This window comes from Hemicordylus capensis, chromosome 2 (genome assembly GCF_027244095.1).
Source record: "Hemicordylus capensis ecotype Gifberg chromosome 2, rHemCap1.1.pri, whole genome shotgun sequence".
Classification (NCBI taxonomy): domain Eukaryota; kingdom Metazoa; phylum Chordata; class Lepidosauria; order Squamata; family Cordylidae; genus Hemicordylus; species Hemicordylus capensis.
The window spans coordinates 221,464,579-221,528,257 of NC_069658.1; the positions used below are offsets into that span (position 1 = coordinate 221,464,579).

Below are 63,679 nucleotides of genomic sequence, written 5' to 3' on the forward strand. Positions count from 1 at the left end.
GCACGCATGCAGGCGGGCAGCGTCTCTCCGCCAAGGGAACCAGCCAGCCGGTCTGTCCTCAAGGGAGTTCAAGGAGAAGCCAGGGAAGGAGAGGGGGGAAAGCTGAAAGCTGGATTGTTTGGGTGTTGCTTGCCGCTGGGACCATTTTCTGAATTGTGCTGCTCGCCGAAGGTTGGTTTGGTCTCGTGAAGTCTGTTTATATATTTGCCTGTCACTTGCCCCCAAGTGTTCCTTTTTGTTTGGGCTGGCTTGGAGTTGGCGGGAAAGCTGTTGTGCGCACGTGGATTATTGTTTTGTTTTCATGAAGTCTGCAAAGTTTGGGGAGTGCGCTTCACGAGAGGTGGACGGGGAGATCGAGAACAGGAAGGAAAAAGAAGAGCCATTTTCCAGCCTCAGTCAGGTTGTGAGTTGCACGGAGTGGGGTGCAGCTCAGGAGTACTAAACAAACACCAGGAGAGTAGCAGCTTCAGAAGCATGATGGAGATGCTGGCGGTGCTTCCTTTTGGCAGCCCAGCCTTAGTTGTAGAAACCGGCCCTGCCTTGGAGGAAGGGAAAGCTTACAAGCAAAGTTTTGTGTGCATGAGTTTCCCCCTCTGTTGCTCATACCAACTTCAGCATGTTGTAGGGAAGGGATTTAAATGAGGTACTATACACACACTGCGGGGGGGGGGGGATTTTGTGGTTCATCCAACATCCTGTGAGGGATCCTATATACAATTTGCCCTACTCAATAAAAAGCCTGTTTCTTTTCAGACCACTCTGTTTCAGGAACAATGCTCCGAGAATTAGGAAACACTTAAAACCACATTAAACATTGTGGAAGAATTTAGGAGAAAATATTACAGAAGTTTGATAAAGCTGTAATGCACTGAATTAGAAATGTACAATAACAGTTTTTGGTTGTTGTTTTTTCAAAGAGCACTGAGGTTGTACAACAAATAAGAAACTGGCAATATTCCACCCCAAGTATGGACAGAAAATTGCATCTATTGACATATCTTGAAACTGGACCCCTGCTAACTGAACACTTGTCCTACACTTCCTACAAAAGCGTTTGAGGGTATTCCATTCCCCTACCCCACTTGCAACAATTGTGTACGTTAGAAAAAGCTGACAGTAAAACTTGTCCAGAGTCACTTGGGAGTTTCATGGCTCCCAAGGAGTTCAGTCCAGGCCTCCCCAGCCTCAAGTCAAGACATTTTAGCCACTTTGACATACTAGCAATATGTCATACTAGCAACTATGCTAGCTCTCTATTTGTTCTGTGGACATGTAACGTTTTTAATATATTGGTTCTGTGGTATTTTGAATCCCTTTCCCAACACAGATTTGTGTCCTTTTCACTGCTGCAGCACACTTAATGGGTGCCACAGTCCTTAACATTCGGTGCTCATGGCCGCCAATGCATTTCCCCCCCAATCTCTTTGGGTGATGCTGCTGAGCTGCACTGCACTACACAGTCACCCACTGCAGAGACAAACAGGATCGCTTTACGAATCTCATGTTGTGCCAGTACTGGGGGCTCTCCACATAACCATAAGCTGTCCTGCCCCTATATACCAGGGCACAGAATCAAGCGAGGCTGCCAGTGACATAGGTAAGAGCTTTTTTGGTGGTGGCACCCAGCACATGGAACTCCTGCCACAGGAGGTTTACTCGGCTTCTTCATTGGCAAAGTTTTGTTGCAAACAAAAGCCTTTTAAAATTTATTTTAAACAAGTTTTTAAAGATAGTTCAAAATGGTGTCTGTAGTGTTGATTTGCCTTCTGGTTGTCTGCTGCTGATCTTAGTTATTTTTTAAAAAAAATGGTTTTAATGGTTTTGTTTTAATTGTAAAACAATTGAGTCATTTTGGAAGGGCGGTATAAAGATTGAATGAATGAATGAATGAATAATCCTTCCCCCTGCTATATGTAACAAACACAATTATAGCATTACTAACATCGGGGGGACGGACAAAGACGTTTTAATATAGCGTAAGAGCAACAGATGCTTCAGTTTAGCACCATTTAATTCTTCTTCATGTTAAAATTCTTTCTGTAAGTTAAAAACTTACAAAATCTATTCAGTTAATATTTCCAAATATCCCAAACCATGTTCTTTCTGGAAGATCAGGGATATGTCATGGGTCCCCTCACCCCCAACCTTCCTCCTGATGTGTGGGTCCCCTCCTCTCTTTCTTGGTATACAGAATTATAGTTTACCCGATTCAGATGTCACACAAAAATGAGGAAGGAGGGGGAAAGCCCAATGAGTCTGTGGAACATTCCACATCTACCAAATCGCAGTTTACTTGAGCTTATTCGTTTGCTTAAGTTTTGTGGTTCCTATCATCTACTTCCAGTTCATTTTCCATTTCCTGTAATTCAAATTCCACTTCATTTTCTTGTGAGGACGCAGCTGTATTGTCCCAGTAATCTTCACTGTATTTGTCCATTAAGTATTTCTGAGGTGTGATGTCATCATCAGACGGTTTCTTTGTTTTCTGCCATCTCATTTTCTTGTGCTTTCGTATCTCAGCCAGCTGTTCCTGCTGCCGCTCTGACAACCCAACTCCTTCTATTTCCTTGTCCTTTTTCATTTTTTTGTATTCAATGATTTGCTTATTTAACGCTTCATGATCAATCCCAAACATATTAGAGTAGATGGAAGAATCCTTAGTATCCAAATGTGTGGTATCTGTAGTGGATCCTGGTTCACTGCAAGAAAGAGACAAAGAAAGTAAAGAACTGTGGCACCAACAACATATTGGAGGCCTGACAAACAATATGTTTGTCATATGTCTGTGGAGTAACAGCAAGAGAGAGGGCATGTCCTCAACTCCTGCCTGTAGGCTTCTAGCAGTGTCTGGTGGGCCATTGTGTGAAACAGGATGCTGGACTAGATGGGACTTAGGCCTGACCCAGCATGGCTGTTCTTATGTTCTTAAAAGCAACCAAAAAGCATACTGGAAAAGCTGAGACACACACTATTATCACCACCATTTTAAATTAGGCTTTTTAGTAACTCCATACAGCATACTAACAGAAGAAAAGCCTAGCACTGCCCTCACAGGCCTTCAGTTTCCATCACCTCTTGCAAAAAAATTTCCAAGCCTGTTGCATAGCTCCTTCCTATGGCTAAATAAATACTTTTAGAATCCAGTCCAACCCGTCTCAGTGGAACTTTAAACTGGCTTAGGATTGTGGCTATAATCATTCTGTCCCAGTTTATCATGCTTTACAGTACAATGCATAAACTCAGTGGAAGTTTCACTAAGGAGTTCAAAAGGCAGCAATCAAAGCATCAAATACTATGGAATAAATACTGTGCTCTTGGCTTTTTTCTTGATTATCCTGGCTGCTAATGGGCTAACTAATGTTACATGCAAATGAGTATCAGACACCAGAGTTGATACTTTCCCCCTTCTTTTATAAAAAAACACAACCCAGGTTTGACTTGTATAAGTTGGGTGTGGAGAAGTCTGTGTCAGGGTGTGGGGGTCAACTCCTCCCCCAATGAGCATTTCTCTGCTTCAAATTGCTCCTCCTAAGCTTCTTTCTCCCCCTCAATGTTCCAAATGTGTTGGGGCAAAAGCAGCTAGGGAGAGGGGAATTTGAAGTGGATGGGGGAGTTAAACCTCACCCCCAGCAGTGATTCTTTGTCTTTAAACAAAAATGGGCTGTGTTACACACATTTGTGTAGCAACATGTAGTAATTAGCCCACAATATTTCAACATCACATTTTCAAATCTTAAAGGGCACAATGCCAGCCAAAGTTAATCGCTCTTGAGCCTAATAGATGAATGGAGAATTAAGCACATGCTTACAATTTCTCCCACTAAAATTAACTGAACTTAAAATGTATGTAACTCCGTTTGGAACTCCCTAAAAGCTTCATGAGGCCAAAAACACTAAAGAGCAACACACACAACCAAAACACTGGGTTTTCACAGTACCAAATTGATCAATGGCCACATGTTGCCCAGAAAAATGATCTGCACCCCACTTAGTTCTGTATTGTAACCTCTAGCACTTACTCGAAATGATTTTGAACCAATTCATTTTCTTCATTTTGAGGCCCAAAATCAAGAGTTTCAAATAACGCCTCAATCTGCAGAAAGTAAATAAAAATTTAGATCTCCAGAAATAAGGCCATTTTGAACACATAAAAACAAAACAAATTATACTTCACAGCTGCTTTGTGTGTGTACTTCCTTCAAATGTGAAATATTTATCAAAGCACCAACTGTATAAATCAATGGGGTTGAAAATACGTTCTGTGGTAGCATATTATTTTGGGGGGTCCTCACAATACCACACTCTTGGATAGCAAGCATCCTTCCTTGCACTCTCCCACAAAGAGATGAAAGCAAGATTTAATTAACATTCTTTCTTTGGGACCTAGAACAGAGGAACAGTAATAGGGCACATCAAAGTGGCCTTGACTTTTCTACTTTTTTAAATCTACCAATTCCTTTACACCCTCCCTTTTTTTGGAGAAACCTATGCAATTCATCTATATTTTGCAGTGGGCAATGGTGATTTCTTCTTCTGCTTTGAGGGCCACCCACATGGTGACTTAGGAGTCAAATGTGGTTCAATCTTCATTCTAATAAGTATAAACTTATATTTTTGTTCTTTAAAAAGAGAAGATTTTGGCCAGAATCAACATTTCCATCCCACGTGAGAGCAGAAAAGTACTACTGTGAATATATGTGAGGAAAGGGCTGATATTTCTTCCTGGAAGCAACCCACCATGGGATACTACTCCCCAAGACCCCAGAGAGGAATTTCAGATTGTGTGGGGGGCTGCTGTTGGGAAGGGAAGGAGCCGAAACACCCCTGTATGTGAGCAGACCACCCCACGTGTCAGTGGATTCCACTCTGTATATTCCTCCCAAGTCCTACCTAACAGACTTCAGCAGTACTTTTCCCTTTAGCACACAGCAATGATTGCATCCCAATGTGGCTTTCCCTAGGGGGTTTTTTGCTTGCAGCAAGAACTGGCTGGTCTCCATAGTGCTCCATTACTCTTAGTAATGTTTTTGCTTAGTGAACCGTTTCCCAACATTTGCTCACCATTTTAACAGATAATATTTATATACTTTCCTCCTTACCTCTCTTAGAGCAGCATCTTCTTTGTCTCTAACAAACACTATTATAGGAATAGTTTTTAGGACCTGACTGGAAATCAGGATGTGTCTTCAAAAAGAAAAAGAAAAACAATCTAACATTTAAAATCAGCTGCAATATTTGATTAAAAACGAGGGGCAGAAAAAAGCTTCACTTTATAAAATGGAGTAAATCATTACTATAGGTCAGGGTTTCTTAACCTTGGGCCCCCAAATTTTGTTAGACTACAACTCCCAGAATCCCCAGCCACAAAGGCCATGTCTGGGGATTCTGGGAGTTGTAGTCCAAAAACATCTGGGGGCCCAAGGTTAAGAAACCCTGCTACAGGTCAGTTCTGATTATATATCTAACTGGCACCTACCATGCAACGAAGAGGGAGAGTAAGCAAATCCCACTGCCCGTAATCACATGCGGGTGGTGGTCAGCCATCTGAACCATGCCTCACACTATTTAAATAGTGCTTGAATGCAGTATTTAAATCAGGTGCATGGGGCAGTTCAGGTTGTCTCTCCTCCACACATTATGTGAACTGGAATGGTGTGCTGGGAAGAGGGTCATGTGCTCCTCACTGCATGATGAACATGGAAGTCCAAACATATTGTCTGAATGACCTATACCTAAGTTGTTTGTTGGACAATATCCATGATGCATAAAATATGAAGTAAAGAAAGCAGCACAGGAAACAGGGCACTCCTTTCTGTTTATTTGAGCTGGTCCTTGCAGGCCCCAGCTAAGTCGGTACCAATGGAGAAAAAAGGGAAATGAGCAGGTGGACATACATGAAAGACGATGTACATCTCTTTGTCAATACATGATGTATTTGCATGCACACCTATTTGTGACTGTTATACAAGAGTGTGAATGTGGGAAAGGAAGCACTGCTCTGCACTAGGACATTATAGCCGAAGGCAGATACAGTCTTAGCTACAACCCTTTTAAAGTCAAATCAAATCTTTATTGTTACGGTCATTCGACCAGCAAAACACAAAGTACAAAAGCTTTACCTAAAAGCGAGCTTTACATAAAAGCGAACTTGGTCAAATAAAATAATAAACAGTTAAAACATAAAACAGAACCATAACACCCGAGTTCATCCATTACATAAAACAGAGGGCTCCATGCATTATAATAATCTAAAATTTAATTCAATCCAACCCCATATCTCGCTTCTCAACATTTCTTATCCAACATTTCTTATCCTATCCCTTTTAAAGTGGACACTGTGACCCCTAGGCAATAAAGTTCAACGGGTTACAATATGGTAGTACCTTATACGTGGAGCTCTCTTCCGTAGAACGCTATCAATATAATAATCTTGTTCTTTATTAACAGTAGACTTCCAATATATTCGACACACTGAAAAATCCGAGGTGAGGGATGCCTAAGGAGTTCAAAATACCAGGTATAAGTGTACATGGTGATAAAATCAAAGTTTGGAAGTGGGAATAATTTCATTATAAACAGGGATAAGTGAAGAGTATCTCTATGATCTGAGCAAAGCGATTCTCCCTCAGACGAGGATTGTATCCGAGGAACATGGGTTGTCGCCACCTACTGCTCCGAGACAGGGCCAATCAGAAAAGATCTTGATAGCAGGAGGGAGGGACATCCCCCTCGCCTCTTCAGTCTTAGCCCTGTCTTGCTCCAAGCAGGTGCTCTCCTTTTGCTTCGCTCCAGTTTTCACCTCTTCGTATTTTCTACTGCCTTCTGTTAGCTAGCAGTTTGGGGCATAAAGAGGGAAAAGACCTGTCCTAGCGCTCCGCTCGCGATCTCTCCTGCATTCGCGGCGGTGAGTTTTTAACCATGGAGGTTTCTGGCTCGCGCTGTGAGAGGGAGGCCTCTCCCTCCCTCTCTGAGGACTCCATCGCCCCGGCGGTGTGCCATGCTGAGTGGGCTGCGGCTACCTCACCCGCGCCCGTGACTCAGCCCCCCCAGCCGAAGAAGCCCAAAAAGCTCTCTAAGGAGAAGAAGGCGGCAGCGCGCGCGGCCAAGCGCGTCGCACCTCAATCGCCTGCGGGTGTTGGTCGAGGGCATGGGGTGTCTGGCGGGGGGACCCAGTCCCTCCCGCCGCTATTGGAGAGCGGCTCGGGGACTCAGGCGGAGGATCAGCCGGAACAGCAAGGCTCCCAGGTAGGGACTTCACGCTCGGGAGAGCCTGCCGCCAAGCGCGCCTGTCCCTCTCCTCCCTCTCTAGAACGGAGGTCTCCTGGTGCGCCTGAGGAGGAGATTCCTCCAAGTTTCGCTGCCCTCCTCCGGCGGGTTGTCGCGGAGGAGTTTGGCAAACTTGTCCCTGATCTCGCCCGCCAAATTCCCATCTCCGCCACTCCGGCATCCATTTTGAATCCCCAGGCGGCGGGAACAGTCGATTCGGCTGCCATTTCGGGGGAACAGACGGGAAATTCTCTCATTTTGCCGCCTCAGCCGTGCGCTCCTGGGTCTTTGCGGGCACCTTTGGGACCGCCTACCCTGTCGCCCTGTGCTCCTTCTCGCCCTTCTGGGCAAGGGGCTACTTCAGCAGCACCCGTCTTATTTCCAGAGGAAGAAGGGGAACAGCCTTCTGAGGACTCTGATTCAGGCAAGGAGGAGGGGGAGCTGTCTGGAGATGAAGGAGAGTTTTTGCCGCCTTCCCAGGCCCCCTATCGTTTGTTTAGTCAAACTGATTTCCCAGTTCTCCTTCATAAGGCCCGGAAGTCCCTCCGCTTGGAGGGGTTTGTTTCTCCACCACAGGAGGTGCCAGAAGGGGATCCGGCTGTGTTACCTTCGCTGAAGGCCCCGGAAGTGGCTGTCCCTTGTCCCCAGATATTTCTAGACATCATTCGAAGTGAATGGGACCGGCCCTTAGAAAGCAAGGGTCCTCCACCCGGGGTTAGGCGACTTTACACTATTCCCAAACCAGTTATGGATATGTTACAGGTCCCTCCGGTGGACAAGGAGGTCGCTGCTCTTGTAACTGGGGCAGTCCTTCCAAAGGACGGGGATGAGGTTCTTCGTAATGTGGAGGACAAGAAGTGTGATGCTGCATTACGCAGATCACATGAAGCCTCAGCCCTCGCTGTCAGGGCTTCGGTGGCCAATTCCATTTTTGCTTGAGCGTCTGTTTTATGGGTTAGGGACCTTCTTCCCATGGTTCCGCCGGAGCTCGTGGCCCTTCGCCAGGGTCTCAATAAGTTAGGCAAGGCTTCTGCCTTTATGGCTGACAGCTCCCTGGATGCCGTCCAGCTGTCTGCCCGGGCTATGGCTTCTGACATCACAGTCAGGAGACACTTATGGCTCAAAAACTGGAAAGTTGATCAGAAGTCGAGGAGCAATTTGGCCAATTCTTCCGTTAAAGAGGGTAAGCTTTTGGGGGAAGTATTGGAGCCAGTGCTAGTTGAGACTAAAGACAAGAAAAAGGCTATGTCCTCCTCCGTTCAGCGGCAGGAGCGCAGATCCTTCTCTAATGCTTCTTCTTCCTTTTCCTCCCACTCCTCAAGCAGCTTTGGGCAGAAGGGGTACCGGTCTAATTTTCGTGCCCGACAGAACAAGCAGGACAAGCCTTCTTGGTCCAGACCCCAGGGCTTCTCCAGAGACCAGCCTCAAGGGAAGTTCCAGCATTCAGGCCAGTATGCGAAGTCTGGGTTCAAATGCCCCTCTCCACAATGACTCCGTGCTGGAGCAGCAGGTGGGCGGCCGGCTGGCATTCTTTGCCCACCAGTGGACCCGGACGTCCACAGATGCCTGGGTTCAGCGCATAGTTTCCCAGGGATACAGCCTGGAGTTCCTATCCCGGCCCCCGGACCGGTTCCTCTCCTCTCCGCTATCCCGCAACATACGCAAGCAGGCCCTGATGCTCAAGGCAATTCGCCACCTGCTCGACATCAGGGCAATCGAGCTGGTCCCCCCAGAGGAGGCGGGACATGGAGTTTATTCTATACTATTTTTGGTTCCAAAAAAGACCACAGAATGGAGGGCCATTTTGGACTTAAAGTTTGTCAATTGCTTCCTCAAGGGGAGGCATTTTCGGATGGAAACCCTGAGGTCCATCCTCATGGCCCTCCAGGAAGGGGACTACTTGGCCTCCATAGACCTCAAGGAGGCCTACCTCCATGTTCCCATTCACCCTCTGGACAGGAGGTTTCTGCGGTTTGCGTATGCAGGGGTCCATTACCAGTACCGGGCGCTCCCCTTCGGTCTCTCGACTGCGCCGCGAGTGTTCACCAAGATTATGGTGGCACTCGTGGCGCACTTGAGGACCAGGGGGATACATCTTTACCCTTTTCTGGACGATCTTTTAATAAGGTCGCCATCTTGGGACAAAGGGCTTCTGGACATCAGGGAGACCCTAGCGGTCTTAGCCAGTCATGGGTTTCTAGTGAACCGCAAAAAGAGTTCCCTGGTCCCCAGCAATGTGATTCAACATTTGGGGACGATAATAGACGTCTCGGGGGACGGTCCATCTCACCGACGAAAGGAGACAAAAGTTGCTTGCCACTTGCTGCAAGCTGCGGGGTCAAACTCAGGCACAAATTCTGTATCTCTCCCACTTACAGGGCCTGATGGCTTCCACGATCGGGATTGTGCCCTGGGCGCGTTTTTATTCTCGTCCTCTACAGTGGCTCCTCCTACCCCTTCAGGAACTCATCACGAGCAGGTCGAGACTCAAGGTGTCCCTGACTTCTCGCGTTCATCTGTCCCTCAGGTGGTGGATGTCCCGGGCTCTCCGCAGGGGGGTGAGTTTCCTGCCGGTCGACCGGGTCATGGTGACGACCGACGCAAGTCTCTCAGGATGGGGAGGTCACTGCGGCCCTCAGGTGGCTCAGGGTCCGTGGTCAGACGTAGAGCGTTGCCAATCCATCAATTGGTTGGAGCTCCGGGCGATTCGGCTAGTCCTGGCTCGATTCCTTCCCGAGATTCGGGGTCGGCACGTGCTCGTGCGCACCGACAATGCCACCGCCAAGGCACATCTCAATCGTCAGGGGGAAACAAGGTCTTGGCCCTTAATGTGCGAAGCCGAGACTCTGTTGCACTGGGCAGAAAAGAACCTGGCCTCATTGGAGGCCGATCATATCAGTGGGGTGGACAACTCGGTGGCAGACTGGCTAAGCCGGTCTCAGCTGGATCAGGGGGAATGGATCCTGGACGATCGAGTGTTCAGGGAGATTGTCCTCCGGTTCGGGGTTCCCCTAGTCGACCTCTTTGCACTTCCAGTCAACTCCAAGGTGCCCAGATTTTTCTCCAGGTTTCCATCTCCGGGGGCAGAGGCGGTGGATGCTCTGATGTCCCCCTGGCCGCAGGGTCTGCTCTATGCTTTCCCACCCTTTGCGGTGTTATCCCGGACGGTGCGGAGGATCAGATACCAGAAAGCAGAAGTCATCCTTGTGGCTCCGCATTGGCCACGGCGGCCGTGGTTTTCGGACCTGGTCGCCCTCTCGATAGAACCCCCTCTACCTCTGGGAACTCGAGCGCATCTTCTCCACCAGGGTTCTGTCCTTCATCCAAACCCAGCGTGGCTCAATCTTCACGCTTGGAGATTGAGCGGGACTCTCTAGCGCGTTGTGGATACCCCGTTGCGGTCCAGGATACTATCTTGGCCTCGAGGCGGCCGTCCACGGCTCGTATATACCAGTCCACCTGGCAAGCCTATACTCAGTGGTGTCTCGCCTCTGGGGGGGACCCTCTGGCGCCTTCGGCAACGCAGGTCTTAGGCTTCTTGCAGATGGGTCTAGATAAGGGCCTCCGTCCCAACACTCTGCGTCGCCAGGTGTTCGCTATTTCGTCTGTGCTAGGGGTTCCAGGAGTCCCTTCCGTGGCTGCACATCCCCATGTACAGCGTTTCCTGAAGGGAGCAGCTGCCTTAAAGCCCCCTCCCATCCATCGTTTTCCCACGTGGGATCTCAATTTAGTTCTCGGGCCCTCTCAAAGGCACCATTCGAACCTTTGCGCGCTGTTCCTCTACGGATTCTAACCTTGAAAGTTTTGTTCTTGATAGCCATCACGTCAGCCCGTCGGGTCTCCGATTTGGGTGCCTTGTCTGTCAGGAAGGAGCTGTGCCTGGTTTTTCCTGACTATGTGATTCTTCGCACTGACCCCACTTACCTTCCCAAGGTGAACTCCATCTTTCACAGGGCGCAGGAGCAGATGCTCCCCTCCTTTTGTCCTAATCCTTCCTCCCCAAAGGAGAGGGAATGGCACAAATTGGACGTCCGTCATGCGATCCGTATTTACTTGAGGCGGACTAAATCTTTCAGGGTCTCCGAATCCTTTTTTGTGTCCTTTCGTGCCAGTTTTATGGGTAGGAAGGTCTCTGTCTCCTCCCTGGCACGCTGGATCTGCCAAACTATCCAGCTGGCCTACGCCGCGGCAGGAGAGACTGTGCCTGAGGGTATTACCGCTCACTCCACCCGGAGCGCAGCAGCCTCTGCGGCCTTGTCTACCTTGGACCCCTTAGCTGATATTTGTAGAGCTGCCACTTGGGCGTCCCTTTCTACCTTCGTTAATCACTATAAGATACACGATTGGGCCTCTGCAGATGCATCCTTTGGCCGACGTGTATTGCAGAGGGTGGTCCCTACTTAGGATCAGACCTTCTGGTGTGTGCCCTCCCGATTTGGGTTATAGCTTGGGTATGTCCCATGTTCCTCAGATACAATCCTCGTCTGAGGGAGAATGAATCGTTGGCACTTACCTGAATGGTCATTCTCCTCAGACGTATGGATTGTATCCGACCCACCCAATTGTGTGTCTGATCCTGTTCCCCTCTGATTGTCCTTCTTCTACTGTACCCTATATTACTGTGGGGTGGTGTTTTCCTCCTCTGTTCTGCGGTTTAATTGAGGGGGTGTTTCAGTGTTAGGCTTGGGCCAGGCATCCTTGTCAGTTGCTTCTTTGGGCACCTTGCCTTACTTTAGTTTTCTACAGTGTTTATTCTAGTTTGCCTTTTTTGGAGCTTCGAAGCGCTTTGTTAATGACTGAAGAGGCGAGGGGGTTGTCCCTCCCTCCTGCTATCAAGATCTTTTCTGATTGGCCCTGTCTCGGAGCAGTAGGTGGTGACAACCCATGTTCCTCGGATACAATCCATACGTCTGAGGAGAATGACCATTCAGGTAAGTGCCAACGATTCATTTTACCACAGATTTCAAGTATTCAATGCAGAGATGGAAAGAGAAAAAGTGGCACACATTTAGGATATGATCTCAAGCACATCTGAGTAAGAGTGAGTCCCACTGTAATTCAAGGGAGCTCTCATACAATAGATGCAATTCAGGGAATTTTAAGCCTGCCTTGGTTCCACCAATACCAATGGAAACTAAACTCTTAGCTGTGCTTTTAAGTGCCTTTGATTTCAGTGCAAGCTAGGTAAACCAAATGTTTTGGCTAAGGGCATTAAGAAACAAGAAAGCAACTTTAAAAAAAATTAAATTGTGGAATAGTTACAAATATCTGATATTAAACACTATTTCCCTTCAATCCAAGAGCAACCAATCCAATGTTCCTAATTTTGAGATTTTAAACAGGGAAAAAATCAAACTATACTTAGAGCAAACCAAAACAAGATTAAAACCCTCTATAGACTAAAACCCTTCTCTGTAGCTGCTCCTGGCCTGTGGAATGCACTCCCGGAAGATATCTGTAGCTTGGGCTTGTTGTTGGCCTTCAAGAGAGCCCTAAAAAACTAACTTCTTTGGCTTGGCCTTCCAAGGTATTCTAAATTGCTCTTAAGTCTTTTAAACTACTTTTGAATGGCTTTGAGTTGTTTTACATTTGATGTGTTATTCTTTTGAGCAGTTTGTTTTAAGTTGTGGTGTTTTTGTTTTTTACTTCTTGTGCACCGCCCAGAGCATTTGGATGGGACTGTATAAAAATGAAATACATACATACATAAATAGCTACAAGCAGCAAGCATCAAATTAAGAACTGAACACAACACAATCAATTAAGAGGTTCACCCTACCACCAGCTCTGCCAGACAAGAGCAAATACATTCTGGTCAACTAGAAGCAAAATTTGTGGTCCAAAGGTAGGCATATCATTACTTTGAATGTCAGGATCTATACCTGAAAGCACAACTTATATAAACACAGATTCAGCAGCTCAGAGGGTGCAGAACTGAAGTCAAATGTTATAAGCAAAAATACTTTTAAGGCAAAATGGGATTTACTTCTAAGCAAGTAGAGATGAGAGCCAGCACAATATAGTGGTTAGAGTGTTGGACTAGGACCAGTGAGACCCAAGTTCAAATCCCCATTCATCCATGAAACTCACTGGGTGACTCTGGGTCAGTCACTTCTCTCTCAGCTAGCTTATCTCAGAGAGTTGTTGTGAGGATTAATATAAACCATGTACACCACTCTGGGCTCGTCAGAGGAAAAGCGGGATACAAGTGTAAAAATAAATGAATAAAGTACATAGGACTTGCGCTTCATGTTCCAAATTTCCACACACAAACTCAACTAGAAATAGATGGGCTTTCCCAAGGATAGATGCAAGGGAAATCAGGAGCCATTTGTAGAGATCCTTCTCCCACCCACAAAGAAGTTTCAAAAAGCAGGACTGTGCTTTTTGGTCAATGTGGCAGGACACACATACTATGCAGTCTCTGCTCTCTTGAGTTTCATATTAACTTGGCATAGATGTGTTCTATTAATGAACCTAAGGTTGGTATGGGCTCATGTGCTCCCCCTGCTCTCTCATGCATGAGAGGAGAGCAAAAGCATTCACTTCCATTTTAAAACAAATTGCAGTTCCATGTTTCATATGAACTGGAGGAGGAATTGTAACTTGTTAACTAAGTACAGATAATTAACCACGGTTTGATCCTGGTTTGGATATCCTAAACAACAGTTCCTCAGATTCATACTTAATACAGAATCAGAGTTTTGTTTTAAAAAGTCAAAACAAAATTGCTTGACTCTCCTCTCCGGTGCAAGGAGGAGAGTAAAACAGGGCATCATGGCTCCTTCAGGTTCATTCACACAGCATTAATCCATGGTTTAGTGTTACATCTGAACAAGGCCAATATACAACAGAAATACATGATCATGAATTTCTGGAACCATTTTAAACACATTTTCTCACTTGATTCCTTTTGCACTAAAGCACAAAAGACTAAGTACCGTAATTTGAAGTAGTAGTAATTTGAATTAGAAGCTTTCTTCAATGGAAAATAAGGTCCTTAACTTAGGACTATCTTTTGTTCTGTTGTCCTTTCATGATGAATTCAAATTAGAAGTGGACTTATTTAAACTTGAGAGACTTATCAAATTACGGATTATGTTTGGAGACACCCAGGAATCTGATCCAGATAGATTTAGACCTAAATCCCATTTTGTTCCTTATATTGAACATCCCGCTGTTACGGTTTTTATGAATGAAGTTAAAAAAGATCTACACAAATTGGAAAAGCAATATAAACAAAAAAAATTTAAACATGGCAATTTAACAAGGGAAGAATGGGAGGCCATCAAGGCCTTGTCTAATGATGATAATATAGTTATCAAACCTGCAGATAAAGGTGGGGCTTTGGTTATTCAGGATCGGGAAAAGTATGATCTAGAAATTAATACCCAATTAGCGGATCGGAATACATATGTCCCTATTGATTATGATCCTACTTTGAAAGTTCAAAAACTCATTAAAATTGTGGTCCAGGAAGCCCTTATGATGGGTGTGATTTCTGAAAAATTGGCTGACTTTTTGGTCAATAAATATCCTAGAGTTCCGATTTTTTACACCCTCCCCAAGATTCACAAGAACTTACTTCATCCACCTGGCTGACCTATAGTTTCTGGTTCTAACTCTGTTTTTGAACCTATATCGTCGTACATTGAATATTTTTTGAAACCTTCGGTTCTTCAAACACAAACATATATTAAAGACACTCGGGATTTCATTACTAAGGCAGAAGGTATGCTGGTTCCTAAGAATTCTATATTAGTCACCTTGGATGTGAATTCATTATATACCAATATACCTTTAGAGGAGGCACGTTTGGTCATTCAAGAAGTTTTGGACAATAGATTAGATCGGGATCCCCCTTCCTATTTTCTAATGGAATTTGTTGATATTATTTTTGAACATAGTTATTTTCATTTTAAATCCCAATTTTATTTACAAATAAAGGGTATAGCTATGGGAAACAAAATTGCCCCTAATTTAGCTAATTTGTTTATGTCAAATTTGGAGGATAACATCATATTAAATCCACTCTCCAATCCGTTTTTTGAAGAAATCTTTTTCTTTAAAAGATATATGGATGATATTTTCTTGATTTTTAGAAATGTGGATAAATTTCAGAGATTTGATGAATGGCTAAATACCATACACCCTACTATTAAATTCACTAGTCAAGTACATCATAGTACCATCCCTTTTCTTGACACTAGGGTGAATATTAGTGAGTCAAATAGAGTTTTCTTTACATTATACACTAAACCTACAGATAGAAATTTTTTTTACATTATTCTTCTTTTCATCCTTTTCAATGAAAAAATTCTTTACCATATAGCCAATTTTTGCGGCTCAAAAGAAATTCTTCACATTCCAGAGATTTTGAAGTAGCAGCTGAGAAACTGAGTTCTCAATTAAGGGAAAGGGGCTACCCCATTCATGTTATACATAAAGCCAGACGTAGGACACAGACCTACGATAGATCATCTTTATTGAGGGCAGTTTCACATAATGATAGGAAACAATCACGAATCACATGGTCGATGCAATATTCCTCTTTGAGCTATACAATTAAAAATATCATCAGGCGACATTGGAGATTGGTATCAGACTTACCAGGCTGTACTAACTTCCCACTAATAGCCTTTAGTAAAAGTTTCAGTTTTAAAGACTTTTTGGTTAGAGCAGATCATCCAACTCGGAAGGAAGAAGTGGAACCTAAAGGCTTTTTAAAATGTGGTCATTATGTAGCATGCCCTATGGCATTGCAAACTACTGAATATAAGGATGACCATGGTAAAAAATACAGATTGGACTTTTTTGCCAATTGTTCCACTAAGAACATTGTATATATAATACAATGTCCATGTTCCTTGAGATATGTAGGTATGTCAACTAGAACAGTTCGATCTCGGATTTTAGAACATCGCTCTCGCATCAGGAACCATAACTTGGAGTGCCCTATGGTGGATCACTTTATGCAGGCAGGACATTCATTTAATGATTTTCAATTTTTTGTTATTTATAAATATAAACCAAAAGAATTTTCCTATGTCAATATTAAAACTGTCGTCCTACAGAAGGAGGCATTTTTTGTACATCAGCTTTGGACCTTAGAACCTCTGGGCCTTAATCATATGAATGATTTTTCCAGTTATTTATAGTTATAAAGATACCATCTTATTTTGGGCCCCCTCCTTTTGGAGATTTATATGTGGATTGCTAACTATTGGGGTTTGATTTAACTATATACTTCATTGGTGGTGTTCTCCTTTAAATAACAAGAAATTTAGGTCTCTCTTTGTTAACAGAATGTATTTTACCACATTGATATAGCTTTGTTATACTTTTAATTGAATTATACTTTGGTTCCACATTATAAATTGTTTAATAGAGTACCTAAATGGGATCTAATGTTTCGTAGCTTTCTTTGAGAAGCTAATATACTCATTACCTTTTACACACGCATCAAAAATAATTGGTGGTTAGACAAAATTAGATAATGAAGCACAATCCCCGTTTTGATTAAAGGGGAGTAAAAACACCTGGCAGACGCTGTAAGATATATAAAGGTATTGTCAGCACCATAAATCTAGTACTAATTGGTATCCAGTAGGACTTCTGAATTCAGAAACCACTGGGTAGTGCAGTGTCACTATTGGAAGAAAATAAATGTGAGTAAGTACTATATGATTTGTTCTACCCCTTAAGTTAATATAACTTGTTAAAAGTACTTTGTATTGATGTATGTGTTGTTATACATTCAGCTTTCTCCTAATGAAGTCCTGCCTTAGCAGGAGGAAACAGGGCTACATTACCTAGGATACCTGTTGGGCTACCACCCTTTGGACAAGATATATCCAGGGTATATATTTTCCAGACAAGACAAATTCATCTAAGGAGTATATCTATACAAGGAGCTGGTCAGGATCCAAGTTTTGGAAGAAGTATGAGCTACATTTGGAGCCACAGCTTGAATATTTAACCAGCATATCCTTTTGGAAGTACCTTTTACCTTTCATTATCAGGACAGTGGACAGATTCACTTTCCATTCTTCTTTTCTGGATTTTTTTTGTTTATTTCTTCCATTGTTGCTTCATTGTATGTATGTACATTATTCTCTTTTCATGTATACTATGTGTGTAAATAGATTCATACACGGTTACTTTACTATTCAGTACTTGTTTTTGGTTCTTTGATCCGTGTATCCTCATCTTTTGCATTGCAGTACAGAAATGTACCAAATAAATACATAAATAATAAATATTGCGGTTCTCACAGGCAAACAGAGCTTTAGAAAATCTGTGAGATTTGCTTGCAAAATTGGGATGTGAGAGTTTTAATAATTTTCTGTCTCATAGTTTATCTAAGATGTCCTTGCTGGATGGATACCGGTTGTACTTGCCTTAGAGAGTTCCACATTGAGGTCATAAACTTCCTGGCCAGCTTCACAAGTACTTAGCACATCTCTCACAGCTTTAAAGAACAGGCTATTTAGAGTCCTTTTACGGATGCTGTCTTCTTTGTTCACCTTTGGTGGAGCAAGATTTAATGCACTGCCCAAGTTTGATGGCTTGCACACCTTTAAAAACAAACAGATTGCTTAGGAACCCATGTTTTACAGCAGGCATGGCCATATAATTCAGTACCCAGTCCGGTTCTCAACAGCACCACCCCACACACACACTGGCCCTACTCCTTTAACAACCTGACACATAATAATTAAGCAGATGAAGCACAGATATAAGTGGCGAGAATAACTTTAAGGACAGATTCTACAAATCTTGTTACTAGCTTCCGAGTTTTCCATGAACTGCAGAGGTTATGAGAGAAGAAATACACTGCTTCTGCATTCTGCAAAAAGCCTGCTAAAAATGACACAATCTTTTCCACCTCAGTCCTCCGGCATAGTGTTCCTAGCTTTTAAGTAGCAAATGCTCCCTCCCTAAACTTCTGAAAAAATTAAGAAATACCTCAATTTCCCAGTGAATTTTATATTTAGAGTAATGTGTGCCAAACACTTTTATTTGTTCAGACTTTTACCCCTTAGGGGATGCTTCTCTCCTTCCGACTGCTCTGTTTTGTTTATCACTTTTTTAGTGTTTTAATGGTTTTAATTTATTTTAATATTTTCATGTGACTTTATGGAATTATATTAATTTTTGTAAACCGCCTTGGGATTAGTTTTATGAAAGGTAGTATATAAATCAAACAATACATAAATAAAATATGTTGGAAGAAGTGCTGATTATATAGGGCTATGATAACACAGATGTCCAATCAAGCTGGGAAAATGTGTGGCGTCCCATGGGGAAAGCACAGGGAAGAACTACCTTTCCCAGGTGTCCCCACACACCTTCCTTGCCTTCCATTAGGAGCCTCCTGGTGGCCCTATGTGCCTTCCCAGAGTCCTATCTGGAGCCTCTGATTCTAGTGAAAAGCACCCCCTGCACCTCCAGTGCCAGAAATAGCAAGTACTTCATGGAACTAGGCAGAGCACTGGGGTGGTGCATTTCTGTCGGAGTCAGAGATTCTGACACACAACACAGGCCTAGTAAGAATGTTAGCTTCCCACCTCAAAGTTAAGCCATATGTAAAGGCCTTCATGGATTCCCTCAACACAGCAGGAGATTATAGGACGGGTTTAGGAGGCAAGGCTGCTAGGCAGAGTATAAATGTATTAAATTAAATTAAATTAGCTGATCTGGTGCAGAACATCTGCACCCCTAGGTTGCCGCCGCCGCTTTCTCCCCCACCCCACTCGCCCCTGCTTTTTTGCCTGCCTGCCACCACCATCTTCGCCCCCTGCCCTTCCGTCCGCAGCCGCCTTCTTCTTACCCACCCACCACCCCCATCTTCTTCTTTTGTGCCACCCTGCCTGCCTCCACCACCATTTTCTGGCTGCCCACTGGCCAGCCAGCTACCGGTCACAGCCGCTTGGCCACCCGCCTGCTGCAGCCACTCGGCTGCTCGCCTGCCACCCGGTCGCAGCTGCCCAACCGTCACCACTGTAGCTGCTAGTTTCTTCCCTCTAACCCGTCCCGTGGCTATCTGGCAGCTCTCCGAACTCTCGCGAGAGCTGCCACACATGGGATTAACCACAGGTATATCTTGGAGAATTAAATATATAGATAGATTATAAGATTTGAATATGAACATACACATGTGCAAAAAGGTTTATTTGAAAATGTGTCTGTTGCTCTTTTGTAATAATTTTAATAAGCATTCCATACCTCCCCCTCACCTCCGAAAAAGGGCTTTACAGCTGGAAACACATTGGCATGTCAAATATTCATTTGAGTCAATCAATCTTCTATGTAACTTCTGGAATCTTCTGTCTAACAGTGCTTAGCATTTGCTCCCCCCGCCCCCCCATGTCAATTGCGAAGGAAAATGTAAAGAACAAAAAGTAAAAGGTATCTGGTGTGAATGTGAATGGTGTGAATGTTTTACTTTTTCCGTAACTCAACTATCAAATTTAGTACATATGCCAAATGAAAAAGATTATCAAGATAGCACAAGTGCTACTATTCTATGAATTTACTGAAGTGTGTGTGTGTGTGTGTGTGTGTGTGTGTGATTAAATAGGGCTACATTCTTTGGTGCAATCTGTGATGAACTTCATGCATACTTCAAAGATCAGCAAGAGCTTGCTCACAGAACCAGAGGCTGCCTTTTCCATTTAAAAGTATCTCTGTTCTTACCAAGTGAGAACCCAAGGTAGGGCTTTCATACCAAAACTTCTTCCTTTTGAAAAAAATAAATATATATATATATATCAATCTCGTGCATTTAACAGCAGCAATAATATACCAAACATCACATACATGTATTCTTTTAGCCTTAAAAGCCATCTTCTGAAGGAGAAAGATGAGGTTACTATCCTAAATAAATAAAAACACATGAATAGCATAGTACTAATGTCTCATTGAAGCCACAGCCATTTTGCATGCTTTATTATTTTGGCATTAATCCCTATATTAGATGGATAATACATCTCAGCTACTTGAAATACTGTTCTACATTCATGACACTGCCTACAGATGTACATATCAGGCAGTATAAAATATGATAGATAAATAAATAAATGCACATGAACTTGTGCGCATTTCCCTGTACGCTGTTTCTTCGTGACCATCAGTGTCAATCAGGTCACAGTCTCCTATCTGCCTAGGCTGGTGTAGTGCAATGGCAAAGTGTGTCCCTCCCTGGTTCAAATCTTACCTCAGCTATAACTCTAGTTACCTTAGGTAAGCCACTATTCTTTCCACCCTTATCTACAATATGTGGATTGTGATACTGGTCTGACTGCTGAATGGCTTACTAAGATAATAAATAAGAAGCCAATTGGCTAAAGCACTATATAAATGCTAAGTGTCAGAACATTCAAACAATTAAGTATCATGAAATGAAACTGGCCGACCTCCATTTTTCACTTTATTTTAAAACATTTACTCCATTTTTACTTTATTTCAAAACATCTCTGTCCCACCCTTCTTGCCACAGGCAACCCATGGCAGCTTTCCTTCGCTTCCACATCTTACATTCATTTCCTGCAACCTACAATGACATGTGCTCTGATGAGATCTGGCATTCCCATCTCCTTCAGCAAAATAAATTCCCAAGAATTCGAGACAGATACTTGATTCCAAAATTACTTATTTTGTCTTTGTTAAAAAAAATAGCAAGATAGAAAGAAGCTTTAGGTAAAATAGAGGATTTAGATCCAACCAAGTGGTGATGATGAGCCAGTAATAGTTTCCTGTGTCAGACGGTTACAGGTTATTCAAAGCGACTCACAATATAAAACCAACACAAACACAGTTGCTCGCAGACTGATCGGCCGAAAAAGCGAACTGTTCGTAGAAACTGGTTTATAAGCCTTCTAGATAGCAAAAGCAACAGCGTCCTAGGGTACCTTCAAGACTAACACTTTTATGATAATATAAGCATTCGTGAGCTGGAAGCTCCTCATTAAATGCATCTAAGTAGTGGCTTCTTGTATTCTGCGCAGCCTAGCACTCAGTTGCTGTGCTTAGTCGGGCAGGCGGGCTTTAAGCATGCACGCCTCCATCCTGTTTGTAAAGACGTTTGATTCACATGACCTGGGTTTGCATCTTTCATGACATTCCAGAAAAAAGTAAAGCGTTTTACAAACCTAATCTGACCCCTTTCCACCCATATACATGGAGCCAAGCCTGTCTCCACACGCGTTAAGGCAGCCCACTCACTTGTGTTTAAAGACTAGCTTCCTTAGGAGGTTCCGGGAACCGCAGAGGAGGGCAGAGCAGTGCAGAGCTCGGCATTGGGGGTACTTCCGCAGAAACAGGCCTCCATCAGCGCAGCTGAAAGCAGAACTCTGCCACCAGCAAGCTGAGCCCAATGCTGCTGTTCCGTGTGGCAGGATCGCTCGGCTTCTGGCGACTGCTGCATCAGTGGCACTGATTACAGCTGCAGATCCATTTCGAAGGCTCCACATTGGAGCAAAGAATGCAGAACACGCAAAAGTTCCCGAGCGCTGCCTGCTACCCGAGCCCAAACAGCCCTTGCACAAAGATAATAAAGGGATCTGTGTCCCTCCCCCACAGTGCAGTGATTGGAGGAGAAGCATGAGGCCGTTTGATGAAATCCTCCTTGGTTGGTCACTGCCTTCTGCCACTCAAGAGTACTCTCCCTCCGAAACCACTCCCATCAGACCTCTCTCTTTAGATTTAAAGAAACACAAGCTAAAAGCATTGAGTGTTTAAACGTTTGTATTTTTCTCAAGCTCCCCCCTGCTAAAAACCCATGAAAAATACACTAAACAACATGATTTTAGCCACTATTGAATCCTGGGTTAAACGCCACCAATGTGAACTTCACAGGTGCCCGATTTCATAACGGTATGCCCATCTGTTCCAGAATTATAGGAACATAGGAAACTGCCATATACTGAGTCAGATCATTGGTCGATCTAGCTCAGTATTGTCTTCACAGACTGACAGCGGCTTCTCCAAGATTGCAGGCAGGAATCTCTCTCAGCCCTATGCTTTGGTAGTTTGTTGGTTCAATAAAAAAATCTTGTCCTATAAAATAAATAAATAAATAAAAATCTTGTCCTATCTTGGAGAAGCCAGGGAGGGAAATTGAAACCTTCTGCTCTTCCCAGAGCGGCTTCACCCCCCACCCCCCAGGGGAATATCTTGCAGTACTCACACATCAGGTCTCCCCAATGGGAATATCTTGCAGTACTCACACATCAAGTCTCACATTCATATGCAACCAGGGCAGACCCTGCTTAGCTACAGGGACAAGTCATGTTTGCTACCACAAGACCAGCTCTCCTCTCACTTGTTATAAATTATAAAGGGAAGGGGGCAAAAGGGGCACGCTTTTATCCCTTTTAATGAAGGCAAAAGGCGGATTCCTCCACATGGGTGTTGAATAATGGTCCAAGGAGGGTCTTCAGATCAGGGGCGTAGCAAGCCCTAAAGGGGCCCGAGTTCAAGAATTGAAGATGGCCCCCTCCCCGCCTTTTTTTTGGGGGGGGGTGGCTACATATAAAGAGAGAGAGGGAAAAGAAGCTTTAGCCTCCTCCTGCTATAGTGGAAAGAGGCAGCAAGCATCTGTCTGACAGGTAATATGGGTAGCCAGGCACTAGCAAAGAACAAGAACATTCTAAAAGGCAAACACAACTTTAATTATAATAAATAACAAATAATACAAGTTCTTATTTGTAATAATACAAATAAGACAATTCAGCATCAGGGGGCAGGATTGTCGGGCTATTTGGGGAAGAAACAGGACTCAGATTAAGGCATCACAATGTTGATATTGCTAAAATTTACCATTAGCATTTTTGATGAGTGTGTCATTCTTGTTTATTATTTTTACATTTTATATCCCGCTCTTCCTCCAAGGAGCAAAGAGCGGTGTACTACATACTTGAGTTTCTCCTCACAACAACCCTGTGAAGTAGGTTAGGCTGAGAGAGGAGTGACTGGCCCAGAGTCACCCAGCAAGTCTCATGGCTGAATGGGGATTTGAACTCGGGTCTCCCCAGTCCTGTTCCAGCACTCTAACCACTACACCACGCTGGCTCTCTTGTTGCCTTACATGCAAGTCACACACCTGCAATTCTATCCACACTTTGCCCTGCTTCCCACAAAAACCTGAAGAGGTGACAAGCTGTGTCTGAGCTACAGTGGCAGCCCAGAAGTGTTTTGCTGCCTGCAGCAGAGCACAAAATAGCACCCCTTCCTCTCCCCACATTTTGTCCTCTTAAAATCTCATCTCCCTTTCCCCAGATCTCTCCCCCCTTTTTTCCTTATCTAGTAGGAAGGTAAGTAGAAAACAACCTTGTTGTCTTTTCATTTGCCTCTGGGGAGGGTGCTCGGTGAGCAGCTATGTATGTGGCCATTGTCCTAAAGCAGCCTGCTTCACTCTGCTTTATGGTGGGGCCAGCCCTGCTGGACTGCAGCATTTCAGAATGAGGTGGATGCTCATATGATTGAATGCTCTTCTGCACAAACAAATCCTTTCATACAGAGGTCTGGGAGAAAGGTTCCGGCTTCGCCTTTCGCAGGGGCTTAGGTCAGGGACATGGTGAGTCCAGGGGCAGGGGCGTAGCAAGGTTGGAGTGGGCCCAGAGACAAGATTTTAAAATGGACCCCCCCCCACCCCACCATCACTGAAGCTCAGCTCATGAAGTAAAGAAATCTTAAATGAGGCTGAATAGTGGTAACAAAAAACACAGTAAAATGTATATGTAATATAGATACCCCCTATGTGCCACAATAGAACATCATTCTGATTTTATTTTTTTTAAGTTTTTGTTAATTGTGGACGATGCAGGTCATTTAATGGTACTAGAGAAAGACATGCTCTTCTGGTAGCTCCAGGTCTTAAGACTCACATCAGTTTCGGAGGATGAATACAACTGAAGGAAGCCCGGGTGGGTGTACAGCTGGGGGAGTCAGTCATGTGACTTGCCTCTGGGGGGCCCCCAAGGCAGTGGACCCCCAGACAAAACTGTCTCCCCTTGCCCTATTATAGTTACGCCCCTGAAATGGGGGATAAGAGAGTTAATATAAAAGTTAAATAGCAGTGGAGCCAAAATACATCCCTGTCTGAGCCCCCGATTGTTGGTATTTCCTTGGTGAGGTGTCCCGGAGCGCTGCAACGCACCCTTACACAAGAGTTTTTGTATAATTTGAATATCAAAAGAAGTAAACTGTGGTCTACTGATGATCTCAATAGCTTACACCAAAGTTTTTCTCTGGGGATAAAAACTGCATATGAAGTAAGACACGTTACAGCCAGAACTCCTGTCTTTGTTGCTACCTTTTATGTTTTCACCATTCCCAGTCACAGGCTCAAGTGACACATGCACACCAGGGATATACTGCAACATCCTACTGAGGTCCATACGTGTATATTTTATTTTGACTCCAGCTAGGAATCTTCTACCTGAGAGAATGAAATGTCACACCACAGCTGGGGTGCTGAACGCACAGACTCGGTTAATTTTATTCCACAGCAAGCCAATTAATTATTAATGCACAACATTTCAAACAGTTACACTGAAGTCTCATCTGTGAAACACACAGAGACGCTCTCACTCACACACCCTATAGTATCCTGAAATGTTACCAAACTGTAGTTATCAATAAACAAGATTATACTAGCCTTACCAACTGCATCACACAGAGTTGAGAGCCTTGTTGTCATGGAGATGGTTTTCTTAACTCAGGCAGTAATATGGACATCCTGTATGGTATATTTTCATTAGGCTCCCAAATAAACATTAGAGAGAGGAAATAAGTACTCTGGATAATTATTTTCAGTAACTTTATCCTGGCTCACTAGGAAGCCAATTGAATTCAGTGCCACAAAGGTTTTCCATGGACCACCTGGACCCCCAGGTTAAGAATCCCTGCACTAGGAGGAACTTGTATCTGCTAAGTGGCAGGGCCACACACACGCTCACCCTCCTTACTATAAACTTGCTAGTAATTCTGGCTCTTCTTCCCCTCTTGTTCGCGTTCAGCTTTTATCCACTTCGATCCCCGCAATAACACTTCATTTCACTTCCTGGTTCCAGTCTCCATGGCATAGCTGAAAATCATCCGCAAAGAACTGCTGCTCGTGGAGAAAGGATGGGATATAAGTGTGCTTTAAAACACAGAACAGAAACATGCTAGAGCAAGCGAAGGCAGGACAAGGACTCCGACCACAGTAGCAGCAGACCCTGAGCGCAACGTTGCTCAACTGTTTCCCACAAAATAGTTTTCACAACCCTTTTTGATCGGTCACACTCTGTATAACACACTTTTAAATTTTCTTTTAGCCTGGTCTACTTGATCCCCCTCCATGGTCCTGTCCTTCCCTTCCCTTTTGTGGTCAGCCCCTCCCTGTCCACCTTATGGACAGTTGTGAGAAAATCCACTTTATTTTCTTTAATGGCACAGCAGTCAGTCCATGGCAGCCTGCGGGCACTGCAGGGCAGTGAATTGACAACAGCTCCACAAAGTGCGTACTTATTCTAATCAGACCTCCAAAACCCCACCATTTCGAAACTGGACATTTCTCTAGTCTAGAACTAAGGGCACGACCAGCTCTTGCAGCTTCAGTTGCTGGAACTGGGCGTGCTCACGTGAATTGAGCATGCTCTCTATTGCCGAGGTACGGATGTCGAACAGGGAACATCGATAGATTCGGGCAAGCCATGGAGGGCAGAAGCAAGCGCCGGAGCTGCTGTGCAATCGTCCGATTTCCACTGCTGCTGAGTCTCACCCTCGGGCTAGCCCTGCCACTTGCCCAGGGCCGGAGCCTCCGTTTTGTTACCTTGGTGAGAGAAAACAGTTTCGAGAAGAAAATTGGAGTGTGGAGGGGGAGGGCGTAGGAAGGGACCATTATTTGGTTCGGGGCGTCGTGTGACATAATCCTCCTACCTATTCCAAAGGTAAAGAAGAAGAATTTCAATTAGGCCTCCGAAATCATGAGCAATTTAAAAACCATCAAGGAAATTCTGGTTTGGCAGAAAGTAGCTTGACCTTTGCATTTGCCTAGGGGCGTCTGAGCTTGCAGTGGCTGGCTGTTCTCTACAGGTACCGGCGAGCAAGTAGTTTAAAAGCAAAGCTGAGATCCCTGCAGCTTTTGTATTAAAAAAATTAATAAATCCAAAATTGCAATGTTTGTTGTCCCCCCCCCAATTAATACAAATCCCGAGTGTTGGTGTGACAGCAGCCAGAGACGACCCAAGTAGTAGACGATCAGACTTGCTGTTTTTATCAGGGTATTTCAGTCCTTTACTGTGCTGTGACAACTGCTGCCAGATCTCAACAGCAACCCCTACTCACCCAAGTTTAAAAGGAGTAAAGTAACGTCCCCATTGATCATCCATCCACTGATGGCAGTCTGTTCTTCTGACTTGCAGTTATATCGCCATGGAGATCGGTCCCCAGTGAAGGCATACCCTCGAGATCCCTATCAGGAAAGTGCCTGGCCACAGGGGTTTGGACAGCTTTCTCAGGTGGGTATCCCAGGAAGAATGATCTGTTGGAAGTTAGAACTCAAAGGATGCATATTTTTGAATGGAATCATTCAGAACTGTTGTCCTTGAGGAAAAAATTGTATTAGGGGAAGGTATTTTTAAAAAATAAATAAATACCAGTTTGAGGTTTTGTATTGTTTTTGCTTTTTTTTGATACTGCCTTCCTTTTCAGTATCCAGGAAGCAGCAATGCCCTTTCAAACTGCAGAAGCAGGTTTTGTTCAAACTGACCCCTCTGTTTTAAGTTATCTTAAGCAAGATTTTTTAAAAAAACCACCCCCTAGAGATACCTATATCAGGCAGTATAGTAATATGATAGATAGATAAATAAATAAATATGTAGCTTAAAAATCCGGGGCGGGGGGGAGATTGCAGGTGAATAAGGCGCTGTGGCAGAAGACTGCTTCATCCATTTCAGGAAGGATTGTTCTTAACATTTCCAGAACCAACAAGCTGTAACTGTACTTGTTTTCAACAGTGTGACGTTTTACAGGACTGCAGTAAAACCTGTATTATTGTGTATTTGTTGCCTTTGATACGTGTAGGAAGGGATGCAGCAACATTGGGACCTGGGCCAAGCTCTTCGAAGACGTTATGATGGGTTCCTCAATGCTTCCTACAATAGGCAGGAGGTTAGTAGTGCATCATCCCCAGTGACTAATGGTATCAGTACAGTGTTCTCTTCACTTTCCCTTTCAGATCTGTTTTCAAATCAAATTTTCCCACCCCCCTTTTCCTCTATAATAAAAGCCCTGGGTGTGCGCCTGTGTCTCTGCGCCCGTGTCTTCCTCGGCCGTTCTGGTCCAAGGAAGATACGGCCACAGGCACCAGGCGGCCATGTTGGCTGTATGGCCGGCCCAGCCACGGGAAGGCCGGAAGCGGCGTCCGCGGGAACGGAGGGACTGTGGGGAGGGCAAAGGCGGCAGCGGCAGGCGGCACTCTTTGCGGCAGCGGCGGAACTCTCCACCCGGCCGCCCACAGTGACGCCGGCACTCTCAGCCCGGCCACCCAGCCACCCGCAGCGCCGGCGGCACTCTTGGGGCCCGGCCGCCCGCGGCGGCGGCACTCTTTGCAGCGGAACTCTCCACCTGGCCGCCCACAGCGACGGCGGCATTCTCGGCCTGGCCACCCACCTGTGCCGCCAGCGGCGGCACTCTTCTTGCGCCCGTGAAGGCAACGGGTGTAATGACAATGTGGGAGGGAACCGGGCAGTGGGCCTTTCCTGATCGCCGAGTGGAGCAGGACGCTGAGAGGGAGGGGAGGGTGAGAGAGAGAGGTGGGAGGGGGAGGAAGGGCAAGAGAGTGGAGTGGGAGGGAGGGGAAGAGAGGCAAGAGTGTGGGGCAGAAGGGACGGAGGGAGAGTGGGGCAGGAGAGAGAAGGGAACAGCCAGCCCCAAAGAGCGAGCTGCAATAGCGGTCTACTAGCGTCCGTTAATTTAACGGGCTTAAATTCACTAGTAATGAATAAAGTCACAAGGGTCAATGGAAGAACATGATGGTACCTGGGTCTGAGTGACCATTGTTTCGTAACAGGAGATCATGACAAACAGGAAAAGAAGCAGGAGAGAAGCAGATCAGGGGACAATTAAAAAAAGATCTACAGATAACTTTCTCTTTTTCTGAAGCCAGTGCCTGGGAATTTTATTTTTAAAGAGCATTCAAGTTTGTGCATGCTTTTCTAATCTTCTCTTGACAAGAAAAATCAGGAGCCCTTGGGTGGCTTGGCCTGTAATTTTCCGTTGTTTCTTTTCTGTGATGAAACCAGATAAAGGAAGTCACACTCAACAAACTGAATTCAGCAAAAAAACAAACAAACCAGTAATGGCACTTTGTCCTTCTTAGACAGTGCATTGCACCTCAGCTATGTAGCAGAGATTTATGACAGGGTTGCTTTAACACATGAACAAAGCCCAGTCTGACTGGATTGTTAGCTTTCTGGAGGTTTGCCTTTGGCTCATCTCAGTGCTAGTCAATAGACTAAATTTGTATTCACTTAAATAAAAACACGAGCAATGCCCCAACCACTTTTCTCCCCCCTTTTTGGAAGCATTGCCACCCTTTGCCAATAAATGCATTAATCTTAGCCAACAGCCTCTTCTTGGTTTTGTTTGTTTGTTTGTTTGTTTTAATTCCAGCAAATTAAATGACAAGCAAAGCTCTTCTGAAGTCTTCTTAGTTAAAAGTACAGCTTCCCGTTACAGCCCAACCTAGCTGTATTAACAACAATACTGGGTTTTATCCTTTGCCAGTTTCTGAATCAAGGGTTGCTTCACATGAGAAGACTCACATTTCCACTGTCAGACAAGCATGCCTTTCGGTAAAGTCTGCAGGGAATTAGGACTGAGCGAGGCTTCAAGACCCAAGGTTGCCTTTTAGAACCGTAGACAAGACCTGGTTAATTCATGGTAGAAATGGGGTGAGGGAGCAGCAGTCTTTCGCTACAAGTGGCCAGGAAACAGCAACCTGAATACTAGAAATGGAATGCAAATCATCCCAAGCTCAATGGTTGAGCTTCAACCCAATAGCAACTTATTGCTAATTTTAAAAATGTATTTATATCTATGTAAACCACTTTTGGAACTTTTGTTGAAAAGCGATATATAAGTATTTGCCATATTTGTATTTTGTTGTTTGCTGGCCCAGTCGAGGCTCAATTCAGAGTGGGAGTCTAGCACAGATATGTCTGCTTGAGCAACATCCTGTCAATCTGGAAATGCTGCATGTAACTTCTTCATATTACTAAGGAAAAAGGAGAAGTTTTCAACTGGCAAGTTTATATTCTCTGTCCTGCTTTAAAGTTGTTGCTGCCTTACTGATTGAATCTGGCAGTAAAGCAGCAGCTGCTGCTGAGGAAGGGGGCAGGGAAAATTTGGAGATGGCTGGCTCCCCCACAGCATGTAGATTGGCTTGCTTGTGTAATTTGGAGCAATTTGCTCTTTAGGCAACTGTTTGTTTATTGGCTTTATTGAGTATAAGCTTGGTATAGGGCTGAGTGTTAGGCTAGAACTTGGGTGCCCCAGGTTCAGATCCCCACTCAGCCATTATAAAACTAATTGGGTGACTTTGGGCTAGTTCCTCTCTCTGTCTGATCTACCTCACAGAGCTGTTGTGAGGATAAAATGGGAGGGACCATGCATCTCATCCTGATTTCTTTGGGGGAAAGACAGAATAAAAATGTAATGAATAATATATTGAATCTTATAAATTTAATATCAAAGAGCCTAACAATAATAATAAAGTACAAGAATCATTAAAAACATAGAAGAAACGACATTCAGTAGTAAAAACAAGAAGGCAAACAGATTCAGATTCTTTGTGACACAATGTCAACTGGATGGATTGATTTGCGTGGGGTTCTTAGTTGTCCTTTGATCCTTCCAGTTCTGTGAATTGTGCCTGCACCCTAACTGAATTGCCTTGTGAGTGTGAGAAAGGGTATGTGGGCAAGCCGCAGAGTTTTCTAATTGCTTCTGGGAAGTGTGTCCCACCTGATTCTACTTTTGTGGGGGAGTAACTCTAATGTAGTCATCTATCAGCTTCATGCTCGACTGCCTGTTCTCATTGAGTATCTTCAGATTGCTAATGGGGGCAAAGTGATTGGTGTATGTGTCTCCCCGAATGGCCCAGCTGCATTGGTTACCAGTATGCTTCCAGGCCGAAGGTGTCCTCCCACCTGAACTTGCTGGGACAGGGGCTCTACCACTGACAGAAATTAAAGAGGCAGGGCCTTCACTGTGGCAGCACCCTGTTTATGAAACTTTCTTCCCAGGGAGATCCACTTGGCTCCCCCTTTAGTTATCTATAGACAGAAGGTGAATATGTTTCTATTCTGGGAGGCATTTGGCTCTATGGTCTAATGAGATTTTGTTATATTTCTTTGTTGCTTAATTTTGATTATTATGATTTTAATGTTTAAAGTATCATTTCCCCCCTTCTTCCTTGTAAGAGACTTTATGGCTGTGGCATACATTTATTTATTTATCCAAATTTGTAGACTGCCCCAAACTTCCATCTCTGGGTGGTTTACATAAAACATATTAAAAACAAGACGGGATAAGGGTGATGAAATACACATTTCCACACTTCAAAGATTTTTTCAATGACCTTCTTTAATGCACAATTGAAAGTTTAAAAGTTTTAAATGTTTGAATGTTTTAACTTTTGAATGTTTTTAAACTTTTAACAGTCATAGAAAAAAGCATATTAAAAATGAAAACCTAAAAACAATTTAAAACCACAGTCCAGTTAAAAAGCTTGGGTGGGGGAGAAATCTTTAGGAGACTTCTTAAAAGTTGTCAGAGATGGGGAGGCTCTTGGGGCTCATAGTGAAGAAGAGGTTCTTTTAAATACCCAGGGCCTAAGCTATTTAGGGGAGTCACCTTAAGTGGTGCAGTATGGAAATGCTTGACTAACAAGCAGAAGGTTGCCAGTTTGAATCTCCGCTGCTACTATATTGGGCAGCAGTGATATGGGAAGTTGCTGAAAGGCATCATCTTATACTGCGCGGAAGGAGGCAATGGTAAACCCCTCCTGTATTCTACCAAAGACAACCACAGGGGTCTGTGGGTGCCAGGAGTCAAAATCAACTTGACAACACACTTTACCTTTAAGCTGTTTAGGGCTTTATAGGTTATAACCAGCACCTTGTATTTTGCCCGGAAACTTATTGTCAGCCACAGTAGCTCTTTTAGTATAGGAGTAATATGGTCTCTCTGAGATGACCTAGAGACCAACCTGGCTCCCCCCGTTCTGTACCAATTTCAGTTTCTGTGGTGAACATACAAAGGCAGCCCCACACATATCACATTGCAGTAGTTAAGTCTGGAGATTACCAACATATGTACCACTGTTCTAAGTTCATTTATCTCAAGAAGCTTACACCACTGGCATATCAGCCAAAGCTGATAGAAAGCATCTCTGGCCACCACCTCAACTTGGGACACCAGGGATTGCTTTGGATCCAAAAGCATTCCCAGACTGCGTACCCATTTTTTGTAGGAAAGTGTAACCCTATCCAGAACCGGTGGAACAAAATAGTCTCCTGAGTTCCAACCCTGCACAATAAGTACCTCCGTCTTATTGGATTCCGTCTCAGTTTGTTATCACTCATCCAGCCCATTGCTGCCTCCAGGCATTTAGGGAGGTTATGCCTCCCTATTTTTATTTAAACAAAAATATCCCCATTACTTTCTTTATTGAAGGCTAATGAAAAAGATATGATATACTAACAGCTGTCATTGATAATTTCATCAAATTAACTGCAATTAACTTATCACACCACTGTTTGTGGATAAAGGTTCTTAGATGTTTTTAGAGGACAATATCTTCTTCCTGTTGAAATCAAAGGCTATATTAAGATAAGAGAATGGGATTAAATTAAGGCATGTTGAAGGAAATGGTAATTGCCCCAAGGTGTGATTGCTGCCACATTGCACATTTCCCCTGTTTTCCTAAATCCCAGGCACTGACTTGTGGAAATACTGTCTCTGATTCTGACTCATTTTGTTTATTTGCATAAGTGAAAACTTCATCTGGAAGATCCTGTTCTCAGATTAGCTGCTTTCTTAATTTGTCTTGACAGATTTTGTGCTATGAAAGAGTTCTTTGTTAACGACTTGCCCATGAAAGATCATAAAGCAAACTGCTTGTAAAGACTGATGCTTTGGAGTACATTCATAGGGCCCTTACTTAAGAGCCTGACTGCTTCAAACACTTATCTGTTCTCTCCACATGTGCAGGGTGCTTCAGTCTGTGCCAGTTCCCTTAGTTATCAGTAAGGCTCCCATCTCCACTGTTCTCCACCTTCCAGTCTGTGCAGCCATCAAATAATTATATGAGCTGTTCCTGTAATGAGTCTGGAATGTCTTTGGGGAAACGACAACTTTTTGCCTTTTTCGGGCTTGCTGCAACAGCGCTCAACCCAAAACTCAGTGTGGGCGACTACTGTTTGCTTTTACCTTTGGAGAGAATGACAGATACTTGTTACAGCTATGGTTAGTGTTTGCTGTCTTTGTGTAGTCACAGTACAATTTCTTTAGGTTATCTAACCACATGTATATCTTGTTTTCTACCTAACCTGCTGTTTCTATTTTAAGCTCCCTTCTCTAGTCCCTATTCTATTTCCTTGCTTTTTATAGTTTCCTAGATATGAAGAACAACCTCCCCCTTGATATATACCAAATAACTCTTTCCTCACATTCTTCTTGACACCAGTTTTGTCCATCACTGTTGCTTTGATGTGTGTGTGTGTGTGTGTGAACCAAATCAGCAGGGCAGAAATCTGCTGTTCCTATATCTGACCAAAGCTGTGAAGATTAGCAACTCTAGTAAAACGTACTCCTTGTGGTTTGCTTTCTACCTTGGCAGATCTTCATCCGCAGCACAGATTTTGATCGGACCCTGATGAGTGCTGAGGCTAATCTGGCAGCACTGTATCCCCCCAAAGGGCAGCAGGTGTTTAATCCCAATGTTTCTTGGCAACCCATCCCTGTCCATACAGTACCTGATTCTGTAGAGCAGGTGAGTCACTTCCAAAAGAAATGCTGGCAGATTGGCTCTTGAGTTTGATAATGCTGCTTGTTTGAAATTATTTCTTTTCATCCACCCTTAACTCTGCCTATTTTACATCACCCTGGACCCCAAAATTCCTCTTTTGGGGGATCATATGTAATTTATGGATCCTGTTTCATATGTCTGGAGAAGACATCCTTATTTAAGATTATCTATGAGTTTACTTAGGGCAAACTGTGTATACCACATAGTTTTGTGGATAAGAAGGGCTTTGTGTACTAATGATCCCCTCAGGCAGCTGATCTCTTTTGCCTCTGTCCAGCTCCTGAAGTTTCCATTATCCCATTGTCCCCGTTATGAACAATTGCAGAATGAGACCCGGCAGACAGCAGAGTATATAAATAAAACCACCCAGAATATGGTAAGCTGCATTTTGCAAGGGTATCTATGTTGGCATCTAGAATGGTGTTCTCTTTATACCATCTTTGGGGTTATGAAGAGATGGAACAATTGACTCAGTCCTTTGCCCCTGCAGCAATTCCTGAAGATGGTGGCAAACATGACAGGTATCCAGGAAATTTCCCTTGAGTCTGTCTGGAGCATATATGACACACTCTTCTGTGAGGTGAGTTGCTGTCCATCTGTACCCGGTAGGCATTTGCTCCCCAAAGTGGCTTAAAATTCTTATGTGAGTGCTGTCAGAAGCCGCCTGCGTTCTTGCTCTAAAATACTCCTGCCTTTGCTGAATACTAGGAGTCACTGAAGAGCATTCCAAAGTTTAACTGAGCTAAATCACTTTCTGGTACTGGTAGAAAGCTCTGCTATTTTATTCACTGTAGCATATATTGGAAAGTCCAGATAAAAATCCAGTTCTCAACATTCTGCCATTCTCTAGCCTTATCAGGAACCATGGGCTATGTAGAGAGGAGTAGACTTGCTTTTTAATAGTGAGAGATGGCAAGGAACAGGGATGGCTTCTACCCCAGTAGCATCCCCCTAAGAACACACTTTCTTCCATACAAGAAAATGGTTTCCACTCATGTGCACTTGCGAGCACTGTTGCAATAAGGGCAAAACCTGCCCTTTTGTAGACCGTAGCTTGTAGCCTGGTCCTCACTGAGAGGATCTTGCATGAAGTGCATGTCTTATATCAGAGTACACAGAAATGCACTGCTACCTCCCATCAGGGGTCATTGCAGTATAAAAACATTCCTTTCAGTCAAATCTCTTCTATCATACTAGGAAAGTACTTATAACATTTAAACTGTAAGAAAAGGCAGAAACTACTGATCAGTTGTCTGAATGGGTTCTCACAACCCCCGCACTGTTAATCAAATGGGAATTGGAGAGCAAATCTTGGTTGCTTATGTTAGCTGCATCTTAGTTACACAGCAGTGAATTGGAGATTCCTTGTAGTTTCCAGGTTCTCATGACATGCTCCATGGAAGCATGCACTGCTCCGCATTCTGATTCCTGTTCATTGTGCAGGTCCTGAGAACCTACCCTTTGTGCTCTTCTTGCCCATTACAGAGACCCCTGTTGTCTTTAAAGCAAGGACAGTTGTTTGAGAAAACTACTATAACCCCTCAGCTCTGGTGGTCTACACCTCTGATCATGTCAGGGCTTTTCTTGTTAGTTCTTGCTGATGTTGTCTGAATTGGGCCTCTGCAAGAAGACACAAAAGATCACCAGCCATTCTTGATAACGAACCATGGATTGTTCATTTGAACCATTCTAGAAAGAATTTTAGCTCACTCTTCATCACCATCTAAACCTGCAGTAAGGTTTCTTTGAAAGCCAATCACGATCATTCTCCCCTTTAAAAGCTTTTATTTTAATAAGTTTTTTGGATGGCTGGCACTATCATCATCATGATCAGAACTTTGGTTTTTCACAGTTATGTCCACTAGGGTGTAAATGTTATGCCTAAACATATCGATCAGTGAAGAGTTTGTAACTCTCCATCTCTAGGAACTTTCTGTGAGGGTCTGCAACAATGGAATCTGCAACAATGCCCAAGTAATAACATGGGGATGGGGGAAGGGAAGAGAAAGGGTTTCATCCCAACGCTGTGCAGGACAGGGAAGTTATATAAGCGATGGGTGCTGTTCATCAAACTTCCCTCTTTACTTTCTACCAGCTGACCCAAAGAAAAAACTCTTGCTAAGTAAAACTTAGTTTAGCAGAGCTAAACTGCTACTTCAAAGCAGCCAATCAAAACTTGTTAGTTCTAAAGAACAGTTAAATTAGTAAGAACATGTTAATCATCTCCTGAGAACTAATGAAATGGTCTTGATTGTAGTGCTATCTAATGGAAAACCTGCCTTGAAAACTGAAAGACCAGTAGAGATTTCCTTTTGACTTTATAATTTCTGTTCCCTAAATCTCCTTAAAAGTCAGCCACAAATGTACCAAGATTTTTCCATACCACACTGGGAGGTAGGTGCAAGTCCCAACATTACTATTTTCATCATTGGTATGACTTCAGGTGCAATCAGACTGCCAACATATTGATCAGAAGAGGCTATCAGACCTGGAACTCTAGAATTCCATGCAAAAACCATTTCACATCTTGGGATAACTGGATTAATTTCCATATTATGGTAAACTTTGAGTTTAGAGAACTTGGAAAGAAGGTTGCTAGATGCTCTTAACAGATTTACTCACTAGTACAATTTCTTTTCCCCAAAAAGGGAAGAACTCCAAATATTTAACATAAAATTATTCCCTTTTTTCATGAATTCAGAGTATAACCTTTTGGCTTCTGTTTTAACAGCATGGCTATTCTCTTTGCAAAAGCATTTGTGGTTCTGGCTTAGGAGCTAATGCTTACTGGGCAAAGATTCACAGTAGTCAACATGGCAAACTCAGGACATTCTAGAGTGGAGATCCTAGCTCATGCTTTCCAATGTGTCACCTAGACTATCTCACTGATCTTTTCTGTTTTATATTCCAGAACACACACAAACTGCCACTTCCAAAGTGGGCAACTCCTGCTGTGATGACTCGGCTAAAGGAGTTGAAAGATTTTGGCTATGAATTTATTTTTGGGCTTCACAAACGGGTAGACAAAGCTCGTCTGCAGGGTGGTAAGTGAAGGAGCAAGGAAAGCAGTGGGGAGAGAGAATCCACTGATCTGTCAAGAACAAGGGTCTAATAATGTGTTCTTCTTTTGCAGGGGTGCTTTTGTCTCAAATAAGAACACGCCTTATACGTGCTACAAACACCTCTGTACCCCAGCGCTTTAAAATGCTTATGTATTCAGCAGTAAGTTTGCGTGTGGGAATGCTGCTCCTCTTCTTGCTGTCCTTTCTATTATCTTTGTGCATTTCCCCAAATATAGCACAGCCCTCAAACCATGTTAACTGGCATAGCTTCTCTTTCTCTTTTGAATGAAGGAAGTAGTACTATTCCATAATAGTTGGTTTTGTAAGTCAGATATTGACTGTATACATGCACTATTTCTTCACTGGCAGATGTTACATGCAGGTAACCAATGTACTCTCAAAAACACATAATAGTGTACAGTTTCAAAAACACAAGTGTTCTTAAATACTGTGAGTGTAGTAGTGTACTCATTCATTTCCCCCCCCCCCCCCGCTTTTGTAACACAACCCCAGGTGCTCCCCACAGCTTATTTCTGTTTTCATTGGTAAGCTCTGGAGCCCTATCTTTGTTTTTCCCCACCAGCATCTCAGGAGCCTCTTATGAAGTTTCTTCCTGCTGAAGTGTGACATTAGAATGCCTATTAAACAAGCAAGATTGTGGGAATTCATATTTTCTCTGTCTTTCTCAGCATGATACCACTCTTGTGGCACTGCAGATGGCTCTGGATGTTTACAATGGGAAGCAACCACCCTATGCCTCATGTCAAATCTTTGAGCTGTACCAAGAGGATGACGGGTGAGAGATTCATTGAGATTATCAATCTGTCTTCATAAGCATTAACTTGAAGGCAATTAGCCTTTGAGCATGCTATACCTTAGCTTTTATCCACATATTCAGGAGGCAAATGAGATAAAAACAAGGGGTTCACATTTGAGCTATCTGTTCTAAAGTAGTTATTGGCATACATATTGGATAGACCCCTCTTTCTACCAGTTCCAGTTACTTCTAATGTAAAGGTGAGATAGTTACAATCCATAGTATTTTGATAATCTTGTGGCCATGAGAAACTTGACAAGGAGGAGGTGTTTATCCATGTTAACAGCCTTGAGTTGACCTCTGCTCATTTGATAAACATGACTATGTATCCACACTTCTACCCTTAAATGGGTAAGTAACTTTCAGACTTATGCATTTAAAGTGGATGGACATTTAAAGTGGATGGATTCATTACGACAACAATGAATGCACCACTGAGAGACCTTAAAGGCCAAGTTGAAGATAGATCATCTTGGAGAGAATCTATGTGGTCGCTAAGAGTTGACACCGACTTGGCGGCACTTAATCAAACAATCAACTTTCAGACTACCAGCAAGTGTTTGTCTATCCCTTCCAAACAAGGAAGAAAATGATCCAGCATCTGTTAACTATTACAAGGGTGGAAAGGGTTATATGATGGTTCATGACTTAATTTGCATGAACATGATGGAAGTCACTATATACATTATTAATAGCTCAAATTACTCTCATGCTTCTGTTCTGCTCCTAGTAATTTTTCTGTGGAGATGTCCTTTCGGAATGAGAGCGGAAAAGAGCCTTACCCACTACAGCTGCCTCACTGTGAACAGCGGTGCCCTCTGCTGAAATTTCTGCAACTCACAGAGCCTGTTATTTCACAAGACTGGGAAAAGGAATGCCAGATATCAAGCATTATGAAAGATACAGGTGAGTGGAAGCTACAGTGATAGACAACCCAGAGAAGAACACATGTGTTGGTTACAGACAAATCACTTATTCAATTCTGTCTTGCAGAAATTATTATTGTTTTGGCTGTCTGTGGATCTATCCTCTTTCTGCTTACCGTCCTGCTCCTGTTAGTCCTCTTCCGTACCAAGTCCAAGCCTCCTGGCTACCGGCATGTTTCTGATGAAGGAGAGGAACAACCTTGACAATTGCTACAGCCCCTCTTGAGGCAGAAAGAGGGAGAAGTGCTGACCTCAGATACAAGAAGGGCTTCTTTTAGTGACTAAGTATCTTGTTTTTGTTCTGATAGTTGCTTCCAAGCCAAAAGCCCAGATGGAAGTTGGAGCTTTTGTGACTATCAAACGTAGTCTAACCTACCAATTGCATAATGCAGTTAAGTACTGCAATAGAAAAGCCAGTGTGATTTGAGGTTCCATCTGTCAAGATGCAAGCAGTTCCATCAAGGACACAGACTTCTTTCTGTTGATCCCAATATGCTGCCTGCAGTCTCCAGAACTGGTGCAGAACTCTGAATGGACAAATCTTCCAACTGGAGCCTGCTGCTTCTGTTCCTCAGAAAGCTTTGTTTACACCAGTAGTTGCTCCTTGTACCTCTTTTCCTAACTGTGAGGAGAGGGGCCCGATGCTAGACCAGCAATAACTGACTTTTCCAGCCAAGTCAGTAACTAGGAATCAAACCACTGTGTCCCTTGTAGAACAAAGTAGAGTACTTTGCTCTCTTAGTCTTTAGAACCCTATATAGGGAGAAGGGACTAGACCAAAGGTTCCCTCCCACTTGTCCACTCTAGAACACACAGGGAAGAAATAGGTTTCTCAACTACACTCAGCCCACTTTCTATTTGTCACAGGCTACAGAAATGGGGAAAAAATGGAACACATGTTTTTATTCTAATACCTCATTACTTTCAGCTTCAGCATCTTTTTAGAAAAACAGTACAGCTTTATGTTTAAGTGAGATCACTTATGGGACAGTGATCTCACACTTGTATGAAGGTTTCGCTATTGAATTTAGCTGTACTGTATTTATCAAATCCAGTACTAGTTTTTTTCAAAACTCATGTGATGTTAGAAATGTGGGGGTCATCATGAATTCAGAGTCCTCTTCCTTTTTGATAAATACAGGTTGTAAATGTAAGGGAGGAGAGCTGGTCTTGTGGTAGCAAGCATGGATTGTCTCCTTTGCTAAGCAGGGTCCACCCTGGTTGCATTTGAATGGGAGACATGTGGGAGCATTAAAATATTTCCCCTCAGGTGATGAGGTTGCTCTGGGAAGAGCATCTACATGCTTGCATGCAGATGTTTCCAAGTTCCCTCCCTGGCCTCTCCCAGATAGGGCTGAGAGAGACTCCTGCCTGCAACCTTGGAGAAGCTGCTGCCAGTCTGTGTAGATGGACCAAATGCTGGACTTGGTATAAGGCTTGGTATCCTATGTTCCTAAGCTCTGTTTTCAAGGGGCTCATCTTAAATTCAGAGTCATCTTCTATTCAGGTAAATATGGTATATTTCGGCTAGTGATCTTTCAGAATCATTCTTAAACTATTGTGTACCATAGGTATATTCTTAATCTGCGAAGGTTAAGAATATACATATTCTTTAAAAAAAACTTTAAAAGGAACACATGCAAGTTTTAGTTTTTACTATTAAAGAGAAAAACTTATGTGGACGTTGTTATGTCCACCAGCAGCTGTCATCCTGAACTTGGTCACTCAAGAGACAGTGACCATAACTGTAGCGTCTGTCTGACAATCCCAAATCCATGGTGTATGTACCTCATATTTATAAATACAGGCGGCTTATTGCACAGTAAAGAGCCCATAGCAGAAATATTTGTTTCTGATGCCACATGCTTAATCTTCATTAAGAACCAGCTTCTGTAGGTGAACTCAGCAGTTCAGAAGTTGGGCAAGTAGCCTATAACCTATAAAACACAGTCCCCTGCCTATCTCTGTGTCCAGTCTCCAAAATATCTCTTATGTTAAAGGGATATTTTGTGGCTGGTATTAGCACCACAGAGCTTCTCTTGGCCCATAGCTGTTGATGTTTTCCTTCAGCTCCATTTTTCCATGGCCCTCAACTTACTGACAGTATTCTTTACTCCAAGTCACTCCCTCCCTCCTTCTCAGGAAGCAAAATATTCTGTTGAACCACTATTTTGTCATGCAGGAAATACAGCACCCTCTGAGCTGAAAAGATGCAAGCATCCTTAGCCAGGCTACATGTGCACCAGGGATATATTTTCAGCACCAGGGCTGAACCCAGAGAGTAGTATCTCCTTTCCCTCCTCAAAAGACGTCCACTCCAGAGTGACCCAACCCTGGCAGCTGAATTTGTTTAAGCCAAAAATTTCTAAGGAATGGCAGGAGCTGCTCAACAAGGACTTTTTATCTTGTAGACAAAGAGGAGATTTTAAAATGGTGCTGACACACACAACCCTCTTTTTTCTTCTTCCCCTGGCTCAATGGTTCCCTACTTGGGGTCCCCAGGAATCACTGAACAACTACTTTCATCCCCAGCCACAATGGCCCAAAGCCAGGTTCGGAACCCCTACCCTAGCTAATCAGACTATGGGAAGGTGCTACAGCATTCATACACATACACACACTTACTTCACAGTGAGGTTTCATCACACACTACAAGTACACCAGTAGGACTAGGTGGCAAATTAACCGGTGGGGGATGGCCTTTAAAGGGTGTCTGCTTTGGTACACATGGAAGAAAACAGGTTTTTGTTGTTTATGTTTCATCTCTCTCAATGATGATTCTGTAATTTACTTGGATCATTTCCTTAGGGGCTTCACACACACCCCCTTATTAAAATCAAGATGGGACCAGACTGTTGTTGCTCCTCCTTCTTTTGCACAGGTTTCCTAGCTGGACCACAAGAGAGAATGTACAATCCATTGCATCAATCATCTTCTTGTGGCAAAGTAAAGGCTAATGGGAACCCTAGTGAACAAGCCAGGCTGAAAGCAGAGGTTGTTTATGCATTTTATGCTATTGCTGTTTTATTTTTGCTATATGTAAATTCACATGTATTTATAGGAGCAGCATGCATGGCAGACTATCTACTGTTCACATTTATCGAATAGCCACAAGCATTTATAGCTGGTGTCAAGCTGAACATCTTAAAACTGTTGGCTTAAGAGAAAAAAGAATCAGGTCTAAACACATGATATTCATGGTCTTTTCCCTCCTTCAATTCTACTAGCTTAAGGAGGAAAAACACATTTAAAGTCTGAAAAGCCTGGCTCCTGAAACTTATGTAAGTTACTGAAATGTGTCATTCAATCTAGTTGAAGAACACATATCTATTTGGCACAGAGCTTTCAATTCTCTTCATGTACGCCCCTCCTATAGTACTAGCTATTTGCTCTTTGGGTAGGTTTACCTCCTGTTGTCTCTCAAAGTGCAGTGCAGTTCTGAAGATCAGATCCTCTAGTATGACAGACACACTTTATTCAACATCTTGGTGCTTAACAATAAGAAAATTGCAATAGCAGCAGCAATATAAAACCTTTACAGCCGCCCTCCTTAGATGCAACCAGCTTCTTTAAGAGCGTAGCCAAGCAGTTTTGAGCTAACTTTCAAGCAAATGCCTAAGTTAACAGTAGCCTCAAGACATCTGTTTGAGGAAGGAATGGTGGGAAAGAATCTACATGTTCTTCTTTGCAGGGAAAGAACTCGTTTGAGGTCGCAGCATAGGAGAAAAATGGGCTGCTCAATACACTGGAGGAGAAAATCATTCTGAAAATACAAACTGAACAGTCAGCATACCCCAGTTCATTGCACTGAACTGTGTCCTAAACAATTAAAAATCAGCAAGTATGTACAGATACAATGCCCTTTTGGGCCCAATTTAACCCATTCCTTGCCCTTAGGTGAAAGATGCCTTGTTTTTGCAACATATCATTCATGATCCAGAGAAGCTGGATTAGGGAAATGAGCTTGAGGCCAGTGTTGCCCACTGTACGAGTACAGGCTTGGCTTAATCAACACTATAGATGCTTGCCTGATCAGTCTTCTGCATCCTTTCCTCTCCTCCTTTTCTCCTGTAATTTGCGCTCTTGGCCCTTTGTTTTAGTGTCCTCCAGTTCCAGACTGAGTAGTTTTGATTTGAGTTTGCTTGTTCCTGTGTTTGATTGCCTCTGCCTCTGCCCTCCTTGCCGAGTTAAGCTCCTGCATCCGATTCCCTGCTCTGTCATAGCTTGCATGAGACACTATTGCTTCTTGGTTACCATCTCATCCCGGCTCCAGATCATAATATTAAAACCTACCAGGAAAACAGTCACTATTGTAAAAGTTTCACTTTGGATACAGTACATACACAGGATACATTGTTTGCTAGACCTAGTTACTACCCAGCCATTAAGGTTTAATGCACCTATTTGCTTTCAGTGCCAGAGTCCTATTACAGGAACAGAATTCCAAGAAGCAGTCAATAATTATGGTGTGTGAGCAATTCACCTTGCCCAGCACTGGACACAGAAAGCAGTACTTTATACAGTGCTATCCAAATAAACATAATTATTTAACTATGTCTATCTAAATGTATAGGCTGCGAATTTCCTACAAGCAGAACCTCCTAAGACAGAGCTGGACAGCCATCCAGCTGTTGCAGTCCAACAACTCCTATCATCCACAGCCACTGCGACCAATAGTCATGGATGATGGGAGCTGTAGTCAAACAGTTGGAGGGCTGAAGTTGTGCAGCCTAGTCCTAAGATATGAAGTAGGAACAACTACAGGAGCTAACAAAAGTTTGTTGATTTTTCCCAGTCCTTGGCACAATGTAGCAAGCAGTTACAACTAGCATTATACTTGTACTGTTAAAATGCTGTTTCTACTTAAAAACCTTAAAAACCATTTAAACTTCCATCATTTATTTGTTCTGGCCCTTCCTTCTTCCGCAGTACTGCTTAAGAGGGCAGCAGATGGCAGCAGTACCTTCTTTACCTGGGCAGGCTGTTCCCCTAAAAAGCAAGAGGTGCTGATAGCCAAACTAAGTGTGACAGTGACAGACATGTGTCTTTTCACTTGTCTGCCCTATGCACATAAAAAGCAGGATGAGGGGAATCTTTAGCATTAAATGGTGTGCACAGGAGAGGGGTGCTGACTCCCTCTTTCCTGTACATTACCTCCAGCCAATTCTCTGTTTCTGGCTCACTTCTGGTATCAGGCCTGGGAAAGAAGAGTGGCTAGAGCCACCAACTACAGGAAGGTGAGAAGGTTTAGCATCCTTTATTCCTGCATTCTTATTGTTGGCCCCATCTACCTATGCTTTGCATGTAATGATGAATGAGAATGATGCCCCATCACATCTGGCTGGGTTTTTACTTCCTCACCAATAGAAGTGAAGAGAACTGAGTATCAAAGACAACTTGTGCTTCAGAAAAATTACATCCTTCCCTTGCACCCTGGCCGCCTTTTTAAAGAGCTTGGGTGGGAGGAGAACCTTTCCACAGGTGTCTCATCTTCCACTCTGGTCTACAGGATGTCTATGACCTTCTACCTGCACGAAAGTGGAAGCTCAAGTCCAGGGGCGTAACAAAGTTGGAGGGGGCCCAGAGACAAGATTTTAAAATGGGCCCCCCCACCTGCCATCACAGCTTACCACAAAGCGGGGACTGGGCGGACATGCGGCACAAAGCGGGGAGCGGGCGGGCGGCACAAAGCGGGGACTGGGCGGGCAGGTGGCACAAAGCGGGGACCAGGCGGGCGGGCAAAGTACGGGCCAGGAGAAGGAAAGCCGGCCCGGCCAGGAACCGCGGACGTGGAGAGGCAGCCATGCGGACGGGCGGGCGGGGAGAAGCAAGGACTCGGGGACCATGCGGGCGGGGGAGGAAAGCAAGGACCATGTGGGTGGCCAGGGAGGGGAAAGGAGAACGGGGAACCATGAGGGCAGGGAGGGGGAAGGAGAGTGGGGAACCTCCACTTCCAGCGGCGGAGACCTCTTCCTTCCTCGGCAGCACGCGCTAGGCGGCAGCAGCAGCTGAGCATGCGCGTTTCTCTGCACCAGCAGCAGCCAATGGGTGGGGAAAGAGGAGGAGCCCCGTCGGCCACAGAAGTAGGCAAAAGGGTGGAGGGTGGGCGGAGGCAGCAGCAGGCAGGAAATACGGCGCTCCGGAACAAAGGTGGAATTTTTTAAAAATACACTTAATCAAGGAAGCTGGGGCCAGCGCTGGGTGGGGGAGGCACGTGACATGTCTCTCGGGTGCCCCCTAAGCTGTGGGGCCCCAGACAACTGTCTCCCCTTGCCTGATCATTGTTACGCGCCTGCTCAAGTCCTTCCTACTAAAACAGATGGGGAAGAGAATAGCCAGCATCACTATCAAAGCCCTGGACCTGAAAATGGTAGCCCTAATCAGTTCCAATTTGGAAATCAGGGCTAATAACCCAACAAGAAGACATTATAAGTAGAGCCACAGCTTCTAAACTATTCTTAGAGCACCTTTGCCCAGAGGGAGCCTGTTTGTCTTAAAGTGGGAGCAACACCGAACTGCTATAATTAATAAACAAACAAAAAAGGTTAAAGCCATTCACTCACCCATTCCAGAGGCCAGTGTGTCTCCCATTGGGTTAAACTTATTAAGCTGCAAATTTGAACACAATAATGCATTGTAGCCTTGTCAGTTGATCACTTAACAGCATCAATCAAATCAGAAACCAGAAAATTTTAGTCAGAACACCATAGAAAGGCCCAGAATTGAATGCAGAAGAGTTCTGCAGAAATCAGCAGAGTTTTGAACAGCCAACCCTCTGCTCATCCCCCAACTGTGCTCCCAGGCTCAGCAACCAAGCAAGTACATCATGAGGCTCATCTGGTGACAACAGGAAAGGGAATTTTCTGTGGAAGGATTTTCAGCAGGGAAATATCACTGAGAGCCTTAATGTGTGGTGCTCACAAAACCTAACAGAAGTTTGACTTGAGAGCAAGCGATCTCAGCAGCAGGAGGGAAAACATTTCTCCCACTCTAAGAAAAGAGGTGAAGCCTTGCCCTAGAAACTGCACAATAAGTGGATAAACAATCTTTAGTATTGAGTTTAAACATCCCTCATGGAAAGAAACACTGAATTTCCCACTTTAGCTATTCCTTCCCACAGCCCAGACACAAATTGGAGTTACATGAACCTTACTTTACAAGGCAACTCAGTTTGGAGGTAAAATGCTGGATGGGTACAAACTAGCCATCTCTAACATTTGGAAAGTTTCCCAGCATGCCTCTGAAGGAAGAGGATGGGTCTGGAAGTGGCCCATAGGCAGTGGCCTATGCTGGCATCAGGAGAAAGCCTGGAGCTGGTGGCCAGCATAGTATAGGGGCATGCCTGGCAAGTTCTGAATACAGCAACTAGAAAATTCTGGGTGGGAAATGGAGGTGAGAATCAATGAATGAGCAATGAATGCACCCCTGAGAGACTTTAAAGGCCAAGTTGAAGGCAGATCATCCTGGAGGGAATCTATCCATGTGGTCACTAAGAGTTGCCACCGACTTGATGGCACTTAATCAATTATCAATCAATCACACTATGCCCAATAAGGAAACTTCAAGATGCTCAAGCGGAGATAGAGAAAGAAGACAGAGCAAGAAAACTTTCCTATGTTATTTGTAAGTTATAGCATGTAATGTGAAACTTTGTCTTAAATGGTCCAGTCATGGCCAAAATGTGTGTTAGGAATGTGGCGTCAGGCACTGCTAGAGAAGGTGAATAATGTAGCTCTAATTCACTGTAGGGCTAGGCAGGGACAGAAAGCTAGATCATGAGGTAATGAAACATGGTTCAGAGAGAAGTGGGGACACCACCACACCATATCCTTCCGAAGCTTGGGTGGAGAAGGACACGTGGAACAACAGGTTTCTCTTCAGCCAAACATCTCGGTTCTTTGCTCCTGGAAACCAGGCGATTCAGGGGCGTAACTAGGTTGGAGTGGGCCCTGAGACAAGTTTCTTAAATGCCCCGCCATCACCGCTTACCTCTCCTTCCTCTGGCCGGATGTCTCTGCTAACTATCCCATCTAGTTGCAAGGTACAGAGAACACAAAAGCAGAACCAACTAATACAACAGATTTGTGATGGCGTATTGATAACAATTGCTGTTTGAATCACAATTAAATTTTTAGAATTTAAAGGCAACCAATCATTTCATCAGAACATCAGAACAGCCCTGCTGGATCAGGCCCCAAATGGCCCATGTAGTCCAGCATCGTGTTTCGCACAGTGGCCCACCAGATGCTGCTGGAAGCCACAGGCAGGAGCTGAGGGCATGCCCTCCCTCCTGCTATTACTCCCCTGCAACTGGGACTCAGAGGCAAAGGAGTTTCATGGGCAAAGGAGTTTTAAAGATGAGTTTCTTGTGAACTGATTGGCAAAGCCTTGTTTTGAAGCAAGTGTACAAAACTAGACTTTTGGTGGGGGAGCCTGCTACAAGCACAGAGCAAAATAAAATAAAAATGTTTAAAATGTTTAAAAGGGGAAACATGTTGAGAGAGCCATTTCCTCATCTTTTGCTATTTAAGCCATTTTGAGAACTCTGTTGCTTAAAAAAGCTGCATATCAATATTTTTAATAAGGGTGGGTTGGGGGAGAAAGAAACCCACACACAGAGACTAGATTAGAGATAGGGGCAGGAACAAAAACAGATCCATTTTATTATTATTATTATTATTATTAATTTTATTACACTTGTTAGAGCATTGCAACCCACCCACCCCGCCACACCATTCTTTTCAAAGCTAATTGACTAATTTCCTAACAAGAAACTATACCGTAGGGATGAGGATTTTTCTTAAAAGTTTGCACTCAAACAGTTAAACTTAAAACACACACACACACACACACGGACTTCTCTAGCCTGTACAAAACACACACGGTTCCAGGGGGCGGGGGGAGAGCCAACAGGGTAGCTTGACTAAGGAGAACAAGTCACACACAAAACAATCAGCAAATGGTTGGGGTTTTTTTTAACCAAATGTGTTGCTTGCTTTCTTTCTTGAATGAGACCAAGCAGCTTGGCAGGCTCTGTAATGCCATACAAATCCAAGCAGCGGGGAGGAGCACAAGACAGACCCCAGGAGAACCAATCGGGCTGAGAGAAACGTTAACCCTTGCTTTACTCTCTGCTACTGCCGATCTCCGTGAGACTCTACATTCATTCAAAGGGAGTGCAAATGCACTCTTCCACCCTCCCTGACAGAATGCAGAGCAGACCATGGCATTAGCAACAGAGAAGGAAGGGAAGCCACCCGATTGAAGCAGCAGCCTTGTCTGCAGAGATTCCCTGCAGAGATAGGCTAGCGCCCGAGACAATGCCCCCCCCACACCTAATTGTAGTTACGCCCCTGTCCAGGGGGCATAACAAGGTTGGAGTGGGCCCAGACTCAGAGACAAGATTTTAAAATGCCTCACCACCACCCGCCGTCACCGCCTACCTCTCCTTCCCCTGGCCCGATGTCTCTGCTAATTATCCCAATTAGTTGCAAGGTATAAATAACAGCACAGCAGAAGAAAACTTAAGTGTTTTCTGTATAAAGGGTTTTTAGAGAGCTGATACTTATGCTTCTATTCTGAGATCAGTTAATTACATATTGCAGTTATCTTGGCTGTTTGGTAACGGTTTTGTTCCCTCAGTTTGCATATTATTATTGATTTGAAAGACTTACTCATCAACCTCTAATTGTGCCAGTAAGCACTATTATAGTCTACTTTATTTCTGCAATACTTGCCACAGATATGTCCTTTTTGAGATTTAAAAAAGAGAGAGAAAGCAAACTCCCAGACGAGAGAGACAATTGTGAATCTCAAAAAGGACACATGATCTGTGGCAATTATTGAAGAAATAAAATAGAATTTTAATAGTGCTTAATTTTAATAGTGCTCCAGGACTTTGGCTCTCCATGAGGACTTCAAGGCTAAATATATGAATGTTTGATGCACAACAAAGGCAGTGAGGTAGCAGGCACTATTACACATTAATTGGCACTTTGAAAGGGAAAGATGGATGCTTTGTTGCTCAAAAGAAAAACAAGACCATACTTGTTGACCCCCATGTAGCTGCAGAGGACTCAGGGCAAAAAACGCAATAGCTGCTATGTAAGCTTAGGGGTTCCCAACCTGTAGTATTCCAGCTGTTGCTGAACTAGAACTCCCATCAACCCCAGCCACAATAAATTATAGCTGAGGATGATGGGAGTTGGAGTTAGCAACATCCTGAGAACTGCAGACCATGCGGTCCCATTGCCGGCCAGTGGCTGTGCAGGGAGGACGTGCCGGGGTAGCAAGCCAGCAAAAGCAACATGTACAACACAGAAGGGGGCGGGGGGGGCGTGGCGCTGACCATGTGGTCCCATGGCTTGGGCCAGCGGTTATGCCGGGAGGAAGATCAGGCAGGGCAGCAAGCAAGCGAGGTGCAAGCAACACATACAACACAGAAGGGGGCCGGGGGAGCGCGCTGCCATGGAGCAGACCATGCAGTCCCATGGCCGGGATGGCAGTTATGCTGGGAGAACGAGGAGGCCAGGAAGGGTAGTAGCAAGCAAGCAAACACAGACACCTCCACCCCCCCGCCCCGCACCCCTACTCAACGGCACCACCTGAGTCTGACTCTGAGGACTCTCATCATGTCGTCTTCTCAGACTCAACAACACTGCACAACACAGCACCTTCAGTTCTTGCAAACTAAGTTCCTTCCCAGGGAATTCCAGCTTGCCCTGTGCTGCCACGGCCTGCAGTCACGCGGAACTGCGAATCGTGTTCCCGCGAGAGCCCGCAAAGCCAAGAAGCTTTGGCAGGATGGGCTTTCGGAGAGGTGCCCCACCCCAACTCGCGTTTCCTCGAACCGCCTCTCTGAGTTTGCAATTCCGTCTTCGGGGAAGGGTTTCGATGGCCCGGCCCAAACACCTCAGTTGCTAGCTAGCTCTGTGGCAGGGAGTCCCGCCGGCTGCGCACATAGCACAGGAGGGGCGTTTAAGTATGGGGGCCCCGAAATGATGGAAAGGAGGTGCGGGGAGGCAAGCACCGCCCCACACACCGCGCCCTCACTAGACAACCCAAGCCAAGGTCAGGGAAGGGGAAGAAGGGGGGGCTGGGGTAGAGGGAAGGTAGCAGATATGTACAAAACTCTATCCAGACTCAGCCATGGACTGTTCAAGTAAAAAGAGCTTGGTTTCTCCTGTCCATTCGAGGGGGTAAAAACTGCTCCGTGACCCCAAGTCCGGGGGATGCCACAGAGGCGGCTTGCCAGGCCTGTCCCGCTGAGGAGGACCCGCATTGGGATAAGCCCTGCTTGGGCTCGGAGGCCCAGGCGAGGCCTCTCACCAGGTTGCCAGGAGCACGTGCGAGTCCAGCTGGGCTACTTCTTCCGCATGTGCTGCCGCCGGGCCTTCAGGCACTGGCGGGCCCCCACCTTAGAGCCTGCCCCAATGGAGAAGGCAGGGGTCGGGGACCCTGGAGGGAGACAGAGGAAGAGAAGGCACCACGCTTGAGTGCTGGGCATCTTGAGTGCTGGGCATCGCACCCTTGTGGGCCGGCCGGCAGCCGCCGTGGCTAGAAACATAGGCAGCTGCCATCTACTGAGTCAGACCATTGGTCAATATAGATCAGTATCGCCAACACAGACTGGCAGCGGCCTCTCCAAGGTTGCAGGCAGGAGTTTCTCTCTCCGCCCTCTCTTGGAGATGCTGCCAGGGAGGGAACTTGGGACCTAGATGCTCTTCCCAGAGTGGCTTCATCCCTGGAGGGGAATCTCTTCCAGTGCTCACACTTCTCGTCTCCCATTCATATGCAACCAGGGCAGACTCTGCTTTGCTAAGGGGACACGTCATGCTTGCCACCACAAGGCCAGCTCTCCTCTCCTCGCTTCTGCCTCTCCAATTCCTCCTATGAGTGTCACCCAATTACAGCCATCTCCGTCCACTGAAATCGTACCAGTGTGTTAATCCTCAAGATTAAAGTGGGTGGGTGGGAGGGGGGAGTACATTGTTTTCCAATGATCCCCACAGGCATTGCCTTCAAAGACAGACTTGCACATGTGAATGGGCATCCTTTTCAAGACTGGCAATCATCATCATCCAGCCTCTCCCCACCAGCACTACACAAGTCTCCGCTCCCAAGGTCTCCCTTCCTCCGTCATTGCTGAGACGGTACGAGATCGCGGGAATCCTTTCGGAGGGAGAGGGCTCCCTCTGTTTCTTGCCCTCTCCCGGCGCAGAAGGCGGGCTTCTCGCCTAAGCCCTCTGCCTGCATCCCAGAAAGGGAGATGAGGGGACGGGGGGGGGGGGGCGAACACAGGCGACGGCCGGCAAGTGAGCCAAGCCTAGATTTGTGGACCCCTGCAGTGACGCCAGGGCAGGAACTTGGAAGCTTCTGCAAGCAGGCAGATGCTCTGCCCAGAGCAGATTCCTCATCCCCTCAGGGGCATCTCTGACAGTGCTCAAACTTGTAGTCCCCCATTCCAATGCAAACCAGGGCAGATCCTGCTTAGCAAAGGGGACCATGCCCGCCTGCTACCACCAGACCAGCTCTCCTTCAGAACTCTCCACTTGAGAGTTCAGTGTGGAGGGGAGATCTGGTTGGGGGCCTCGCGCCCCTGACACAAGGGCTGACGCACCTCAGCCCCCCACGAGCTTCTCAGATGCTTACCAAAAGCAGGCCCCGCTCCTCCAAAGGCGGGGGTGATGGGGGCTCCAAAGGCGAGGGTGCCCCCCCTGTGCCTGCTCCAGGGGCAGGCGAACTCTGCCCAAAGGTGGGTGTGGGGGCTCCTGCAAGACAGAACCATGGGTGGGTCGTCCGGTTTCGTGTTTCCTGCCCGCCTTAACAGTGCACCCCAAATGCCAAACTCTTCTTAAAAAAAAAAAAAAAGTTCAGCACAGGGCAATACACAGCCGTTCATCAGAAGCATTAACACTAGCAGAGCCAAACAATATCCCTATATTTCTACCCAGTCCCAAGAGGTCCTTCTGGAATCAAGGCACCACCCGCCTTACTGCAGCAAGTGGCAAGGAGTCCCTTCCTCGATGACCTCCAAGAGAGAGATGGATTTTTATGGCAGAGGCTGCCAACCTTGGATGGCAGGGGATGCTAGGAGTTGTACAACATCTTGGTGCCCGAGGTTGGCAAGCTTCTCCTGCTAGAAGGCCATACATTTTTTGTAAAACTCTTTAGTATTCGAGATAGGACCCAAGATGTGCAGAACACATCTGCTGGTAACAGAATCGCCACATCTGATTCCGTTATTGGAGTATTTTGCATGCTTCAGACACTATCTAGAATATTGAAGGGTTTTGTAAGAATATGGCCTTACAGGAGATGTTCTCTTGCCAGTGGGGCTATATAATATCAACTTGGAAGTCTGCTTTTGGCTACAGTCATCGACAAAGTGGCCATGCGCCTGATTCTGTTACCCTTGGCCCTTATTTGGGACTCCATCTACCAGCCCTGTCAGCAATCCAGTCACTAGATCAAGCCAGACAGATAAAGAGAGAGAGAGAGCGGGGGGAGGGGGGGCACCTACCAACACCTACCTCATTATCATAAATTACTATTCAAAATATCCTGTGTTTCTCTAACTGCACGATAAGATGACTTCTACCATAGTAGCTATGTTGCCGGCCATGGCATTCCAAGAGTGCTTGTCTGTGAACATGTTCCATTTGCAAGCCAGATGGTAAGGGAGTTTGCCAGAGCATGGAGTATTGCCCTAACACACTCCAGTCCAACATATCCGCAGTCATATGGGTAGCAGAGCATAGTGTCCAAACCATTGAACGTACATTGAAAAAGGTCCTGAACAATGGTACAGACCCACATCTAGCCCTATTGTATCTTCAGAACACACCAGTCACAGGTCTTAACTTTGTGCCAGGCAACTACCAGCAACACTTAATGCTCTCTTACCCCCATGCTGCCAAAAGGAATGCACTCCAGACTCCAACACTTGCAGCAGCCTCAGAAGTTGCAGTATGACCGTTGGAGATGGAGTTCCTGTGCATCAACCTTTTGCATCAACTATCCTAATGACCACTAGGGGTACTGGGAGCAGAGATAATGAGGAAGGGTCTCCTTACCTGTCCCTGCTTGCCTCTACTCTATTACCTTCGACAGGACTCCTCAGGTTTTTCCTGTGAGAGTCAGATTCCCTTCCTTTCTTCCTAGAAAGAAGATGGAAACATCTCCCTCCCTTTCTATTCATTATGTAGCTGATAGATAGGATAGGTCTTTCCTATCTCAAATGTAAAGTGTGCCGTCAAGTCGACTTCGACTCCTGGAGGCCACATAACTCTCTGGTTTTCTTTGGTAGAATATAGGAGGGGTTTACCATTGCCTCCTCCCGCGCAGTATGAGATTATGCCTTTCAGCATCTTCCTATATCACTGCTGCCCGATATAGGTGCTTTCCCATCGTCTGGGAAACATACCAGCGGGGATTCGAACCAGCAACCTTCTGAAGCCAGTTCTCTTTGTTTGGTCAAAGTGTGCAGTGCCTTGTTCTCCTGGAATAAAGAAGTTTGATTGTTGACTTTGCTAGACTCTCCTGCTTTCTGGCTTTGGGACAGATTTATCAGGTTCACCCAGTGAGTATTCCTCATTCACTCCCATGCATAGCAGAATATTTCATAGTGCAGAATGGGAGAAAGAAGGATGAGGAGTGAATGTAGAAGTACAGGACTTGTTCCTATAGCAGCAACCGAAGATTTGGCACATGTCTGAACCAAGCGGATAGGATGAAGGCATTTGATCTGTGTGAATAGGGGGGCGGGGGAGAGAAATTAAAATATTTAGTTCTTACCTAATAATGGTTGTCTTAATATTTGCACAAAGCTAGAAATCAGTTGTGAAATGAGTGGAATGATGTAGATTGAGCTGTTTTTAATGCCCTGGCTTAGTGAGACTTCAATGAATGCAGGTAATGACAATGATAAGTAAAGCATACTTCTGATTCACTGGTTAACAAAACTGATTTTAGCTTTGGAAAGTAGTTGCAGTTGTTTTCCAAAGTTGGATACAGATGATCTTCCTCATGAAGAAAGGTTGAAACACTTGGGGCTATTCAGTGCAAAAAAACAGACGATTGACTTAACAGATGTTTCTAAAATCATGAATGGTGTGAACAGACTGAAAAGGGAAAAATTACTCACTGGAACCATAGAGCCACATAGGGCACTTTGGGTGCATTTAGTGGAGCTTTCCAAGCATCCCCTTCCTGATTGCAGCTCTGCACATCACCTAGCAAACTATTCCCTATTCACATGTCACACACAAATGTGGGTCCAATGGAACTGCAGTTCTGCTCCCCTCCTCTGCCTGCTCTCCCGACCGAATTCGAATGTAATGGAGAGCTGTGAGACTGAAGAGAGGAGGAGAACTGGTTGTGAGGGCTCCCTTCTTGACTGAAAAACAGCCCAATTATGGCTGGAGTTGAGGGACAAGCTTCCTCCCTTAACTCCGGTTGAAGGTGATGCAGCCTACAGTTCTGCATTCAGACATACTGTAGGCTGTACGTACTCAGGTTGCGGTGCTGAAACTCACTACAACCTATGGGTTCAGATTGGAGTTCCAAATCTGAAACCCTGAGTTTGTCACCACGCCAGACTTCAGTTGCTCACATTTACACATAAATGCTTGTGGAACCTCTGGCCCCTTCAACTGTGGTTCCACATTACATGTGAATGCAGCCTCAATGACCTTCAAGTGGACCTCTAATGTACGATCTGTGGAGCAGAGAACAGGGAGAAATATGGAAAGCCCCAATTCATGTTCAGAAACAGTCACATGTGCCAAAAATATTTTTTGGATCCCAGCCTCTATTCTGTACAGCTGTCCATTTGAAATCCCTGCTAAATGGGCCAAGAGGCACCCAAAGGTGTAGCTAGCACATGCCAGGCCTGTGCTTACTTCTCCCACATGGGCCCCACCCCCACTCACTTGTGGTGGGGCCCACAATTGATGCACACTTTGTGCGCACCACCTTACTCACCCTCTGCCACCTTTGATGCCTACCTGCCTCCACCTCCTCCTCCACCTTCCTTCTCAGGAAGCAGGAAGCACTGGCAAGCAGTTTGTGGCACCTGAGCAGAGGAAGAGGAGAGGGAAAGAGGGAAGAGGCAGGACAGCAGCAGGTGAGCCGGCTCAGGCAGACGGGCAGCAAGGCAGCAACAGCAGCAGTAGTGAGCAGGTGAGGAGGGAGGTGGGGCGAATGAGCCCCTGGGGGCAGCAGGGCCTGTGTTCTAAGGACACTCTGGAATATCAGTAGTTTCACCCCTAGAGGCGCCTTATAAAGTGATGGCTCTCTTATATTTAGTATGGGGAAAACAACTGTCCCTTCCAGCGGCTGTTGCGGATGTCTCTTTTTTTCATGTTTTGTAGATTGTAAACCCTTCTGGGACAGGGAACTATCTTCTATTTTATTTTGCTATGTAAACTGCTTTGACAAAAGAATTTTGGTTGAAAAGAGGTCTATAAATATGTTTATTAATATGAATAATAGCAATAGTAATAATAACAATACTAACAACAACACCCAAGCAAATCATTTAGTAGTGGTAGCATAAAAGGTTATGTTTGTTTGTGTGCATCATCTTGTTCTGTGGCCTACCTAAAATTGGTGTATCAGACTGCTCTTACAGTATCTTATCTTCACTGAGACATTATAGAGCTGAAATGACATTATTAAACCTTATTCATACTTGAAATGCTTTAAGTTTATAAGTACTGGTGATATATGTTTGTAGCTTCATTCACGTTATGTTGAACACTTTTACAATGAGTGTATTGTGTACCCAGGTACATACATATACACAGATACAGCAGTACACTTCCTATCTACAGGCATTTGAGGGACCTGTACCCAGGTTCACTGTTTAAATGAACACAGGTACAATCATTCACTCAAAAACATGTACAAGTGTACAGGCATCGGTATACTCATACCACATAACACATGAATGGGGCTAGGGTATCTGAGGATGAAAGGATATTTCAGGAATTCCCCTGCTTCCCTGTATGTTCTAAAAGGAGCAAAGATTTATCTCAGAAAGTTAACGATAAAATCACATTTAAAAGATAGGTTGAAGAAAAAATTTGATGGGGAAAAGCTACATAGAGTGGCAGGAAGGAAAGAATGTAGGCCCAGATTCAAGTATAGTAGTAATAACTAAGGCTACAATCCTATGCCTGTTTCCTTGAAGTGGACACAGAGATTGTGGGGGGAAACAGTAGATGTTAGCCTCCAGATTGGCCTCCAGCCTCCAAATTAGCCTCCAAATAAGACCTCAAAATGTTAATGCCTTTTACTTTCTGAGCAAAGCAGGAATTACTTAAACATGCATAGGACTGGGACGCAAGTCCCACTGAAACCACTGCAGCAAGTTTCTTGCAACTAACTTAAGGCTGCAAACCTATACATAATGAATATTATTATTATTATTTCTTGTTTACACATATTATATTATTTCCTTGTTTACACAGTCAGACAGGTGTTATTGACTGGTTTGTTTTATCCAGACATCGAGTCCTTCCCAAGGACCTGGGATGGCTGGATTTTATTGTCAATGTTGTTGCTGTTATAGATATCGTCGCAGAATATAGGCTGTTCGCAGTAAAGCTGCTTTTTGTAATTGGCTGGTGGTGATTTCTGTGGCCCCTATGGTGTTGAGGTGCTCTTCAAGGTCTTTTGGAACAGCACCCAGGGCGCCAATTACCACTGGGATTACTTTGGTCTTTTTCTGCCACAGCCTTTCAATTTCAATTTGTAGATCTTTGTATTTGGTGATTTTTTCTATTTCTTTTTCTTCTATTCTGCTATCCCCTGGTATTGCTATGTCAATTATTTTTACTTGTTTTTCTTTCTTCTCAACTACAGTTATATCTGGTGTATTCTGTGGCAGATGTTTGTCTGTAGTCGGAAGTCCCATAATATTTTTACATCTTCATTTTCTACCACTTTTTCAATTTTATGGTCCCACCAATTTTTGGCTACAGGTAGCTTGTATTTTTTGCAGATGTTCCAGTGTATCATCCCTGCTACCTTGTCATGCCTTTGTTTGTAGTCAGTCTGTACGATCCTTTTACAACAGCTGATGAGGTGGTCCACGGTTTCATCTGCTTCTTTACAAAGACGGCACTTGCTGTTTGTTGTGGATTTTTCGACTTTGGCTCTTATTGCATTTGTTCTCAGTGCCTGTTCTTGTGCAGCCAGTATTAAACCCTCTGTTTCTTTCTTCAAGTTGCCATTCTTAAGCCATTGCCAGGTCTTGGTGATGTCTGATTTTCCACTTATATTGTGCAAATATTGACCATGCAGTGGCTTATTTCTCCATTTTTCTGCTCTGTTCTTGACTTGTTCTTTCTTGTAGGCCTGCTTTATTTCATTGGTGTTGAATAGTTTCGCGTTATTGACCATTTGAAGTGCATCTTCTTCACTGTCCTTGATATATTCTTCAAGGCCTCTTTTCTCCTCCTCTACATTTGATGGACTTGCAGCATTCCTCTTCCGCCTGAGTTGCGAGGGAGGTATAGCCTATCGACATCACTGCGGGGGTGCAGAGCATGATTGATGGTCATGATTTTCCTGGTCTTACAATCCAGCGTCTCTAGCTCTGCCTGGGTCCAGTCTACTATTATTATTATTATTATTATTATTATTTATTTATTTATTTATTTATATTTTTTTTACACAGTCAGACAGGTGTTATTGACTGGTTTGTTTTATCCAGACATCGAGTCCTTCCCAAGGACCTGGGATGGCTGAATTTTATTATCAATGTTGTTGCTGTTGTTATAGATATCATTGTTATTATTATTATTATTATTGTACATTTATATCCCGCTCTTCCTCCAAGGAGCCCAGAGCGGTGTACTACATACGAGTTTCTCTTTGACAACAATCCTGTGAAGTAAGTTAGGCTGAGAGAGAAGTGACTGGCCCAGAGTCACCCAGCTAGTTTCATGGCTGAATGGGGATTTGAACTTGGGTCTCCCCAGACTTAGTCCAGCACTTTAACCACTACACCACGCTGGCTCTTTGATATGACGGATATGAGGCATATTTATGCACCGCTTTTCAACAAAAGTTCCCAAAGTGGTTTACAGAGATGTAAATAAATAAAAAGGCTTCCTGATCCCAAAGGGCTCCACAATCTAAAAAACAACAACAAAGATAAACACCAGTAACAGCCACTGGAGGGATGTTATGTTGGGGATGGATAGGGTCAGTTGCTCCCCTCCCTACTAAATAAAGAGAATCACCACTTTAAAAAGATGCCTCTTTGCTCAGTTAGCAAGTGGGGGTAGGGGTAATACTTATTTGGGAGCAGGACCTATTGAACTATGTAACTTATTCATTCATTCATTCATTCAATTTCTTTCAATTTCTATACCACCCTTTCAAAAATGGCTCAGGGCGGATTACACAGATAAATAATAAATAAATAAGATGGATCCCTGTCCCCAAAGGGCTCACAAACTAAAAAGAAACATGATAGACACCAGCAACAGTCACTGGAGGTACTGTGCTGGGGGTGGATAGGGCCAGTTACTCTCTCCCTGCTAAACAAAAGAGAATCACCACGTTAAAAGGTGCCTCTTTGCGAAGTTAGCAGACACACACAGGACTGGGTTGCACATCTCATTGTTTTAAATGGAAATACAGCTGTATTCTTATGCAACTGTTAGTCATGATGAACTTTAGCTGCATTGGGGCTGTAGTATTTACTGATAATAAACAGCAAGGATTACAAATACCAAGCACTTTCTATGCAATTTTAGGCTTCATTCCCATATTAATTAAATGAACTCTATGTTATCATCATAACACCACTTGAATGTACAGAAATTATTGTTCTAATATGCCAAAGAAGAAGGAAATGCATAAGGTAAGTAAGATCTACTGAAGATCAAGCTGAGTAATTCCTGCTCTTCTGTACAGGGAGTGAGCTATTAGGATGTATGGGGGAAATCGGCACAATACCTTTTAGTAGCACGCTACGCTTGTACAAAGGCTGTGAGAGAACACAACCATTTTAGCTTCCATTTAGAATAAATGCACAAACGAAGAATACCTTGCACCACCGACCCACAACTCCTTCCCTTCCGCAAGCAATTTATTCATATTAGGTAGAAAAGATCAAATGCTACATATTCTAAACCTTCCTCCTCCTTTCTTGTTTCTCAGACATGGCTTATTTAGGAGAGGTTTTTACCCCTTACCCAAGGTAACTTTTTAGTCAGTCACTTCATCAGGGGCAGAGGGGAGAATTGTTTTTGTAAATAGGTCCTCCATATTTTGTAAATAGCACCTCCATTTAAGAAGCACCTGAAAACACATCTGTTTAGCCAGGCTTTTAGTTTATAGTTCTGAAGCTTCAGGTTTTAGTTTTTATTTGTATTTTTAAATTGTTTTAATCATGCTAATGTTTTAATGGTTGTGTTTTAAGTGGTACAGTGGGGAAATGCTTGACTAGTAAGCAGAAGGTTGCCGGTTCGAATCCTCACTGATACTGTATCGGGCAGCAGCAATATAGGAAAGATGCTGAAAGGCATCATTTCATACTGCATGGGAGGAGGCAATGGCAAACCCCTCCTGTATTCTACCAAAGAAAACCACAGGGCTCCGTGGGCGCCAGGAGTCAAAATCGACTTGATGGCACATTTTACCTTTACCTTGGATTGTGAACCGCCCAGGGACTTTTGTATGGGGAGGTATAGAATGTCCTAAATAAATGAACAAAGAAATACAACTAGCTGGGCCAGGCGCAGAGCATCTGTGCCTCTGCCGTCCCGCTTCTCCCTCCCCACCATGCTTGCTTCTCCCTCTCCTGCCCGGCACTTTCTGGCTGGCAGGCGGGTCAGCCCGCCATCTCCTCCCACCTGCCCACCAATTCCCAGCAGCTGGCCCGGCTCACTGCCGCCGCCTCCACTCGGCAGCTGGCCTGCCGCTGCCTCCTGCTCTCGGTGGCTGGACCAGGCCGGCCTGCCGCTGCCTCCTGCTCTTGGCAGGCGGGCTATGCCAGCCCACTGCCTCCTGTTCCCGGAGGCTGGCCCGCCACAGCCTCCTGTTTCCTGGCCCGCTGCCGCCATTGTCTCCCTGACCCTGTCGCTATCCTCCAGGTAGCTGCTCTCACGAGAGCTCCCACGCCTGGGATTAGCGATGGCTCCACCTCCTAGGAGAAATAAATATATAGATAGATATGTGAGCCCTTTGGGGACAGGGATCCATCTTATTTATTTGTTATTTCTCTGTGTAAACCGCCCTGAGCCATTTTTGGAAGGGCGACATATAAATCAAATCAAATCAATCAATCAATCAATCAAGCCTGCTGCCTGTCATGCAGAGGTGCACATAGGTAATTCTGGAGCCTGGACGTAAAGGCATTTAGAGCCACCTGGGACAAACTAAAGAAGTTTTTTTGGGGGGGGCAGGGGTAGTGGAGGCCCTGGACTTTGGCCTGGAAGTCCAGGGGTAAGAACACCTCTGACCACACGCCTCGCTCTTTTGCTTTGCTGGATGTGGGCAGGAGTGTAGCAGGACTGGAGGGAGCCCTCGGAAGGCAGCCCTGTGCCATTGCCTTTTTCTTGAGAGTGGCATGAAGGGAGAGTGCAAAGAGCAAGCTGTCACACAGCCAGCAGGCCCCCCTCCCTCGGGGACTCAAGGGCACTTGTCTCTTGTTGCCCTGGATTTGTGGTGAAGACGCTTATGAGAATGGATTTGACAGGAGACTGCCTGCCATAGGGTTAACTGCCTCAGTATTACCTCACGTTATAAAAACAGCTTTGTCTTTTGAGCCACCAGTACTCTGGATCCTGCAACCCCCAACAATGTCTTCCAGACTTGGGATAAGAAAAGGAGTTGTGTAGGCAAAGAACAGACCCCACTCAGCACACCCAAATCCCCAGAGCCGGTACTGGATGAAAGTTGTGTAATACAGAAAGGAAACTGTTTGATTAAAATGGAAGAAATAGAGACATTTCCCCCGTAATTCTAAAACTGTCTAGATCTAACATAACACATTAATGACTGAACTTTCTACATTGAAATATTTTTTAATTCTTCCCCAGACAGAAGCTGCCTTTTGAAAAATGTCTCTCCAAAAGATGAAGAAAATGGCATGTCTTTGGTGAACACTAAATTACTTCAGATGAATGTTGATCTCAGTTAATTAAAATGACTGGTCTTGGAAAAATTGCAGCACACTTGCTTTCAAATTAGCAGATGAATTTTGGCTGACCTTTCAGACGTTGATGGCTTGCCCAGTTGTCTGCTTAATGATCAAAACTGGACAACTACAACAAACTCTGGAAAATCCAAACTGAAGGAATTCTCGTGTGTACATCTGCAAAATGTTTTTTTTTTTGTGGGTGTAAGAACTTCTTATTCCCCCCCAGTTAAGAGTTATTAAACATAATGGCAGACATCCAAAGCAAGGAAGCAGCAGTGTAGCGAGAAGAGCAGACTTACAGCACTTCCAGACTTACTGTACCAGTGCCCTGGGGAAAGGGCAATTTTAACAACCTCCCCTTCCCCAGGAAGCCCTCTGTAACATCCGATAATATGTCCCTGAGGGCAGCAACTGTGTGAAACTGCCTAATGTGTAAACACACCAAAAAACCCCAGATGTTTAAGGTGTTCTTATAAAAGGAGATAAGATGGTGAAAGATGGGCAAGATGATAAAGGACAATGGTCTTTATGTCCCAACAGGCATAAAGAACATCATGGAAAGATTGCCACTTTTTTAAGATAAAGGAAAGCCTTGATTTTTACGGATCCTGCATCTGTGGATTTGTATATCTGCGGCCAGGTAATGGACACCCAACCTTGGTATATGCAGAAAAAATCTGGGAGAAAGGGTTTAACTCGTGTATCTGCAGGTTGCGGGTGGCCGGAAATTACCTCGGAGGCCATGTCCAGCCACCATTTTGAGGAGAAGAGTCTAAACTAAAGCTTTTTTTGTTTTGGCCATTTGGGGGGCATTCCCCCTTCTAGGAACCTAATCCCCACAATGCCATTCTCCAATTACTTGGTATTCATGGTTTCAGTACCTGCAGCACTAGCTGGGAATGCAACTCCTGTGAATATTGAGCTTTTCCTGTATATTTTTAAAATGCATGTTTGTATGTATGCCTCACTAGTCCTTTTGATAGCTCCTCAAAGTGTCTTACAACAAAATATTACATAGAACTTTGCAGAAAACCATAATTAAAAAATAGTCACAACACATTATAAATTTCTAAACTAAAAACTAAAATCATGGAGAAATTGCATCTGACAGCTTCCATAAGAAGAAAATTCTACAGTGAGGCACTATGCCTAGTAGATGTTGGCGGGATGGGGGTGGGGGGCTGTTACAAAATATCACCCTAAAGAAGTAAATATTTGCACAATATTTATATGGCTACTTATAAACTCTCATGGTGATTTACAAATAATTATTAAAACAATAAATAAAACAAAAAACCAAATAAAAAAAGCTAAAAGCAGTCTAAATAACAAACAACCAAAACTGCTAAAACAATTAAAACAGTTAAAACCAATCAAATGCCTAGTTTGCACCCTGCTAACTGGGCAAAGAGGCACCTTTTACCATGGTGATTCTCTTTATTTAGCAGGGGGAGAGTAACTGGCCCTATCCACCTCCAGCACAGTACCTCCAGTGACTGTTGGTGGTGTCTGTCTTGTGGGGTTTTTTAAGAATGTGAGCCGTTTGGAGACAGGGAGCCATCTTATTTATTTATTATTTCTCTGTGTAAACCTCCCTGAGCCACTTTTGCAAGGGCGGTATAGAAATCGAATTATTAATAATAATAATAATAATAACAACAACAACAACAACAGTTGAACAGGTTGTGTTTTAAAGCTTTCCTAAAGGCTTTTCTTTGGAAATTCATTCCTCAGAACCAGAAGACACAAGGTGAATTTAAACAAAATTTCTTCTGGCCACCAAGGACATAATGAGACAGGATAGTGAGAGATCCATTATAAGCACTCCTGAGTTTTTTTTAATAATAAAAAAATAAAAAATAATAATTAGCCATGAGATAATTCAGCTGGGATTGGCCAATGAGATGTGGAGGGTTTGACGCTTCCCCTCCGCCATTATATTTTTCTGATGAATTCACCCCACGCCCACCCACAAACATACAAAAATTATTTTGAGCCATGGAGTAACATACAGTACAACATTTCTGGCTGTGCCCCAGTTGCAATCAGGTCCACCTACTATCCTCTCTCTCTCTCTCACACACACACCCCTCTGCTTTATTATAAGTTATTATCATCTATTATAAGACACCAGTGGTTTTTCTCTAAAGCAGGGGTTCCCATCCTTGGGACTTCAGAGCTTGTTGGACTACAACTCCCATCATTCCCAACCACAATGGCTGAATGCTTGTAGTCCTATATTATCTGGGAACTTAAGGTTGGGACTCCTGCTCTAAAGAAAACATACAAAGGCAATCCAGAACTTTAAACTACTTAGGAAAGGGAATCAAACATATACACCAGATAAGTGAACCATAATTTTGTCTATCATGGAACCCGCTGTATCATGTGTTCTACCCAGAAGGACAGGGTTTCCTGCAGGCCCTTTACACACAACGAAATAAATAAATAAAGCACTTTCCATTGCTTACCATGTACAAATGTACTGTACAAACAAATATCCTGTTAATTTCTCAAACCAATAAATTGAAGGTTGATTGCATAACAACTACTACGACTACAAATATATATTTATATACTGCTCCTCAACCAAAGCGGTTCACGTAGATATAAATAAATAAATAACTAAAATGGCACCCTATCCTCAAAGGGCTCACAATCTAAAAAGAAACAACTTTGTTTTGTTTAACTTAGTGGTGACTTTTTTCTGCTATCACTTCTATTCTCAATAAATGCAGCACCCTAACCCTTTCCTAGTGTCCCCAAGGTCTCCAGATTTTGAGAGCTGCCCAGAATGTGACTGCCAAAAAAATAATAATCATATGGTGAAAACATTTGTGCAGGCCTGTGTTTGCACATTCTGAGAGTGGTACACTGTGCTACAGAAATAGCATGAAATAAAATTAAAGCTCAGGATTAGCCAGTAAATATCTGCATTAGAAACTGTGCTAAAGTGCCTTTTAAAATGATAGTTGAACTATTTTTCTCCATGCTTGTTTACTTCAGACAGGACGTCACACAGAAGCCCTGTGTAGCTCCTGTTCTGAGGCTTGTACGGGAAACTGGCTTCCTTTTTCTAAGGAAAAAAAGAAAGTTCCAAAAGGCTACAAAATGGTCTGCTTACTTTTTATCCAGTATAAAAACATTAAGTGAAGACTCTTTTTCACATCACATGTTCAAATATACTAATAAAATAGCTACCAATGGCGATACAAAAACAGGTTGGGAGAGACAGAAACGTATAGACATTTTTGTTCAGAAGTCAGACAGACTATGAATGTTTGCTGCTACACAAATGTGAGCAGACTTCTACAGTATCAGAGCCTCTAGTCACCTATTCCCCTGCCCCTCTCCTTGCATAGT

At 44.3% G+C, this 63,679-nt stretch overlaps 3 protein-coding genes and 1 long non-coding RNA gene across 5 annotated transcripts; 2 read left to right on the forward strand and 2 right to left on the reverse strand.

Annotated features, from left to right (window-relative positions):
- Positions 1 to 844: 844 nt before the first annotated feature.
- Positions 845 to 21,839, reverse strand: RBFA (ribosome binding factor A). Its single transcript, XM_053293610.1, is given in 8 exon segments — positions 845 to 2,328; positions 2,330 to 2,699; positions 4,020 to 4,093; positions 5,100 to 5,184; positions 6,384 to 6,496; positions 17,667 to 17,843; positions 19,966 to 20,008; positions 21,493 to 21,839. Coding segments are annotated over 8 exon segments (1,149 nt in total). The 5' UTR covers positions 21,741 to 21,839; the 3' UTR covers positions 845 to 2,289.
- Positions 8,555 to 17,426, forward strand: LOC128344105 (uncharacterized). 2 transcript variants are annotated; one of them, XM_053293607.1, is made up of 2 exons: positions 8,555 to 13,111; positions 17,028 to 17,426. In XM_053293607.1, the coding sequence occupies exon 1, from the start codon at positions 8,555 to 8,557 to the stop codon at positions 11,057 to 11,059; it is 2,505 nt and encodes an 834-aa protein (XP_053149582.1). In that variant the 3' UTR covers positions 11,060 to 13,111; positions 17,028 to 17,426. The 2 variants fall into 2 exon arrangements, with proteins under 2 accessions (XP_053149582.1, XP_053149583.1); XM_053293608.1 differs by having other exon boundaries at positions 8,555 to 12,197; positions 12,931 to 17,426.
- A 4,030-nt stretch (positions 21,840 to 25,869) lies between the features above and the next one.
- Positions 25,870 to 41,006, forward strand: LOC128344106 (lysosomal acid phosphatase-like). The gene is made up of 11 exons (XM_053293609.1): positions 25,870 to 26,090; positions 26,679 to 26,774; positions 27,340 to 27,426; positions 33,161 to 33,313; positions 33,627 to 33,725; positions 33,840 to 33,929; positions 36,261 to 36,393; positions 36,483 to 36,571; positions 37,101 to 37,207; positions 37,959 to 38,134; positions 38,222 to 41,006. Exons 1-11 carry the CDS (start codon positions 25,968 to 25,970, stop codon positions 38,356 to 38,358), a joined length of 1,290 nt encoding a protein of 429 aa, XP_053149584.1. The 5' UTR covers positions 25,870 to 25,967; the 3' UTR covers positions 38,359 to 41,006.
- A 603-nt stretch (positions 41,007 to 41,609) lies between these two features.
- On the reverse strand, positions 41,610 to 44,826 carry LOC128344108 (uncharacterized). Its single transcript, XR_008315675.1, has 2 exons — positions 44,718 to 44,826; positions 41,610 to 42,443 (listed from the first exon to the last, which is right to left on the reverse strand). It is a non-coding gene; the product is annotated as an uncharacterized LOC128344108 (long non-coding RNA).
- Between the last annotated feature and the right edge of the window lie 18,853 nt (positions 44,827 to 63,679).

Coding starts and splice junctions, on each gene's coding strand:
- LOC128344106 (XM_053293609.1), top strand. CDS start 25,968: ATGGAGGGCAGAAGCAAGCGCCGGAGCTGCTGTGCAATCGTCCGATTT. Junction 33,726..33,839: donor ATAAAACCACCCAGAATATG/GTAAGCTGCATT, acceptor TTGCCCCTGCAG/CAATTCCTGAAGATGGTGGC. Junction 36,572..37,100: donor AAATGCTTATGTATTCAGCA/GTAAGTTTGCGT, acceptor TGTCTTTCTCAG/CATGATACCACTCTTGTGGC.
- LOC128344105 (XM_053293607.1), top strand. CDS start 8,555: ATGCTTCTTCTTCCTTTTCCTCCCACTCCTCAAGCAGCTTTGGGCAGA.